General features: G+C 40.4%; 6 non-coding genes across 6 annotated transcripts; 2 read left to right on the forward strand and 4 right to left on the reverse strand.

Moving 5' to 3' along the window:
• Nucleotides 1-1325: 1325 nt before the first annotated feature.
• On the reverse strand, nt 1326-1435 carry LOC112087924. The gene has a single exon (XR_002900329.1). It is a non-coding gene; the product is annotated as a small nucleolar RNA R71 (small nucleolar RNA).
• Nucleotides 1436-17017: 15582 nt separating this feature from the next.
• On the reverse strand, nt 17018-17123 carry LOC112087923. Its single transcript, XR_002900328.1, has one exon. It is a non-coding gene; the product is annotated as a small nucleolar RNA R71 (small nucleolar RNA).
• Nucleotides 17124-25064: 7941 nt separating this feature from the next.
• On the reverse strand, nt 25065-25170 carry LOC112087922. The gene has a single exon (XR_002900327.1). It is a non-coding gene; the product is annotated as a small nucleolar RNA R71 (small nucleolar RNA).
• A 13229-nt stretch (nt 25171-38399) lies between these two features.
• LOC112087903 lies at nt 38400-38506 on the forward strand. Its single transcript, XR_002900310.1, has one exon. It is a non-coding gene; the product is annotated as a small nucleolar RNA R71 (small nucleolar RNA).
• Nucleotides 38507-53057: 14551 nt separating this feature from the next.
• LOC112087900 lies at nt 53058-53164 on the forward strand. The gene has a single exon (XR_002900307.1). It is a non-coding gene; the product is annotated as a small nucleolar RNA R71 (small nucleolar RNA).
• Nucleotides 53165-60540: 7376 nt separating this feature from the next.
• On the reverse strand, nt 60541-60651 carry LOC112087915. Its single transcript, XR_002900321.1, has one exon. It is a non-coding gene; the product is annotated as a small nucleolar RNA R71 (small nucleolar RNA).
• Between the last annotated feature and the right edge of the window lie 9601 nt (nt 60652-70252).

A 70252-nucleotide genomic window follows, 5' to 3' on the forward strand; every position in this document is an offset into this window, starting at 1 on the left:
CCGAAAGTGTTGTTGAATCGATTAACCATATTTAGATGAACAAATTCTCTTAGACGGCGAGAGTCGATCTAAAGCGTTTTGTGAAATAATCAAACTAATTTGTCCAGAAACTTAGAGAACTGAATGGGAGTTTAGTAAATCTGAGTGAATTGATTTGTGATTAATACTACGTGAGTAGGTTAGTCTGAGTTTGATTTCAGGAACAATCTATTGAAAACTCTATGTTTAATTCTCTTGTTAGCTAGTCTATGATTCCCGGCAAATTCCCTAACGCCCAACACCTTCTCGTATTGATTTTATCTTATTGTTTACTTGTTTTTAAGTTTATTACTTGATTTTATCTTCTCGTCACTGTTCACAACCTCCTAACAAACACCCATATTTTCATCTTAGCTCAGTTCTCATCTCAAGTAAACTCGTATTGCAGTTACTTGGTCATCAGTGGATCGACCCCTAAGTACTACAACGTACATCTGTGCGCTTGCAGAAAACTAGGGTTAAAACCTGAGCACATCAAGTTTTGAGCGCTGTTGCCGTGGACCTTTAACGTTGCATACGAGTTTCAGGTCAGAATCGAGTATAAGGTACGTTCTCTTGTTCATTTTTGAAAAAAAACAAATATTTTATATAAAAATATATTTATACATATATATAAATTAATATTATAAAAAACGAAAAGATAAAAAAATATAAATATATATATATATAACTAAAAAATATATATATTAACAATATAAAAAAAGAAAAAAAATTACATACATATATAAACTAAAAAAAAAACGAAAAAATATATAAATATATATAAAAATTAATTAATTAACTTTAAAACAAAAAAACACACACACACAAAAAAAATTAGAGATGGGCGATAACAATAGACACTTGCAAGGTTTAGATAGGCTTAGAGATAAACACCACGTCGAGAAAAACGTTGATGAGCACGTGAGGTTCCAAATTGCTCCTCGGTTAACTCTAAGAGATTATAATACTCCGTATGCTTTCTATGAGAACCGTTCTCCCATTATTCTACAACCCATCAACGTAGACTATGAGATTAGTCTGAAACTCATAAAATTGGTCAAGCAGAACCAGTTCCATGGCGATGCATCAGAGAACCCTATGGACCATCTTGAAGATTTGGAAGAAATCTGCAGCACCAAGTAATCGATCGAAGTTTCTGCAGATTACATAAAATGCAAGTTGTTTCCATTTTCTCTTTGTGATAAGGCACGTGCATGGTTTAAGTCTTTGTCTCCTGGTTCACTCGAATCATGGGACGAATGCAAAGCTGCCTTCCTTAACCATTTCTACACCACCTCTAGATCAAACTTCTTTAGAGACAAGATTTATAGGTTCCAACAAAAACGAGACGAACCTTTCATGAAGCTTGGGACCGTTATAGAGGCTACATCAGAGAATGTCCTCACCACGGTTTTACAGAGACATGCATCTTGAATACCTTCTACGATGGTCTTGAATGGCCATCTAAGGCACCTCTAAATGTAGCAAGCGTTGGAAACTTCATGAAAAGGACTGTGAAAGAAGCTTACATCTTGATTAATAATCTTGGTACAAGCAGAAGAAATAATCCTGATCAAGGAAGAACATCACGTTCTACTTCCCATGATCATAAGGAGAATGAAGAACTTAAAGCCATGGTGAAATTGTTTCTCCAAAATCAGCAGCGTTCTGTTAATGTCTGCGAAGCAGTTAATGCAGCTGAGATTAATCATCAACTTGGAGCACAAGATCACACCCATATGAATCTCCAATCTGCTCCAAAATCATCTCCAACCTCTCAAGACAACAAGCTCGAGCTTATGGTGCAACCACTTCTTATGAAGCTGCAAAGATTAGCAGACGATGTGGATATAAGAGTGGACTGCTTAAACACTGACTTTAATGGTAAATTTGAAGCTCTTTCCGCTCATGTTGATAGCATGGACGTGCAGCTATCACAAACCATAGATAGTTCAAAAAACACCGAAGCTATGGAGAGACGAATCGCTGAGGTACATGAAGAAATCGCCCAAGACATCCACAACCTTGAGCTTAAGTTAGACAACATCAATGATCTTGGGTACAAGTTAGACATCATGAATGATCACCTCAACAAGAACAATGAGGAGTCATTTCAGAAGTTCACTAACCTCTCAAATCATGTCAAGATGCTTGAGAAAAAAGTCGGACAAATTGGAGAAAGTGTGAAGAGACAAGATGGTCACCTTCCGGGAAAAACCGTAGACAATCCAATGTGGCGTTGCAATGTCATAAACACTGATGGTGAGAGAGAAGTCACGCCTATTCCTAGCAATCAGGACACTGAAGTTGAATCTCCAGCATGTCCTGAAGAGTATGATGCAATAGGCAAATTTCCACACCAAAGGAAGCTTCATAAGATAAATGATTCGGTGAAGTTTGTCTTCCCCTCCATAATTGAAGGTATGGAATTTTCTGACTCTCTATGTGACACAAGAGCATATGTGAATGTCATGTCCAAAGCAGTTGCAAACGATCTGGGGATGTGTGATATCAAACCTCCTCACGATTCTTTTAAGTTTGGAGACAATTCAAGCACGATTCCATACGGTTTCGTAACGGATTTGATGGTGCAAGTAGGAGGGTGTCTTGTTCCTGTTGATTTTCAAATTCTTGAGATGGAAAATGACTCTCCCAGGACGTTAATATTTGGAAGTTCATTCCTTGCAACAGTGGGGGCAGTTGTTGATTATCCCAACCGAAGAATTTGTTTTTCTAAAGTCGAAAAGAGAATCTTCTATCCTGCAGTCTGTAGTGGTGGAAGCTCTTACTGTATAACCATCTACAAGGAAGAGAAGTTGATTTTAGACCCTGGAGATAACAAGGAAAGGTGCCAACACGTTTCTATACAAGCCCTTTCAGTCGAGCCTAAGGGAGTTGTCGAATTGAGAAAATCGAAGCACAAGGCGAGAAAATCTAAGCGCAAATCAAAGAAATCTAAGGGCAAAACTATCTCACCTGATGCAAGAAATCGACATTGACTTCTCCAAACCTTATTGGAGACGTGGAGAAAGATGGTAATGCTAAAGTAGTCACCCCAGAGAAACGTCCAACCCCACCTCCAAAAGCAAAACGTTCCGAGCTTCCTTGGTTTATGCATATCGCGAATTACCTAGCAGCAGAAGTCGAACCGCCATGATTCTTCGGCTACAACAAAAAGAAGTTCTTGCGTGATATAAGAAGGTACTTTTGGGATGAACCATATATTTATAAGCAGTGTGCAGATAACTTGTTTCACAGGTGCATCTCTGAAGAAGAAGTTCCAGAAATCCTTTTTCATTGTCACAGATCTAAATATGCTGAACACTTTGCTACTGATAAGACTGTAGCAAAGGTTTTACAAGCTATTTATTGGTGGCCTACCATGTTCAAGGATGCCCATAAATTCATATCTAAGTGTGATGCTTGCCAAAGATAAGGGAACATCAGCAAACGACATGAGATGCCACAAAACTTCATTCAAGAAATCGAAGTTTTTGATGTTTGGGGAATCAACTTTATGGGTCCTTTTCCTTCATCTTTTGGAAACAAGTACATCCTTGTTTATGTTGACTATGTGTCTAAGTGGGTAGAAGCCATAGCCAGCCCCAGAAATGACGCAAAAGTAGTAATGAAGATGTTCAAGTCGATTATATTTCCAAGATTGGGTGTTCCGCGACTCGTCATCAGTGATGGTAGTTCTCACTTCATCAACAAAGTGTTTGAGAATCTCTTGAAGAAAAATGGAGTGAAACATAAGGTAGCTACACCTTATCACCCACTGATGAGTGGCCCAGTGGAGGTATCAAACAGAGAACTCAAAAGAATTCTGGAAAAGACAATAGGACCAACACGAAAAGATTGGTCATTCAAGCTTGATGATTCTCTTTGGGCATATAGAACTGTGTTCAAAACCCCATTGGGAGCTACACCTTTTCATCTTGTTTATGGTAAGGCTTGTCATCTTCCATGGGAGCTAGAGCTCAGGGCAGAATGGGCAATAAGAAAGCTGAATTACGATATCCAGACGGCAAATGAGTTAGACGAGATTAGCCATAACGCCTATGAGAATTCTAAGAACTATAAGGAGAAGACGAAGGAGTTTTATGATAGGAAAATAGTTCATAAGACGTTCTCACTTAATGACCAGGTTCTACTTTATAACTCACGTCTAAAATTGTTTCTCGGAAAGCTTAAATCTCGATGGTCTGGACCTTTCAAAATCAAAGAGGTTTTACCCTATGCTGCTGTGGTTTTATGGAACCGCCAAGGAGGTGATTTCGCTGTCAATGGACAACGTCTTAAGCCATATCTTGCAGACATTCAAGAAGAAAAGGAAGATCCGATTTCCTTAGCAGATGCGCCTAATGCCTAAAAGATGATCAAGTCAAGTTAACGATTTAAAACAAGGGCTTAGTGGGAGGCAACCCACTCGGTATTTTACTTATTTCCCTTTGATCTTTATTTTCTATCGTTGCTTTGTTTTTGTTTCATTTAATTTCAGGTTTTTACAAAGAAGAACGAATAAAAGATGAGCAGAAATCATAAACCAGAAAACGGCAATCACTCCCGCCCTGTTGTAACTTCAACCTTCGCTGCCATCATTCCAACCGCGACTCATTCTTCCGGCAAGGTAAGTACTTCTAACACTTCAAATTTTGATTTTCTTTACCATTCTTTCCAAGATTTATCACACTGAGGACAGTGTGAAATAAGTCTGGGGGAGGATGTTCATCCGTTACTAACGAAATTTGATTTGTTTTGAGTTTATTTTGGATAAAAAAAAAAAAATTTGTCAAAAAGTTTTCAAAAATTTTTCAAAACGTTTTCAAACCAGGAACATAAATGAACAATACTATGATGATTTAGACCAGTGTGCTTCTACGCTATTTCCTCTTTTTTGCTCTTTCTGTGATTTATGCCTAGTTTAGGCGGTAGCTAGAGTACTTACACTACGAACTCCCACCAGAGGACTTCTATTCATGGAGATTCTTTCTGACAGGATATACTAGCTCATTTTATTTAGACTTAATCTTGACTTAACTTTCTCATTAAAGCATTAGATCAGGGAAAGGAATCATACATTCAGGACTCCTTTACCCTTTTACCACTCTTTGTTGATCCTGAATGACTAGTTCACATTTAGCTAGTTCCCCACCGTAACCCAGCCTCTGTCAAACCACATGCACTCTTGTTTTTCATTGTCCTATATGCAGATATGTGCAAAAACGTCGGAGAGAAAGATGATCAACGCGGTTTTCAGTCACTTATGACAGAGACCCGCGATTTCATTGGAATGATTCAACAAAAGGAGAAAACTCAGTTTTCCTTGGAAAAACTTCAAAATCTTGGTACAGTTTCGTCCCTTAGACTCTCTCTCTATAAAAGGTTGTTTTCCCTTTCAAAAAAAAATAATAATAAAAATAATATATCCGAAAAAAAGAGAAAGAAAAAAAAAGAAAAAAGAAGAAGGGAAAGGAAATTTAAAACCTTAGAGAGTCTAGGAGGATCGAGTTTTATACTTGAGGCAAGCTTGAATCTGATTATTTGGAGTTTTGGAGATTATCTTTCTGATTCCCGGAAAAGATCTAAGTCTGGGAGAGTAAATTTTTACAACAATGGAGTTAGATTATGCCACAGCATTTGGCAAAGGAGAAGTTACTGAAAATCTGCGGTCATCAACAGGTTCTTCTCTCTCTTGCGGTTTTGCATAATATCTTGCATCCTCCAGTTCTTTAGGTAACCCGAAACACTTAAACTCCACCACTTAAATAGTCCTTAACTACCAAACACCGTCTACCCTGAATGAAATTTTTCATGAGAATTCACTGTGCACTTAATGAATGTAAAGAGCTAATTTACTGGAAGTTAGATCTAAGTGTGTAGAGTTTCGTATGACGGATCAACGGACTAGTTATATTTGTATTTTGGTGAGAATTTTCTAGACTAGATCCAGATAGATGTTTTACGATAGGTTATGCTTTAGAAGGACGGTCTCTGAGAAATAGTTTAGTTCCTGCGGGTTTTTAAAGATTCTTTCCTGGCTTGATCTATGTTTTGTTTGAGGACAAACAAAGGTTTAAGTCTGTGGGAGTTGATAACACCGGATTTTGACCAATTTTATGGATCGTTTTAATATCTTATGCAGGTGTTTTAACTCTGTTTTCAATGGTTTTTAAGTGATTTCTATGTTTTAGAGTTTTAAAAGACTTTTCAGAAAACTTGGACTAAAAGTGTGCAATTTTGAACAAATGAGCAATTTTGGATAAATGCATACCGTCAGAAGTATGGCACTTGATGGAGACTTTCTCACTGTCTGATCATCCCCAAAATGTGAGACAACATAGAGGGGACAACCATCTTTTTAATGCAATTAGTTTGGACACAATCCAACGGTTAGATCTTCAGATATTCCTGATGCACTAAAGACAGAAAATGCAGTCTCGAAGGAGAGCATAGGCCGCGACCGCGGCCAGACCATGATTCCCCGCGGTCAGGACCACCGCGACCGCGGCCAGACAACGTTGACATCCGAAAGTAACCTAATTCAAGCCCAAGTTCAGCCCACTACTTATTGTTCAAACCCTAGACGTTTCCAACGAATTAGAAAGCTATAAATACTCGTTTTAGGTCATTCTAATGACCAAGTCGTGGAGAGAGAGCAGAGAGGAGCTGCATAACTTTGGGGTTTCCGTCTTCGGGAGAAGAAGGAGTCGCCGAAGGATCCACCATCGATCTCCATCTTCATCCTCGTTCTTCGTTCTTTACATTTCTCTTATTTAATTTCCTGCAAACTACAATACTTCTGTGATGTTCTTATACACTATGATTGAGTAATTCCCTTGTTGGGTTTTAAGGAATTTTTCAAAGGGATTCATGGATTGATTTCTGGTTTGTTAGATTCGGGTTTATCTTTAGAGTTCTTCGTCTACATTTGCGTTTCGTTTATGTGGCTTGGATCGATCATCTAGCTACTGCGATTAGGTTGATTTAGTCACCAAAAGTGTTGTTGAATCGATTAACCCTATTTGGATGAACAAACTCTCTTAGACGGCGAGAGTCGATCTAAAGCGTTTCGTGAAATTATCAAACTAATTTGTCTAGAAACTTAGAGAACTGAATGGGAGTTTAGTAAATCTGAGTGAATTGATTTGTGATTAATACAACGTGAGTAGGTTAGTCTGAGTTTGATTTCAGGAAAATTCTATTGAAAACTCTATGTTTAATTCTCTTGTTAGCTAGTCTATGATTCCCGGCGAATTCCCTAACGCCCAACACCTTCTCGTATTGATTTTATCTTACTGTTTACTTGTTTTTAAGTTTATTATCTGCTATTTTTGTCACTGTTCACAACTCCCAAACAAACACCCATATTTTCATCTTAGCTCAGTTGTCATCTCAAGTAAACTCGTATTGTAGTTACTTGGTCTTTAGTGGATCGACCCCTAAGTACTACAACGTACATCTGTGCGCTTGCAGAAAACTAGGGTTAAAACCTGAGCACATCAATCTCGTCCTGAGATGTCAGCTCTAATCCAACCAATTCCAACGTCAGGATGGTCTTGCCGATGTGGCTCCACTTCCTCGTCCAAAAATTTCCGATTATCGGCTATTTTTGAGCTCTCTCTGATGATATGATCATGACCGGCTTTGGAACTGAGGGGACTAATGGAGAAGAGGGAAGGCTCGAACCAGAGGAAGCTGGAGATAAAGAGGGAGATAAGGAGCAGCTGGAGCAGCTGGAGCAAGAAGAAGCAAATGGAGAAGAAGACGCAGATCTACATCTTTCTCTTGGACCAATGACAAGAGCCAAGACCTTGAGATTCAAGCATACTATTCACAAGTTGTTATACTCGATTCAGGGAAATCTTAAGTGTAAAAAATCGACTACACTAGTTGTGATACAAGCCACTTAAGAGTTCATCAAGAGAGGTGTTGTGACTCGTTCTCTTTTTCCCTTGGTTTAGTTTTGTCCCATTTGGGTTTTCCAAACAAGGTTTTTAATGAGGCTTGTTCATAAAACTATTACAAAAGGCCTCTTGATGAAAACTCAGCCCATCTCGTTCACCAGATTCGATCAAAGAAGAGAGGAGCCTGTTTTCAAATTCAAACTACGGTTTAATGTTTTAGTCGTTGATTCTTTAAGTTATTATCTGTCTTTGTTATTTCCTAAGTATTCAGAGACTCTATATTTCAACTATTCTCTGAACTTGTTTGATCACCAGCTTGATTAAGTGAATTCAGATTTTCATCCATTCCTTACAAGCAACTAATCTTTTGATAGTCTAAGAGGTCCTCCATCACTCTTAGAAGTATCAAGGCATCTCCACCGAGTTTACAGTCCTTCCCAAACCCATATCGTTTCATTTCATTCCACAAATCCATTAAACCACCACTGATCACGTCCACAACCGTTGGAGAGTATTCCAGGGCTTGATCATATCAAGCGGTATCAGAGAAAATCTCCAAACCCAGGTTGTGCCTTTTCGTGTTTAACAATTTCGTGACTTTTCATATTCTGATCTGATTGTGAAGTTTTGTGTGAAACTAGTCAGGAACATATCCATTAGCGTCAGATCTATCTAGTTTATGTTTACAAATCACCAGAAAATTCAAAGAGCTTATCGAAAACCTAGAGAGAGAAAATTCAAAGAGCTTTTCAATTCCAACATCTTTATCATGTTCTGTTTCGAATCTGATCTGTTTTAAAGCGAGTTTGTGTTATTCTGTGAGCCTTTTTACTAGTTCTTTGTTTGTAATCTGAACAGGTACCATGGTGGAATCACGTCATCATGAGGCCATTGAGCACCCTAAGGAGGATCCCAACATCCCAACACTTCAAACAAGTCCCATGACTCGATCCAGAACTAGGAGCCTGTGTGAAAAGATCAACTTAGCCGTATCTAACTTCATACAGGCACCCGAGGAGGAACAAGCAGAGGACACGGCTCAAACTCAATCGAATCAGCCACGGTCCAGCAATGAAACAGGTATGATATCTCTCTTGACAGTACAAGGAGTCAAGACCAGCAAAGAACCAGAGGAGTCCATCACTCAAGAGTTGAAGACAAGCAACACCAAACACTTAGCCGTTAGCGATCAACCTGAACTTTCACAAGAGACACAACCTGAGGAAGAGGCTGCCAAGGGAGGGATTCACTCCTTTGAAACAAGCATCATCAACACTACCAAGACCGCAGAAGAACCACTTGAAGATCGCCTCAACACACGTCAAGAACAGCTCACTTCTCTCATGGTTTCTCTTGCGTGTAAAGCAAGTAAGTTTTATTTATGAGTTTTGTGCAGGAACAGGCGACCAGCCCAGTGGTGATTAAGCTAAGGGAAGCCCGAGACACCAGAGTTCAACTCTCCTTATTTGTGTCCAAATGAGACAACTCGCTGTTTACTTTGTTTTTTTGCCGTTTTCTTTTGTTTCTTTTGCAAGTCCTATGGTTTTTGAGTCTTTTCTTTTCATTTGAGTCGAACCCTAGAAGGTTCAAGCTGATGGACTGTTTAAAAAGTCCCCTTGCAGCTTTGTAGTTGGATACCTTTTTGCTTATCAATAAAATAACGCTGTTTTCTTTGAGCTTCTGCTTGAGAGAGTTTACTTGTCTTTGTGTGTGTGTGATCCCACTCAAAGGCCCGTGTTTCTGTAACAGAGAGTCTCCCATCCTCTCTGTGCTACCATCGATCCACCCTCACTTCTTTTGAACCGATCCAACAAGAGAGAGCAAAGGCCAGCTTGTTAGATCTTCATCAACCTTGTGAGACTCTCCTCCGAGTCTTACACCACGTCATGAAGAAGATGAGCCAGCAAATCCAAATATAGTAGCCAATAAACTTATGATGAAAGCTATGATGGCTCAAATGATGACTGTTATGCAACGCGTGTTTGAAAACATGAGATCAGACATGGAGAAGATTGTTTCAGAGAAACCAAAGAAGAATCAAGACCATTCAGAGTCTGAACAGTATTTCAGAAACTCGTCTAGAGCTCACTCATCAAGAAGAAGGAGTGATAGAGAAGAAAGACAGCCATGATCCAGTGATCCTATGGGCAGCGTCAAGCTCAAAATCCCTGAGTTTAAGGGTACTGCAGATCCTGAAGAGTATTTGGAATGGGAAAATAAAATTCAACTTATGTTCAATGGCAGAGACTATACGACCGAACAAAAGCTGAAACTGGCCCCTACAGAATTCCAAGACTATGCCTTGAGTTGGTGGGATAATCTAGTCACGACAAGAAGAAGAATAGGAGAGGACCCCATTGACTCATGGAATCAGATGAAGATCCTTATGAGAAGAGGGTTTGTGCCAAGTCATTACCACAGAGAGCTGCATGTCAAGCTTAGAAACTTGACCCAAGGAAGTCAATCTGTTGAAGAGTATTACAAAGAGTTGGAAACTTTTATGTTAAGGGCTACATACGCGAAGTCAGGGAAACCACCATGGCTAGGTTCATGGGAGGATTAAACAAAGACATTATAGATCGTTTACAGGTGCATCACTATGTGGAACTTGAGGAACTACTTCACAAGGCCATTATTTTCGAAAAACAGCTCAAAAGAAAAAGCTTCAAGTCTAACTACGGTTCCAGAAAACCGAGCTACTCAAAGGATGAGAAACCGAGTTATCAGAAAGACTTTAAACCATTCTCCAAACCAAAGAATGAGGAATAGAGTGCCAAGGGAAAGGAGATAGCGACTATGTCCAAGACTAGAGCTATTCAGTGTTACAAGTGCAAAGGATATGGTCACTATGCTAGTAGTTGTTCCAACAAGCGAGTAATAATCATAAGAGATAATGGAGAAGTGGAATCTGAAGAAGAGCAGCCCGACTCCGAGGACGAGCAAATAGAGATGCCTGCCAAATGAAAGCTCCTAGTAACAAGAAGGGCTCTAAATGTGCAGACCAAAGCCAATGGAGATGATCAGCAAGAAAACCTATTTCACACCCAATGTATAGTTCAAGATAAGGTGTGTAGCTTGGTTATAGATGGTGGAAGTTGTACTAATGTGGCTAGTGAGTCCATGGTGGAGAACTTGGGGTTAAAGGTGATAAAGAGACCAAAACCCTACAAGCTACAATGGCTAAATGAAGCGGGAGAAATGGAGATTCAAAATCAAGTCGTGGTGCCATTTTCTATAGGGAAATACAAGGATGAAGTTCTATGTGATGTTTTGCCTATGGACTCTGGGCATATCTTACTTGGGAGACCATGGCAATCAGATCGAAGAGTTATACATGATGGGTTCACCAACCGCTATTCATTTGATTATCACGGCACAAAACCATATTGGTCCCATTGACTCCTCAAGAGGTTCACCAAGACCAGATCGCTACGAAGAGGAGTAAAACACAAACTGCTCCTACAAAGTCTCCACCTTCGAAGCTCATGATCACTAACCAAAGGGAAGTCTACTCCCAAACTTTTTCCTAGTCTTTAAAGAATGTTTTAACTTGAAAATGCCCGAGTAGGATATTCCTAGCAAGATTAAACTACTTTTGTACGAATTTAAAGATGTGTTTCCAGAGGAGAACCCACAAGGCTTGCCACCAATACGCGGCATTGAGCATCAAATTGACTTTATACCCGGAGCTTCACTTGCGAACAAACCAGCCTATAGGACCAATCCTTTGGATACCAAAGAACTACAGAAACATATCACTGAGCTCATGGAAAAGGGACATATTTGTGAAAGCATGAGTCCATGCGCAGTACCAGTTTTACTTGTCCCAAAGAGAGATGGCAGGTGGAGGATGTCTATGGATTGCCGAGCCATCAATAATATCATGGTGAAGTATCGACACCCCATACCTAGATTAGAAGACATGCTTGATGAACTACACGGTTCTAGCATCTTTTTTTAAGGTAGATCTTAAAAGTGGGTATCACCAAATTAGAATGAAGGAGGGTGATGACTGGAAAACTGCTTTTAAAACCAAGCAGAGCTTATCCGAATGGTTAGTCATGTCATTTGGGTTAAAAAATGCACCTAGCACGTTTATAAGACTGATGAATCTTGTTCTTAGAGCTTATATAGGCCATTTTAGTGGTTTATTTCGATGATATTCTGATTTATAGCAAGAGCTTAGATGAACATTTGGGATATCTTTGAAAAGTCTTAGAGGTGCTTAGGAAGGAAACATTGTATGCTAATTTAAAGAAATGCACTTTTGGAACAGATAACCTTGTCTTTTTAGGTTTTGTTATGAGTGCAGAGGGAATCAAGGTTGAAGACAAAAATCTCAAAGCAATCAAAGATAGGCCAAATCCAAAATCTGTTGGAGAAGTAAGAAGTTTTCAGGGACTTATAGGTTTTCATAGAAGGTTTGTCAAAGTGATGTTGTGTCTGCGTGAGGATTGTCAAGTTTTACCCTAAATGAAATCAATAGCCGCAAGTGCACAGCTGATCGATTTGTAGTACTTAAGGATCGAATCCATAGGGAAAGAGGATCTTTCCTGCAAAAGTCTTCGAAAGAAATATAAAGTAAGGAAGTCTAGAACCGGGCTATTTTTGTAAGGGTTTTAGTGGTGTCTTTAATACGTAAAAACTAATCTTAACGAGAAAATACGGGAATTAAAATGACCTAATAACTAAACTTAATGAAATCAACTAAAAACGAGAAAAATGGCTAAACCTAATTGGTTAAATGAAAATTATGAACTAAATCTCGAAATAAAATCGATGTAAATCTATAGAAAAGAGGCGCTGGGTTTCAAGTAAGTTTTCTCCAGGTATGAACAATTCAAAATATTTCTAAAGAGTAAATTTGATAAGATCTTAGCTAAAACTTTTCGAACTAGAGTCACAGGCGTATGAATACGCCACTGCCGTGATCATAGACAACTATCTCTCTCAACCCTGACCAGTAGGTTTCCACTCCGGCCCTGGAAGAGAAAAGATGCATTATGTTTAAGACTCGTCAGCATTCACAAATCGCCCATAGGTAGGTTTCCACTCCTATGTTTGTTTTGCTCTCCCAAGCTAGATCTGACACCGGATGAACACTTTCGTGTCACCAAGCATCTGGATCGGATTGTAGTTCATGACGCTACTCTCATGCATTAAAAGTAAATTCAGAAGAAAAAAAGTTCTAAGATTCGGCTTCAATAGCTCATGGAATCCTCATCAAACATATATATCCCCATTGAAAATCCCTTTGACCCAACAATAAAACTATTCAGACATGATGAACGAAATCAAAAACATAGCATTAAAAAGTAGAGTAATAACCGAAATTGAAAAAGAAAGAACAAGGGTTCAAGAGATAGATCTCTCTCTCCCTAAACGTAAAAACAAAAGCTTAAAGTAAATTTCTTCTAAAGAATTTTGTATCTCCTCTTCTCGCTATAAAAACAAAATGATATGTATTTATAGTATCCAATGCTCTATGGTGTCAAGGGTTCCGGAATTGAGGCTTAGAAAATGATATGGGCTTCAGAAATGGGCCTTCTAACTCGGAGTTGGTTGGCCGTGGTCGGGAAGTACGTGGCCGCGGGGAATGGATGCTTGGCCGCGATCGGGTAGCCTCTGACCATGGTGAAATGGCTGTTGGCCGCGGGTGGATAGGCTTGCCGGCTGGTTTACGGGATATCTTGCTCTTCGCGTAACTTTTGATTTAACCGTTGGATTGCCAAGCTGTAAAGTGTGCTGGAAAGCTGATAATTCCATATTTGAGATCACCATCACTTCCACCTTAGCCCTGTCCACTTCGATTCCTGCCTCAGAAACCTTGTGCCCAAGAACAATACCCTCTTGCACCATAAAATGACACTTCTCCCAATTGAGAACCAAGCTTTGCTCCTCACACCTTTTTAAGACCTGAGAAAGATTAGAAAGACAAACAGAGAAGGAGGATCCATAGACTGAAAAGTCGTCCATGAATACCTCTACTTTCTCTTCAATCAGATTCGAAAATATGGACATCATACAGTGCTGGAAAGTAGCAGGAGTTTTGCACAGCCCAAATGGCTGCGCCTATAAGCAAATGTCCCATACGACAGGTCAATGTGGTCTTCTCCTCGTCTTGGGTTTATTGGGATCTGAAAGAACCCAGAGTAACCATCCAGAAAACAAAAGAAGGGATGATTAGCAAGCCTTTCAAACATTTGGTCAATAAAAGGAAGAGGGAAATGGTCTTTCCTAGAGGCTGCATTCAATTTTCAGTAAATCTATACACATCCTATGACCTGCGATGGTTCTTGTTGCTATCAGCTCATCACTTTCATTTTTGATCACTGTCATTCCTCCCTTTTTGGGCACCACATGAATTGGTGAAACCCATCTCGAGTCTGAGATAGGATAGATGATCCCAGCCTCTAGGAGTTTAAGAATTTCCTTTTTCACTACTTCTTTCAAGTTGGGATTGAGCCTCCTTTGGTGCTCAATGGATGACATAGATTCCTCTTCAAGGTGAATACCATGAGTGCATAGGTTGGGTGAGATACCCTTTATGTTATCCAATTAGTAACCAATTGCTCTCCTATGCTTCCTCAACTCATTTAACAATGCATGCTCTTGATCATCTAACAACCTATCATTTATGATGACAGGGTAAGACTCATTGAGACCTAAGAATTCATACCTGAGCGCCTTAGGAAGAGGTTTGAGTTCCAATTGAGGTGTTTTAGACTCATCCTAATCCGCATTGTATGAATCCTCCTTGGCTGGCCCTTGTTTGGTGTTCATCTCCTTAATAGGCTTGTTGCCTTGCTCATCCTCTATCCCCACAGCTTTGCACTCTTGAACTGACCATTGGTTTGTGCTTGACCCACTGATTTCCTGAACATCTGAACCACTTGATCCCAGCTCCAAGAACCTTGTCTCTGATAACACCAGATTTTGACCACTTTTATGGATCACTTTCAATATCTTATGCAGTTGTTTTTACTCAGTTTTACAAAGTGTTTTCCATGTTTTGGAGTTTTAAAAGGCTTTTCCATGTTTTGGAGTTAGATCTCAAGATATCATCAATGCACTGAAGGCCGATCAACACAAGCCCAGTCAACACAAGCCCACTGCGGCAGAGGAGGTTTCACCCCCGGTGGACCTATGTCCGAACCTCAGGAGCCCAACTAAGGCCCAAGACGCTTCCTGCACTCATTTTACAAGCCCTCGATGCCCAAAACTTGGAGAAACACTATAAATACTCATTTTTAGGTCCCTTGTAAGAGAGCATTTTTCTTCTCTTTGAGAGAGAACTCATTCACAGTTTTAGGTTTTATTTTTATGCATCTTTAGAAGCTTTTCATCGCCATACTGTCTTCAATAAGAGAAGTTTTTCTGCAACCTTGTTTCTTTTACTTTTCTTCTTCTTAGTTCTAAACCGATGATGATTTCTACCTCAGCCATGTCTGAGTAGTCACCTAGTTGGGTGAAAGGGTAATCCAAAGGGACCCCATGTTCGAATGACATCTAGGTTTTTAGGAAAAAAGATTTCGATTTTTAACATGATTCTCCCATTCATCCAATTCTCAAAGCGATAATTCTGGATTGATCACCCAGAATCCGATCCTAAGTTTAATCCGAGCCACCAGAGTGTTGTATCTGGGTTGCCTGAACCGGATCTTATTGACGTCCCCGTCGTAGGAGACGAAAGCTACCTACGGAAGATACGTAAGCAGAGATGGATTCTGATCTACAAAGCATGATCTTGTTCTGGCATGAGAGTGAGAGTTAATTGCCATGAACAAGTGTTTAGATGATTAAGGGTGACGAGAGTTGGCTAATCTTACATGTGTCTATCCTAGTTTCAGAGTCATAGAAAATCCTTGCCTAAATTCCTTGAGTCTTAGAACATGAACCCTAAAGATGAACCTTGAACCCAGCGCTTTTTCCTTATTGCTTTTCAACCGATTCTTACTTAAAGTTCCATTTTAATTCTTTGCATAATTAGATTTGACAAACCAAAACCCTTTTTTTTATTAGATTAGGTTTACGATTGTTTTTAGCATCGGTTAGAAGTCCTCAACACACAGATATATGTGGATTCGATCCCTAAGTACTACTGCGTTTGCGGTGCACTTGCAGCTTGTCTAGGGTAAAACTTGTATTGCCTACTGCATTCACATCAAGTTTTTGGCGCCGTTGCCGGGGTTCTGTCGCTGTTGACTTGAGTTGACTTCTTAATCTAATTTCAATCCTAAACCTCAAGATTTTCGAGTTCTGCTGGAGATTTTCCAACTCCTCTTTTTATCTTTGCTTTCTTTGCTCACATGTGCATGAAAACTAGGAGAGATCCTGACGAAATCGTATTGCCCTTAGACGAGATTGACAAACACGAAAGAGCACTTAGGAAACTCAGACGAAGAACGCTCAAGATGGCCAATCCTAATGCCCATCGGGAAAATCTTTTAACCGCGATCAGGAGGATCACATTGGAGATGATGACCGTGATTCAGTTCATGGTGAAAACCTAGATGCTGCTCATGAAGAAGATGGATAGCCACAACTCGATGAAGAGAGAAACCGAGTTCCTCTAAATCCTGCTCAAGCCGCTGGTAATCAAAGGAGACAAGACTAGGCCGATGTTGAAGGAAGAAGGAATGATGAAAACATTGTTCCACCAGTTGTTAGAGAAGCAAATCGACCAATACAGCTTGCCAATCCTGCGAGAAGACAGCCTCGGAACAGACTCATTGCCGATTTTGATGCACCTCACCAACACTTCCAAAATCGATCAGCTATTCAAATCCCTGTTCCAAGAGATAATCATTAAATAAAACCTCAGATAGTCTCTTTGGTGAAACAGAACCAATTCCATGGAATATCTACTGAGCATCCAATGGACCACATTGATCTTTTTGAAGAAATCTCTGGAATGGTGAGAACAACTCCAGAAAATGTGGACTATGTGAAGTGTAAGCTTTTTCCTTTCTCTCTAAGTGATAAAGCTTTTAGATGGTTGAAATCTATGCCATCTGGTTCTATTACTTCATGGGAAGAATGCAAGTCAGCTTTCTTGAACCACTTCTACACCAAGTCAAGATCGAACCAGCTGAGAAACAAGATACAAAGTTTCCAACAAGGCATAATAGAATCATTTTATGAAGCCTGGGACCGATTCAAGGAGTATGAGAGAGACTCCCCTCATCATGGTTTCTCTGGAGCAAACCTGCTAAGCACCTTCTACGAGGACTTCAGCAGAAGTATAACCTTTCTCTTGACACTGCCAGCAATGGAGATTTCAGTTCAAAAACCATACCACAAGGAAGAGCACTCATCGAAAATCTGGCTTTAGCTAACTGCTACAACAACCCTGAGTATGACAGATCAAAGAAGACTATCACTAGTCAGGAATCAAGGGAGATTGCTGAGCTAAAAAGCATGGTAAGTGAACTTCTTAAGTCTCAAAATAAGAATATACATGCTTGTGATATTGCTGTAGGAAATGAAGAAGATGGAAGATATGAAGAAGATGGCATGTACCAAGAGGAAGAAATCAATTTTATGGGAGCTCAGGCATACCATAATCAATTTAGTCCAGCTTTCAACAACAACTTTAGGAACTCTGGTGCCAACTTCAACAATCTCTCATATAGAAACCAAGGAGCCGATAATCAGCCCTATCCACAGCAACAAAGGAGTTTTCAAAACAAGTTTCAAGGTGGAAACTATGGAGAAGGAAATTCCCAACAAAGATCAGCATTCAATCCTCAACAAGCACAGACCAGCTCATTAGAAGCAACCCTTTCCCAGCTACGTAATCAGGTAAAATCGCTTGAACAAACTATGATGCAGACTACTCAAGGCAATGAGAAGTCATTCAGGAAAATGAGGGTGAAGATCGATTGTATCTCCACTGATTTGAATGGGAAGTTCGAATCTCTTGCAACCCATGTCAAGAAGTTGGAACATCAGATAGGTCAAACTGCAGATTCAATGAAGAGACAACCAGGAGTTTTACCAAGAAGAGTAGAAGTTCACCCAAAGAAGTTCTGCAATGCTATGACAGCAGTTTTGGAGGAAGAACCTGTCGCAGACTCTAAGGAAAGATTGACACCTGAACCTCTCATAAAAGGACTCTGGAACCGAGCATGAGAGAGGTCGAGTCATTCCTGTTAAGGTACCCAAACGCTTGCCTGACGAAAGACTCAGAAAGTCTAAGGATCCAGGGCGTTTCTCATTCACATGTTCAATCTTTGGAATTGAATTTTCAGATTGTTTATGTGATTCTGGTGCTAATGTGAATGTCATGTCAAAATCTGTTGCTGAGAAACTTGGTATAGGTACATTTGTCCCCTCTCTAGCAAGGATAATCTTTGGTAATTCATCTCAAAAGAGAACAGAAGGAATGATGCAGGATTTGCCACTAATCATTGGAAACAAAACAGTCCCATCCGATTTTCAAGTCTTGGAGATGGACAAGGAAAAAGAGAGACCTTTGATATTTGGTCGCCCATTCTTAGCTACTGTAGGTGCTGTTATTAACCATGCAAATCGCTGTTTAGTTTTCTTAAATGTGGACAGGAAAAAGTTCTATAAGACCACACCAGACCAAGCTCCAAATCAAAAAGACAAGGACAAGGAGAAGGTGATGGAGGACAAGAAGGAACTAAAGGCACTTGCGTCTAGGCAATTTATGCACATCAAGATAGTAGTGCCACCAGACATCAGCAAGGAGAAGGAGAAAAATCTTGAAGGAATTGTTGAGAAGACAAAATATGTCTTCAAGGATGCAAAAATCTTTAAGAGAGGAAAAAAAATTGTGAAAAGTTCAGGTTAAGGAGGACCACAAGGACTCTTAATTCAAAGAGTCCTGTTTCTCTTTCTTAATCCTAATCCTGCCAAGAGTCTAGCTAAAAGACTTTAAACAAAAGCGCTTAATGGGAGGCAACCCATTTGGTATGACTTTCTTTTCTTTTTATTTCTTTTCTATTTGATTTCTTTTCTTTTTTATGCATTTCAGGCTTTTATAAAACCCAGAAAAACCAAAAACATTCAAAAAACCAGAAAATACAAAAAGATAGTAGGAGAAAGCAAGAAACCAAGAGAAACCGGGAACTCCCGGAAAGCATTTGCCGCGGCCGCGAACAATCCAGCCGCGGCCGACCCGTCCTTTACCGTGGCCCACATGTTTCAGCCGCGGCCCGACTCGATTCTACCGCAGGCGCGCGAATCTGGCCCGCGGCCGGCTCAATTTTGGTCACCTGGCGAGTTTTCCCCGTTTCCCGTAACCCGGAACTTGAATTCCCCGTTTTACTACGGGATTTAACCGGGAAGTTCCCAAAACATAATTTCCGTGTTAAACACGCCAGGTAAATCTTCTAAACTTTTAAAAATAAAATTTTTCTTAGGAAAACCACCTTTTTAAAAGAAAAAGAGGATTTTAAAGATCAAAAATGTCTTTTCTATTCATTTTCTCCAACAAGCTTGGAGATCTAGAGAAAAAGACAGATTTCAAAGTTGACAAATCCTTTCCAAATTTTCGAACATATCTCACTCTTTTTCAAAGGAGATTTCAAATCTAGCATCACATAACACTTTCATCAAGGTATGAGCTCAAATTTCTCTCTTTTTCTTAAAAACTCATATTTAGGGTTTTTTTTAGAATGAGTAGAAATTCACCTTAAGATGATTGGAAACTGTCTTTGGACTTAAGGCTAGACTACTGGGTAGGTTAATTGCATGATTAAACACTTAGACCATAGAGATTTGAAATTTTCGAAAATCTGAGATTTGAACTTTGAGAAAATCGAAATTTGGAGATCTGTTTGGTTCAACTTTGCAAATCTGGATTGTTTGGTTTTTGTTGATAGAAAACTAGACTAGATTACATGTGAGTGAGCATAATATATCATCCTGGTTTAGAAATCTCATGTGTTGAACATCAGTATATCGAACTCCACCAAAAGTTCTCAGATTTTGTAATGTTTGATGCACTTACAGTTTGTTTGTCATGATAATGTGTTTATGATTTCTCTGTAAACACCTTGTTCATAAAATCGATACCAAAGCAGCTTGATTTATCCTTTGTCTCGAGAATCTCGTTTTTGCAGGTCATGGATCTCTCAAGTTCGACTGATTCGAACCAAGAAGAGCCCTCATGCAAAAAAGCCCCATTCGCAGGAGACATATGATGCATTAAACGAAAAAACGACTGAGTGAAAATGAGCCTCTGTGCACCTTCATTACCGCGCAAAGAAAGATCTTTTCAGGAAAGATTGAGCAGACCTCCACTCAGCTATCTTTCCCAAGAAGAGTCAAGCCTTCCTCTAAGTGGAAAGTGAAGTTTGTTGGTAAAGCCATAGACCCAGACATCGATTACTTGGCACAGCTTGAGAAGCTGAAGATCAAGCCAACTCCAGCAATTGACTACTCAACTCTTGAATTGCTTGGAATCAGAGAAGATGTGATATGGTATTTTGATAGGCTTGGAATGAGATCATTCATGGAGCAGAACTTTCGGACCTATGAGAACCACACTAAGGAGTTCCTTGCATCAGCGACTTTGAGTTACAAGAAGAGAGCTACTCCTAGAGCTCTAGTTGGCACACTCTCCTTTTCTATTGGAGGTCATCCTTACTCGCTTACCATCTTAGAGATATTTGATGTTTTGAAGTTGCCTTATTGTGATGAGATTGCATTGGAGAAGGATCCAGATGAGGATCTTTGGAAGCTGATGGGTTATGGAGTTTATGACAAAGGAACGTCTAAGGCATCATTACTCTCTCATCTTGCTGTACGCTATGTTCATAAGCTACTAGCACACACTGTGTTTTCACGAGCCAATCAAGCGAATGTCCTTAAGCCAGAGTTGGTGACACTACAGCTACCATTCGCAGATCACCCCAGGTTTCCTTGCTTTGCTTGCATCATTGCAAGAAACCTAGTGAAAGTTAAGCATGAGATGCTTACATCTGATTGTCAGGACTACTCACCAGCTTTTGGGAGCATCATCACTTCGCTTATGATAGCAGCAGGAGTTGATTTTTCAACTGAGACACCTCTTAGAGAGGATTGGTTTGATCTTTCTCAGTTCTCTAGAGATAGGACTATCACCAGGGCCAAGATGGACCCAATTGGATTTGCTTACAAGTTCTCCACCAGTTCCACCGAGTACAGGGTACTACTACCATCGGATTCAATGCCCCATCTCCATGATGGTTCAGACCCAGGATGTAAACCAGAGACCAGCGTCTTCCTACCATCTTTGCCACTCTTACCACTGACCATGAAGCAATTTCTGGCTGCAAAAGCCAAGAGAGAGGTAGCTGCAAATAGCAGGAGACTACAGCCTGCACCATCCACATTCAGAGCCAGTTCTTCTCATTTCAGAGCATCCACTAGGAGTGATGAAGACTTTGCAGCTTTGAAGAAGAAGCTTGAGCAGCAAGAGAAGATCAACAGGTGCATGAAGAGACTACTTAAAAGCCGCCGATCTGATGACTCCTCATCTACAAAGACAGATGACAGCCATGAGACATAGGTGCCTATCCATCACCACATCATACCCACGGTTCTATCACCATTTTCTTTCCTTTTATTTTATACTCTTTTGCTTTTATTTCACCATCTTCTCAGCAACGTTTTCACACTGGGGACATTGTGATTTAAGTCTGGGTGAGGATGTCTATCCGTAATAATCTATTTTTCTTTTTTTCTTATCTTTTTCTGCAATTTTTATATTAGTCTATGCTTATTAAAAGACCTTGAGTATTTTTCAGGAATGTTTGACGCAAAACTATAATGAGTAAGACCGATGTGCTTCTAGACTTTTCATGTTAGTATCTTTTTTGGTTAGTACTAGACTAGGCGGTAGTTAGAGTACTTGCAATACAAACTCCCACCAGAGGATTTCTATTCATGGAGACTTGTCCTGACAGGATAGACTAGCTCATTTTATTTGAACATAATCTTGACATTCAATTTTCTCATCATTAGTTTTAGCAGGCATCATGATACACATCTAGGACATCTTTGCATCATTGTTACCACTCTTTGTTGTCCTAGATGGCCAGTTCATCTTTACCTGGTACCACACCCTTTATCCAGAACCATTATTTCAAACTTCAAGCAGTCTCTCTTTAGCACTTTTGACATATATGTGCAAAAACGCCGGAGAGGGAGGAACAACATGGTTTTCAGTCACACAAAAGAAAGACTGAAGAAATTTGGGAAAGTGGAGTATCAAGAATCTATCAAAGCCCAATGGTACCTCAAAAAGTGTGAACTTAGAAGTAAATTTCGTGCTTCCTAAGACTCTCTGTCAAAAGGCGGTTTCCCCTTTCAGAAAAAAAAAAAATCGAAAAAAGAGAAAAAGAATGAAAGGAAAGAAAACTAAAAGCCTAAAGAGTCTAGGATGGCCGAAATTATTTGAAGTAAAGGCTACAAGTATTCATTTGTGAGCATTAGTTTTAAAACCTAGACAAAAATCTAAGTCTGGGGGAGTTATGAGGAGAACCTGAAGAAGGGAGATCAAGAAATCTTAAAGCAAGAAGAATGTGACTGGAAACTGTGGATATCAACAGCTCCACCCTCTCTTGCTGTTTTGCATAATGTATTGTCTCTCCAGAAAAGGTAACCCTAAACACTAAAACAGCCATTTTGAATACCTAGCCTTGATTGCCTTGCTAAACTCTTTTTGATGAGAACCACTGGAACTTATAAATGAATGTTAAAAGCTAGTTGACTGGAGGATAGGTTTAAGTGTGTAGACTTTCGCATGACGGATCAACGGACTAGTTATGCTTGTGCTTTGGTGAGAATTTTCTAGACTATCCTTGATTTTAGCATAATGACTAACTCTGGGTTAGAAGCATGGTCTCTGAAATTTTGTTAGTTCCTGCGACTTTCAAACCTCTTTTCCAGGTTCAGTTCTTTGGTTTTGTTTGAGGACAAGCTAAGGTTTAAGTTTGGGGGAGTTGATAACATCTGATTTTGACCACTTTTATGGATCACTTTCAATATCTTATGCAGGTGTTTTTACTCAGTTTTAAAGGTTTTATAAGTGTTTTCTATGATTTGGAGTTTTAAAAGGTTTTTCCATGTTTTGGAGTTAGATCTCAAGATATCATCAATGCACTGAAGGCCGATCAACACAAGCCCAGTCAACACAAGCCCACCGCGGCTGAGGAGGTTTCACCCCCGGTGGACCTATGTCCGAACCTCAGGAGCCCAACTAAGGCCCAAGACACTTCCTGCACTCATTTTACAAGCCCTAGATGCCCAAAACTTGGAGAAACACTATAAATACTCATTTTTAGGTCCTTTGTAAGAGAGCATTTTTCTTCTCTTTGAGAGAGAACTCATTCACAGTTTTAGGTTTTATTTTTGACATATGTAGAAGCTTTTCATCGCCATACTGTCTTCAATAAGAGAAGTTTTCCTGCAACCTTGTTTCTTTTACTTTTCTTCTTCTTAGTTCTAAACCGATGATGATGTCTACCTCAGCCATGTCTGAGTAGTCACCTAGTTGGGTGAAAGGGTAATCCAAAGGGACCCCATGTTCGAATGACATCTAGGTTTTTAGGAAAAAGGATTTCGATTTTTAACATGATTCTCCCATTCATCCAATTCTCAAAGCGGTAATTCTGGATTGATCACCCAGAATCTGATCCTAAATTTAATCCGAGCCACCAGAGTGTTGTATCTGGGTTGCCTGAACCGGATCTTATGGACGTCCCTGTCGTAGGAGACGAAAGCTACCTACGGAGGATACGTAAGCAGAGATGGATTCCGATCTACAAAGCATGATCTTGTTCTGGCATGAGAGTGAGAGTTAATTGCCATGAACAAGTGATTAGATGATTAGGGTGACGAGAGTTGGCTAATCTTACATGTGTCTATCCTAGTTTCAGAGTCATAGAAAATCCTTGCCTAAATTCCTTGAGTCTTAGAACATGAACCCTAAAGATGAACCTTGAACCCAGCGCTTTTTCCTTATTGCTTTTCAACCGATTCTTACTTAAAGTTCTTTTTAATCTTTGCATAATTAGATTTAGTGACAAACCAAAACCCGTTTTTTATTATTAGATTAGGTTTACGATTGTTTTTAGCATCAGTTAGAAGTCCTCAACACACAGATCTATGTGGATTCGATCCCTAAGTACTACTGCGTTTGCTGTGCACTTGCAGCTTGTCTAGGGTAAAACTTGTGTTGCCCACTGCAATCACATCAAGTTTTTGGCGCCATTGCCGGGGTTCTGTTGCTGTTGACTTGAGTTGTCTTCTTAATCTAATTTCAATCCTAAACCTCAAGATTTTCGAGTTCTGCTGGAGATTTTCCAACTCCTCTTTTTATCTTTGCTTTCTTTGCTCACATGTGCATGAAAACTAGGAGAGATTCTGACGAAATCGTATTGCCTTTAGACGAGATTGACAAACACGAAAGAGCACTTAGGAAACTCAGACGAAGAACGCTCAAGATGGCCAATCCTAATGCCCATCGGGAAAATCTTTTAAACCGTGATCAGGAGGATCACATTGGAGATGATGACCGTGATTCAGTTCATGGTGACGACCTAGGTGCTGCTCATGAAGAAGATGGACAGCCACAACTCGATGAAGAGGGAAACCGAGTCCCTCTAAATCCTGCTCAAGCCGCTGGTAATCAAAGGAGACAAGACTAGGCCGATGTTGAAGGAAGAAGGAATGATGAAAACATTGTTCTACCAGTTGTTAGAGAAGCAAATCGACCAATACAGCTTGCCAATCCTGCGAGAAGACAGCCTCGGAACAGACTCATTGCCGATTTTGATGCACCTCACCAACACTTCCAAAATTGATCAGCTATTCAAATCCCTGTTCCAAGAGATAATCATTAGATAAAACCTCAGATAGTCTCTTTGGTGAAACAGAACCAATTCCATGGAATCTTTACTGAGCATCCAATGGACCACATTGATCTTTTTGAAGAAATCTCTTGAATGGTGAGAACAACTCCAGAAACTGTGGACTATGTGAAGTGTAAGCTTTTTCCTTTCTCTCTAAGTGATAAAGGTTTTAGATGGTTGAAATCTATGCCATCTGGTTCTATTACTTCATGGGAAGAATTCAAGTCAGCTTTCTTGAACCACTTCTACACCAAGTCAAGATCGAACCAGCTGAGAAAAAAGATACAAAGTTTCCAACAAGGCATAATAGAATCATTTTATGAAGCCTAGGAGCGATTCAAGGAGTATGAGAGAGACTTCCCTCATCATGATTTCTCTGGAGCAAACCTGCTAAGCACCTTCTACAGAGGACTTCAGCAGAAGTATCAACTTTCTCTTGACACTGCCAGCAATGGAGATTTCAGTTCAAAAACCATACCACAAGGAAGAGCACTCATCGAAAATCTGGCTTTAGCTAACTGCAACAACAACCCTGAGTATGACAGATCAAAGAAGACTATCACTAGTCATGAATCAAGGGAGATTGCTGAGCTAAAAAGCATGGTAAGTGAACTTCTTAAGTCTCAAAATAAGAATATACATGCTTGTGATATTGCTGTAGGAAATGAAGAAGATGAAAGATATGAAGAACATGGCATGTACTGATATGTCTATATTTTACATCATTTAGATTGCATTATAGAGTCCTCATCATGTGTTTTCTCATGTAAATTGAGTCTTTAGGCGCTAAAATAGGACTTAGGGCTTGCATTAGGTCCCAAAGAGTTTTGCATGTTTTGAAGTCTTTATCAGGAGCTTTGGAGACCAATTGGAGCCTAAGAAGAGGAACAGAAAAGAAAACGGTGAAGAAATGGGTCAAAAATGGTGAAAACCGCTTGGAGGAATTTCTCGGCCAAATCTCGTACCGGCTGGTCGGAAACCTCGGCCAAAATGTTTACCGGACGCTCATTACCGGCCAAAAACCTTACCGATCGGCCAGAATCGAGTATCGAGTGCAAAAATACCACGGGACAAGTTTTTGACCGAGGCAAGAATTTTTACGACCAAAAAGCTTACCGCGGTACACAGCCCTCAGCCATTTTTCTTACCGCGGGAAGGTTTTTACGACCAAAAGTTGTCCTTGCCCGCGCAATTCAGAGATCAGCAATCCGGGGAACCTTCCGGTCCGAATCAGTTGGCGGGGTCTTCACCAAAGTTGGAGACAACCAAGCAAAGATTCCAGAACAGTCTGAATCATCCAATTCGGACCAGTGGAGAGAAAGATATGGCTTCCGGAGCATTCACCAGCATTGCGCGTACCCGAGAACTGAACGGCGAACTTCAAAGATCATGGCGGACGGAGCCCCTCCAGACCGAACCAGCTTACCCGGTCTTCACCAAAGTTCGAGATCCATGGAAGATCTTCTCAGAGCATTCGGAATCGCTCAATTCGGAGCAAAGGTTTGGAAGATAGGGTCTCCGGAGTTCACATCGGTCTAAAAGTCTATTTTCCGGTGATTTCAATGCAGCGCAAAGATGTTAAATCCAGGAAGCCTTCCACTCCCCAAGCTCCGATGGTTTCTTCACCAAAGTTCGAGCTTATTGAGTCATCTTGACTGTGGAACTGGTCCCAGAGCAATTGGAGTCGTGTGCTGAAAGTTACTGCTTCCGGAAGGTGACATGGTCGATACAAGCCTAAAAGAGTTGCGATACGCGCTAAGTATTCTCACAAGCCTCGGTATCTTTGCCTTGGCGTCACTCAAGTCGAGGCTCATATCTTGGAAGTATTCTGGACTAGACCTCGTGCCAAAGCCTTGGCATGGTTAGATCAAGGCATGCATACGTAAGAACTGAAGCTGGAAACGACTAAGTGTTGAAAGTACACCTCGGTGTAATGACCTCGGCGTGCATGCCGGACAGTGTTCTCCCAAGCACCTCGACATCATGACCCCTCGACATTTTATCTCGAGGTCCCTTGTCACGAACCCAGAATCAAGAACAGAATGGCTCAAGAACATACACGTGAGGATAGATCAAAGACTATTGTTCATGCATGTTCTTGACGTGTTCTTCACGAGATCTTCATCTGGATCCTGACTCACGTGCACGCCTCGGCATGAAGACCTAGGCTTCACTTTCCGACACACTGTGGCACTCACCCATCAACCCAAGAAGGTGGTTCAGTACCCGGTTTTTTCCGGGCTGACCCGCGACACTTTTCCTTTGCTATAAATACATTTTGAGACTAAAAACCTAGTTATCTTATCTCTTATCTGTTTTTAGCTCTAAGAGCTTGCCTCTTTTGTGAAACTTGATTAATCTAATCCGATATCTCGTTTTTGCATCGGAATCTTGTTCTTTCTTTATTTCTTTTATCATCAAACATCAAACTCCTTATCATGACTAGCTACACGTCTTGCAAAGGACTTAGTAAGCTCGTTATGATCAGTGAGTAGTCGTTTAAGAGGCTTTAGATAGGTAGATTAGGGTGCTTTCAAGGTAGATTAATGGGTTTAGGTGTCTAGTCTTGCATGTCTCATTCCTTAACTGACGAGATCTCTAGGCTGGATCCAAGCACATCACTTGAGGTTCAGATCTGAGACATATCTCGCATCAAAAGTGTTTGTAGAAATTTCTGAACCACTCGGTTAAGGGTTTAAGAGTCTTTCATCGCGAGAGTGATAGTTTGTTCTCTTAAATGACGCTTTTGAACTGATTCTTATTGCTGACTGATTTGTGCCTCTCAAAAGGGATTTTGGTATGAAAGAGGATCAGTTTAGATGTTTAATGCTTTCATGAGAAGATTAACATGCCTTGAGTTCAAAGTTAAATGAAATCGCTTGATAAAAATGGTTCATTAACCCATTAGTTTAGCTTGGAAGCACCCGAGTCAAATATCCTGTCTAAAGCTTCTGCCTTTATCATTCATTATTGTCATCTGAATCACCTGTTTGTTATTTGCATCTTGATTAGTTTAAATCTCTGCTTTTATTTAACTTTATTGCTTATTTGCCTGTTAATCATCGTCACCAAACTTTTATCATCTTGTCTTGACTTAAGTGAACAAATGACATAGGCTAGTGTCTCGTTTACAAGCTTGGTTTGACACCCCTTATACTACTTTGACAAGGGGATTGATAACCCTTCTAAGAGCCTGAAAACTCTTAGTTATCATGTACCAAGAGGAAGAAATCAATTTTATGGGAGCTCAGACATACCATAATCAATTTAGTCCAGCTTTCAACAACAACTTTAGGAACTCTGGTGCCAACTTCAACAATCTCTCATATAGAAACCAAGGAGCCGATAATCAGCCCTATCCACAGCAACAAAGGAGTTTTCAAAACAAGTTTCAAGGTGGAAACTATGGAGAAGGAAATTCCCAACAAAGATCAGCATTCAATCCTCAACAAGCACAGACCAGCTCATTAGAAGCAACCCTTTCCCAGCTACGTAATCAGGTAAAATCGCTTGAACAAACTATGATGCAGACTACTCAAGGCAATGAGAAGTCATTCAGGAAAATGAGGGTGAAGATCGATTGTATCTCCACTGATTTGAATGGGAAGTTCGAATCTCTTGCAACCCATGTCAAGAAGTTGGAACATCAGATAGGTCAAACTGCAGATTCAATGAAGAGACAACCAGGAGTTTTACCAAGAAGAGTAGAAGTTCACCCAAAGAAGTTCTGCAATGCTATGACAGCAGTTTTGGAGGAAGAACCTGTCGCAGACTCTAAGGAAAGATTGACACCTGAACCTCTCATAAAAGGACTCTGAAACCGAGCATGAGAGAGGTCGAGTCATTCCTGTTAAGGTACCCAAACGCTTGCCTGACGAAAGACTCAGAAAGTCTAAGGATCCAGGGCGTTTCTCATTCACATGTTCAATCTTTGGAATTGAATTTTCAGATTGTTTATGTGATTCTGGTGCTAATGTGAATGTCATGTCAAAATCTGTTGCTGAGAAACTTGGTATAGGTACATTTGTCCCCTCTCTAGCAAGGATAATCTTTGGTGATTCATCTCAAAAGAGAACAGAAGGAATGATGCAGGATTTGCCACTAATCATTGGAAACAAAACAGTCCCATCCGATTTTCAAGTCTTGGAGATGGACAAGGAAAAAGAGAGACCTTTGATATTTGGTCGCCCATTCTTAGCTACTGTAGGTGCTGTTATTAACCATGCAAATCGCTGTTTAGTTTTCTTAAATGTGGACAGGAAAAAGTTCTATAAGACCACACCAGACCAAGCTCCAAATCAAAAAGACAAGGACAAGGAGAAGGTGATGGAGGACAAGAAGGAACTAAAGGCACTTGCGTCTAGGCAATTTATGAACATCAAGATAGTAGTGCCACCAGACATCAGCAAGGAGAAGGAGAAAAATCTTGAAGGAATTGTTGAGAAGACAAAATATGTCCTCAAGGATGCAAAAATATTTAAGAAAGGAAAAGAAATTGTGAAAAGTTCAGATTAAAGAGGACCACAAGGACTCTTAATTCAAAGAGTACTGTTTCTCTTTCTTAATCCTAATCCTGCCAAGAGTCTAGCTAAAAGACTTTAAACAAAAGCGCTTAAAGGGAGGCAACCCATATGGTATGACTTTCTTTTCTTTTTATTTCTTTTCTATTTGATTTCTTTTCTTTTTTCTGCATTTCAGGCTTTTATAAAACCCAGAAAAACCAAAAACATTCAAAAAACCAGAAAATACAAAAAGATAGTAGGAGAAAGCAGGAAAACAGGAGAAACCGGGAACTCCCGGAAAGCATTTTCCGCGGCCGCGATCAATCCAGCCGCGGCCGACCCATCCTTTACCGCGGCCTGCATGTTTCATCCGCGGCCCGACTCGATTCTACCACAGGCGCGCGCACCTGGCCCGCGGCCGGGTCAATTTTGGTCACCAGGCGAGTTTTCCCCGTTTCCCGTAACCCGGAACTTGAATTCCCTGTTTTACTACGGGATTTAACCGGGAAGTTCCCAAAACGTAATTTCCGTAGGTAAGTCTTCTAAACTTTTAAAAATAAAATTTTTCTTAGGAAAACCACCTTTTTAAGAGAAAAAGAGGATTGTAAAGATCAAAAAGGTCTTTTCTCTTCATCTTCTCCAACAAGCTTGGAGATCTAGAGAAAAAGACAGATTTCAAACTTGACAAATCCTTTCCAAATTTTCGAACATATCTCACTCTATTTCAAAGGAGATTTCAAATCTAGCATCACATAACACTTTCATCAAGGTATGAGCTCAAATTTCTCTCTTTTTCTTAAAAACTCATATTTAGGGTTTTTTTAGAATGAGTAAAAATTCACCTTAAGATGATTGGAAACTGTCTTTGGACTTAAGGCTAGACTACTGGGTAGTTTAATTGCATGGTTAAACACTTAGACCATAGAGATTTGAAATTTTCGAAAATCTGAGATTTGAACTTTGAGAAAATCGAAATTTGGAGATCTGTTTGGTTCAACTTTGCAAATCTGGATTGTTTGGTTCTTGTTGATACAAAACTAGATTAGATTACATGTGAGTGAGCATAATATATCATCCTGGTTTAGAAATCTCATGTGTTGAACATCAGTATATCGAACTTCACCAAAAGTTCTCAGATTTTGTAATGTTTGATGCCCTTACAGTTTGTTTGTCATGATAATGTGTTTATGATTTCTCTGTAAACACCTTGTTCATAAAATCGATACCAAAGCAGCTTGATTTGTCCTTTGTCTCGAGAATCTTGTTTTTGCAGGTCATGGATCTCTCAAGTTCGACTGATTCGAACCAAGAAGAGCCCTCATGCGAAAAAGCCCCATTCGCAGGAGACATATGATGCATTAAACGAGAAACGACTGAGTGAAGTTGAGCCTTTGTCCACCTTCATTACCGCGCAAAGAAGGATCTTTTCAGGAAAGATTGAACAGACCTCCACTCAGATATCTTTCCCAAGAAGAGTCAAGCCTTCTAAGTCGAAAGTGAAGTTTGTTGGTAAAGCCATAGACCCAGACATCGATTACTTGGCACAGCTTAAGAAGCTGAAGATCAAGCCAACTCCAGCAATTGACTACTCAACTCTTGAGATGCTTGGAATCAGAGAAGATGTGATATGGTATCTTGATAGGCTTGGAATGAGATCATTCATGGAGTAGAACTTTCAGAACTATGAGAACCACACTAAGGAGTTCCTTGCATCAGCGACTTTGAGTTACAAGAAGAGAGCTACTCCTAGAGCTCTAGTTGGCACACTCTCCCTTTCTATTAGAGGTCATCCTTACTCTCTTACCATCTTAGAGATATGTGATTCTTTGAAGTTGCCTTATTGTGATGAGATTGCATTCGAGAAGGATCCGGATGAGGATCTTTGGAAGCTGATGGGTTATGGAGTTCATGACAAAGGAAGGTCTAAGGCATAATTACTCTCTCATCCTGCTGTTCGCTATGTTCATAAGCTACTAGCACACACTGTGTTTTCACGAGCCAATCAAGCGAATGTCCTTAAGCCAGAGTTGGTGACGCTACAGCTACCATTCGCAGATCACCCCGCGTTTCCTTGCTTTGCTTGCATCATTGCAAGAAACCTAGTGAAAGTTAAGCATGAGATGCTTACATCTGATTGTTAGGACTACTCACCAGCTTTTGGGAGCATCATCACTTCGCTTATGATAGCAGCAGGAGTTGATTTTTCAACTGAAACACCTCTTAGAGAGAATTGGTTTGATCTTTCTCAGTTCTCTAGAGATAGGACTATCACCAGAGCCAAAATGGACCCAATTGGATTTGCTTACAAGTTCTCCACCAGTTCCACCGAGTACAGGGTACTACTACCATCGGATTCAATGCCCCATCTCCAAGATGGTTCAGACCCAGGATGGAAACCAGAGACCAGCGTCTTCCTACCATCTTTGCCACTCTTACCTCTGACCATGAAGTAATTTCTGGCTGCAAAAGCCAAGAGAGAGGTAGCTGCAAATAGCAGGAGACTACACATCCAGAGCCAGTTCTTCTCATTTCAGAGCATCCACTAGGAGTGATGCAGACTTTGCAGCTTTGAAGAAGAAGCTTGAGCAGCAAGAGAAGATCAACAGGTGCATGAAGAGACTACTTAAGAGCCGCCGATCTGAAGACTCCTCATCTACAGAGACAGATGACAGCCATGATACATAGGCGCCTATCCATCACCACATCATGCCCACTGTTCTATCACCATTTTCTTTCCTTTTATTTTATACTCTTTTGCTTTTATTTCACCATCTTCTCAGCAACTTTTTCACACTAGGGACAGTGTCATTTAAGTCTGGGTGAGGATGTTTATCCGTAATAATCTATTTTTCTTTGTTTCTTATCTTTTTCTGCAATTTTTATATTTTTCTATGCTTATTAAAAGACCTTGAGGTGTTTTTCAAGGAATGTTTGACACAAAACTATAATGAGTAAGTCCCATGTGCTTCTAGACTTTTCATGCTAGTATCTTTTGTGGTTAGTACTAGACTAGGCGGTAGCTAGAGTACTTGCACTACAAATTCCCACCAGAGGATTTCTATTCATGGAGACTTGTCCTGACAGGATAGACTAGCTCATTTTATTTGAACATAATCTTGACATCTAATTTTCTCATCATTAGTTTTAGCAGGCATCATGATACACATCTAGGACATCTTTACATCATTGTTACCACTCTTTATTGTCCTAGATGGCCAATTCATCTTTTGCTGGTACCACACCCTTTATCAGAACCATTATTTCAAACTTCAAGTAGTCTCTCTTTAGCTCTTTTGACATATATGTGCAAACACGCCGGAGAGGGAGGAACACAAAAGAAAGACTGAAGAAATTTGGGAAAGTGGAGTATCAAGAATCTATCAAAGCCCAATGGTACCTCAAAAAGTGTGAACTTAGAAGTAAATTTCGTGCTTCCTAAGACTCTCTGTCAAAAGGCGGTTTCCCCTTTCAGAAAAAAAAATCGAAAAAAGAGAAAAAGAATGAAAGGAAAGAAAACTAAAAGCTTAAAGAGTCTAGGATGGCCAAAATTATTTGAAGTAAAGGCTACAAGTATTCATTTGTGAGCATTAGTTTTAAAACCTAGACAAAAATCTAAGTCTGGGGGAGTTATGAGGAGAACCTGAAGAAGGGAGATCAAGAAATCTTAAAGCAAGAAGAATGTGACTAGAAATTGTGGATATCAACAGCTCCACCCTCTCTTGCTGTTTTGCATAATGTCTGATAGACACGACTTTTTAGGGTCTCAGGGCTATCAATCCCCTTGTCAATGTAGCACAAAGAGGTTAATCAATCCAAGAATGTGGTGATAGACACTAAGCTATATGATCAAGTTCTTAATTCAAGCAAACAGGAGTGGGTTTTGATTAATCTAGAGAAAACTATAAACATAAACAGGTTTAAAGACAAATGACAATGACAAATGGTGTGAATATGATATGATGGAGGCATGAGATTCTAGACATGATAGATGGTTAGGGTGCTTTGGTGTTAAACTAGAAATGCTAATGACAATGATGAGACATGATTCAAGTGATTAAGAACTCTAATCTAGGTTAATCCTCTCATGAAGGTATTAACCCCTATACTAATCCATTTTCAAACCAAATTCCCATTTGTGAAATATGAATCAATATGCATTAATAAACAGTTCTCAATGATCATTCAAGCATTTAACAAATCATTCCCATGATGAAAAATTACTTAAACCTCTAACACAACTCTTTCAGGAATTTCATCAAACACTTTTGGTGCATGAAATTCCCAGAATCTAGATCTCAAGTGATTATCAAGGATCTAGCATAGAGAACAGTTGTTTAGAGAAATGAACCAATGAATCTAGCCCTAAGCACTCCTAATCTAACACTTTAGCACCCTAAGGTTTGTGTAACTCCCTTTTTAGAATCTTCTGGTCATGCAGGGCCTTGGTCTTCTCCTTATAGATTTTTGAGCTTTCAAAAGCTTCAAGCCTGATCTCCTCAAGTTCATGAAGTTGCATGATCCTTTTCTCTTGAGCTGTCTTGATATCAAAGTTTAGAAACTTCACAGCCCACATAGCTTTGTACTCCAACTCAACAGGAAGGTGGCAGCTCTTCCCATATAGCAAACTGAATGGTGATGTTCCAATTGGAGTTTTAAAGGCAGTCCTGTAAGCCCATAATGCATCATCTAGCCTTTTGCTCCAATCTTTTCTGCTTGAGCTAACAGTCCTCTCAAGAATGGCCTTGATCTGTCTATTGGATACTTCAACCTGGCCACTAGTTTGAGGATGATATGGAGTAGCTATCTTGTGTTTAACTCCATGCTTTCTCAATAAACCTTCCAGAGTCTTGTTCAAAAAATGGGATCCTCCATCAGAGATGACAACCCTTGGAACTCCAAACCTTGGGAAGATGATGTTCTTGAACAGCCTCACTACAACCTTGGAATCATTGGTAGGGGAAGCAATGGCCTCAACCCATTTGGACACATAGTCCACAGCAACAAGTATGTATTGATTTCCATAGGATGAAATGAAAGGTCCCATAAAGTCAATCCCCCAGCAATCAAAGATCTCAACCTCTAGAATGGGGTTTTGAGGCATCTCACTTCTCTTAGATATGTTCCCATGCCTCTGACAGGCATCACATGCTGAAACCACCAACTGGGCATCTTTGAACATTGTAGGCCACCAAAACCCACTTTGAAGAATCTTTGCCACAGTTTTGAATGCCCCCATGTGACCTCCAAAAGCAGAACCATGACATTCTTGCAACACAGGTTGCATCTCCTCTTCAGCAAGACACCTTCTGTAAAGCTGATCCTTGTTCAGAACATAGAGGTAGGGCTCATCCCAATAGTATCTCTGGACATCTCTGAAGAACTTTTTCCTCTTGTAAGCATCCAATTCAGGAGGCTCCACCCCACATGCAAGATAGTTCACTATGTCTGCAAACCAAGGCATCCTCCTTTCTTGAATGCTCTCTACTTCCTCAAATTCCAAGTAGGAATGGAGCACCATCAGAGACTCTTCAGGCAAAGCATCATCTATGGGGACTTTTTCTTCAATCCTCAGCCTTGAGAGATGGTCTGCAGCACCATTCTCAATCCCCTTTTTATCAAGCACCTCCATATCAAACTCTTGGAGCAATAAAACCCATCTCAACAGCCTTGGCTTGGCATCTTTCTTGGTCATCAAGTACCTGAGGGCTGCGTGATCAGTATACACAATGACCTTTGATCCCACCAGGTAGCTTCTGAACTTATCAAAGGCAAAAACTATTACCAGCATTTCCTTTTCAGTTGTAGCATACTTTTCTTGGGCAGAGTCAAGTGTTCTACTGGCATAGTAGATCACATGCAGCTTCTTGTCTTTCTTTTGTCCAAGTACTGCTCCAACAGCAAAGTCAGAAGCATCTGTCATGACCTCAAAAGGTAGAGACCAGTCTGGTGCCTGAACTATTGGTGCACTAACCAATGCCTCCTTGATCAACTTGAAGGCTTCTTCACATTCAGCATCAAAGATGAAATCCACTTCCTTACACAACAGTCTTGTTAAGGGCCTGGCAATCCTTGAGAAGTTCTTTATGAATCTTCTATAAAACCCTGCATGACCCAGGAAGCTCCTTATCCCTTTAACTGAAGTGGGGGTTTGCAGATTCACCATCACCTCCACCTTTGCCTTATCAACCTCAATACCCTTTTCAGAGATCTTGTGCCCAAGGACTATTCCTTCTTGCACCATGAAATGACACTTCTCCCAGTTCAGCACCAAGTTGTGCTGCTCACATCTCTCCAACACCTGTGTCAAATTAGAGAGACAATCCGAGAAGGAGGAGCCATAGACACTCAAGTCATCCATGAACACCTCAACTTTCTCTTCAATAATGTCAGAGAAAATGTGCATCATACATCTTTGAAAAGTGGCTGGTGCATTACATAAACCGAAGGGCATTCTCCTATAAGCATAAGTGCCATAAGGGTATGTGAATGTTGTTTTCTCTTGATCTCTTGGATCTATGGGAATTTGAAAAAATCCAGAGTACCCATTGAGAAAACAAAAATAAGGATGATTAGCTAACCTTTCAAGCATTTGATCAATGAATGGTAAAGGGAAATGATCTTTTCTAGAAGCAGAATTCAATTTCCTATAGTCAATGCACATGCGATGGCCAGTTATGGTTCTTTGAGCTATGAGTTCATCCTTATCGTTTTTCACCACTGTGATCCCACCTTTCTTGGGCACAACGTGAACAGGAGACACCCATCTTGAGTCAGAGATTGGGTAAATTATCCCTGCCTCAAGAAGCTTTAGTATCTCCTTCTTAACCACTTCCCTAAGGTTGGGGTTAAGTCTACGTTGGTGCTTAATAGAGGACATGGCTTGGTCCTCCAGGTGGATCCTGTGGGTGCATATATCAGGAGAGATTCCTCTAATATCTGCCAAGGAATACCCTATGGCTCTCCTGAATTTCCTTATTTCACTAAGTAATGCACGTTCCTCATGCTCCAGCAAGTTATCATTTATGATCACGGGAAAAGTAGAGTTTAGGCCTAAGAATGCATACCTGAGCCCTGTTGGTAGAGGCTTGAGCTCAACAGAGGGTGCATCCGCCTCATTCCAGTCCTGGTCCAGGTTGCTTTGGCTGGTGACTGATTCCTTGATAGCAAAGACTTCAGAGCCTCTTTGTTCCAGCTCCAAAAACCTTGTTTCAGGACCCAGCTCTCTTGCATTGTCCAGATACAGCTTATACCCTTCACTTGCTTCAGCCAAGAGCTCATTCTCTCCTTGTTCTTGAGTTAGAGCAGCTTGAAGAGGATCCTCAGTGTTCAGCTCCTCAAGCAGCTCATCAGCCAACTGGTCCATTGTCTCCACATAGAAACATTGACCTTCAATGGTGGGTTTCTTCATCATCACATTCACATCAAACTTGAGCCTTTCAGACCCAAGTTGAAGCTCTATTATCCCACCTCTCACATCAATGATGGCTCCTGCAGTTGCTAAGAATGGCCTGCCCAAGATGAGAGGATCTACTGGTTCCTCATCCATTTCCAGCACAACAAAATCTGTTGGAACCTCAAAACCACCTATCTTGACAGGTAGATCTTCCAACATACCAACAGGCAATCTAACAGATCTATCTGCAAGGATAAGAGAAATCCTTGAAGGTTTGAAAACTCTAAAGCCCAGCTTCTTTGCTATGGAGAATGGCATCAAGCTGACTGATGCTCCTAAATCACAAAGACATCCAGAGAATAGAAGAGGTACAATGGCACAAGGGAGTGTGAAGCTCCCTGGATCAGTTAACTTCCTTGGAATGGACTTCTTCTGAATGATAGCACTGCATTCATGACTTAATACTACCATGCCCTGAAGCTCTTTTGTCTTGTTCAGAATTGCATCCTTCAAGAATTTCCCCATCTTTGGCATCATTAAGAATGCATCAATGAGAGGCATTGTGAGTGGTGTCTCTTTGAGTGCCTTCTCAAATACAGCTCTTGCCTTGTTCACTAGTTGCTTCTTAAATCTCCCTGGAAATGGGAGCTTGGGTTGGTATGGAGGTGGTGGCACATACTTCTTCTCTGGTTCTGGTTCCTTTGCTACCTCTTTACCCTTTTCTGTCCTTGGTTTCTCAGCAACTTGATCATCCCTTGAGGCTGCCTCCCCCTCAGGTTGATCATTGTCCTCAATGATCACTTTGTTGTTCTCAATACCAGGTAACTCCTTGCCACTCCTCAGTGTAATGGCCTTGGCATATTCCTTGGGGTTGGGTTCTGGTTTTCCAGGTAGGTGACCTTGGTTCCTTGAGCTTGATGCCTGGTTTTGTTTCAGTTCCTTGATTTCCTGCTGCATAGTCTGTTGACCCTGAAGTATTTGTTGCAGAATACCAACCATATCTGTACCCATCTGTGGCTGCTGCTGAACCATTGGTGGCTGAAACTGTTGTTGAACCGGCGCCTGCTGTTGGAACTGTGGTGGACCAAACCCTGGTGGTGCCTTTGGCTGCTGTGAAGTGTAACCAGTGCCCTGAAATGGTTGCTGTTGCTGACCAAAACTCTGATTCTGACCAAATTGATTCTTGGGTTGGAATGACCCTTGAAAGTTGTTCTTGGGAACAAAGTTCTTTGGAGCTTGAGAATTGGGATAGACCTGGTCTTGTGGGTTAGCTACATTGGTGTTCCTGTAAGAGAGGTTTGGATTGGCATTACCATACTGATATCTTTGGAACCTCTGATTCCCAATGTAGTTGAGCTCCTCTTGGGTAAGACCTTCTTCACTTATGTTCTCAAAAATTTGAGAAGGTTCCTCATACTCTCCAACAAAATGCATTGGCTTCTGAGTGGTGAATTTCAGCTTGTCCAATTCACTCCTCAACTCCTTAACTTCTCTGGTGAGCCTCTGTTCTGAGCTTGAACCTTCAGACCTATTTGATCTGTCATAGTCTTCACCATAAGTGTCATTGCTCAATGCTAAGTTCTCCACTAGCTCTAAAGCAGCATGTATCTCTTTACCCAGAAAGTTCCCATTGGAAGCAGTATCCAGCTGGTTTCTAATCTTGGGAAGAGCTCCCCTATACAGTGTGCTGAGAAGAGAAGCCTCACTAAACCCATGGTGTGGGCATTGGTTTGTGTAGCTCCTGAATCTCTCATATGCTTCACCAAAACTTTCATTGCTGTGCTGAGTGAAGCTAGAGATTTGGGTCCTCAGTTTTGCAGTTCTTGAGGTGGAGAAGAACTTAGATAAGAAGGCTTGCTTGCATTGCTCCCAGGTTTGAATGGAGCCTCTTGGAAGATTCTTCTCCCATTGATGAGCTTTATCACCAAGACTGAATGGAAATAGTCTTAGCTTGAAGCTGTCTTCTGAAACTCCATTTATCTTGGTCAGATCACACACCTTATCAAACTGGTCCAAGTGTTCCAAGGGATCTTCCATTGCTAACCCATGGAACTTTGAGTTCTGGACCATATTCAGCAATGATGCTTTCACTTCAAAGTTGTTGTTTTGCACAGGTGGTGCCTGAATACCAGCTCCATACTGATGAGCATTGGCCCTGTCATTCTCTCCAACATAGACTTGGGGTTGCTCATATCTCCTTTGCTGTGGTTGGAAAGGGTGGGGTTGGTGGTGCACCTGGTGTCTTTGCTGAACATTGGCCTGATGCCTCTGTTGATGAGCTTGAGCTTGTCCCTGGTGGACATAAGCTTGTTGATGGTGCACCTGTTCCTGCTGAACATTACCCTGGTGAAGCCTTTGACCAACTCCAATACCAGCTCCATGACCTTGAGCTTGTTGCTCCTGAACTGGTTGTTCTATATCTACCACGTGATCTTCTTGTTCTGCCATCTCAGTCTGATCAATTTGTCTACCACGTCTGTCTCTTCTCCTCCTTGGTACCAAAAGGTTGATGTTGTCGTTTAGAGGAAAAGGAGGACCACAGCTTCTTGATCTAGACCTGGTGTTCATACACCTGAAATCACAAACAGAACTTGAAAGGAATCAGTAAAAATAAGAAAGTAAGCACTTGATCTCAAGAACAGATCAGAGCTTAATGCTAATCAAACCACAATTTGGCAACGGCGCCAATTGATAGACACGACTTTTTAGGGTCTCAGGGCTATCAATCCCCTTGTCAATGTAGCACAAAGAGGTTAATCAATCCAAGAATGTGGTGATAGACACTAAGCTATATGATCAAGTTCTTAATTCAAGCAAACAGGAGTGGGTTTTGATTAATTTAGAGAAAACTATAAACATAAACAGGTTTAAAGACAAATGACAATGACAAATGGTGTGAATATGATATGATGGAGGCATGAGATTCTAGACATGATAGATGGTTAGGGTGCTTTGGTGTTAAACTAGAAATGCTAATGACAATGATGAGACATGATTCAAGTGATTAAGAACTCTAATCTAGGTTAATCCTCTCATGAAGGTATTAACCCCTATACTAATCCATTTTCAAACCAAATTCCCATTTGTGAAATATGAATCAATATGCATTAATAAACAGTTCTCAATGATCATTCAAGCATTTAACAAATCATTCCCATGATGAAAAATTACTTAAACCTCTAACACAACTCTTTCAGGAATTTCATCAAACACTTTTGGTGCATGAAATTCCCAGAATCTAGATCTCAAGTGATTATCAAGGATCTAGCATAGAGAACAGTTGTTTAGAGAAATGAACCAATGAATCTAGCCCTAAGCACTCCTAATCTAACACTTTAGCACCCTAACCTACACATCTAGAACCTCATTAAGGTAACTACTCACTAATCATGATCAACACACTAGATCCTTTGCAAGATGTGTTGTTAATCATGATTAGAAGTTGATTTTGATGAATAGAAATGATGAACAAGATGGAAAGAAACTTCAAAACGATTTCAAACTCTCTAAAACAAAGTGTATTAAGTGGTTTTTCACAAAAGGGGAAAGAAGTCTAAAAGTAGATTCAGTGTTCTCTACAAATTAGGTCTAAAAACCTTATAAAGGAGGCTTGGGCGAAACGGGTCAACCCGGAACAAACCGGGTACTGACCCGGCCTTGATGGGCAAAGAAGGGTTTGCCGTGGCATGAAGATCGTGTCATTGGCCGAGGGTGCACAAAAGTTGCCACGGCCAAGTGTGGACCGTGGCATTGAAATCGCGGCATGTTTAACTTAGTCATCCTGGGCTGTCTGGACCATCTCTCGTTCCGGAGAGTGTAACTTCCTGAAGACCTGTCCGAATTGAGTTATTCCGGTTGCAGAAGACAGAGGACTCATTTATATCCAACTTTGATGAAGGAAGTTTCAGTGCTTGGGAAGTGTAAGGTTTCCTGGAGGGCATATCTTTGAAGTGCATTTACACGACCAGAGAGAGGCGTCTAAACATGTGTCCATTCCGGAGACCGTATCTTTCTGCTCAAAGCTCCGAATTGACTGATCTCGGATGTTCTGGAAAGAAGACTCAAATGTCTCTGATTCTCATGAAGGCCCCGGAAACTGAATCGGCCTGGAAGTTCACCGTCCTTCGCATCCTTCAAAACTGATCTGCTCGGTCCGGAATACCTGCGAGACAGGGGTTCCTTCCGACGAGCTTATCTCTCTGCTCACGCGTCCGAATTCCACGATTCCACTTGCTATGAGACCGTGCTCCAATGCTCTCCAACTTCTATGAAGGACCCGCCGTCTGAATCGGACCGGAAGGCTCCCCGGACAGGCGATTTCTGAGACTCGTTCAAACCCGGAGATTTTGGCCGATACACTTCGTTCGCGGTACATGGAAATGGCCGGTAAAGCTTCCCGCGGTACATGAAAATGGCCGGTAAAACCTTCCTGGCCAGCGAGAATGGCCGATAATCTCCCAAGACCCAATTTTTCCACTTTTTTCAAGCTTTGCTCACCATTCCACCTCCTGGATTCATCTTTTCAGCTCCATATTCACCTGATAGACACTCAAAACATGCAAAGACTCATTGGGACCTAATGCATCTCCTAAGTTCTAAAACAAACCCTAAGGACCTAAAATGCATGAAATAAAACATGATTTGGAATGATTTATGCAACCTAAATGATGCAAATTATGAACATATCAATGTCTTGTCTCTCCAGAAAAGGTAACCCTAAACACTAAAAGCCTTACCTTCAAAACAGCCATTTTGAATACCTAGCCTTGATTGCCTTGCTAAACTCTTTTTGATGAGAACCACTGGAACTTATAAATGAATGTTAAAAGCTAGTTGACTGGAGGATAGGTTTAAGTGTGTAGACTTTCGCATGACGGATCAACGGACTAGTTATGCTTGTGCTTTGGTGAGAATTTTCTAGACTATCCTTGATTTTAGCATAATGACTAACTCTGGTTTAGAAGCATGGTCTCTGAAATTTTGTTAGTTCCTGCGACTTTCAAACCTCTTTTTCAGGTTCAGATCTTTGGTTTTGTTTGAGGACAAGCTAAGGTTTAAGTTTGGGGGAGTTGATAACATCTGATTTTGACCACTTTTATGGATCACTTTCAATATCTTATGCAAGTGTTTTTACTCAGTTTTAAAGGTTTTATAAGTGTTTTCTATGATTTGGAGTTTTAAAAGGCTTTTTCATGTTTTGGAGTTAGATCTCAAGATATCATCAATGCACTGAAGGCCGATCAACACAAGCCCAGTCAACACAAGCCCACCGCGGCTGAGGAGGTTTCACCCCCGGTGGACCTATGTCCGAACCTCAGGAGCCCAACTAAGGCCCAAGACACTTCCTGCACTCATTTTACAAGCCCTAGATGCCCAAAACTTGGAGAAACACTATAAATACCCATTTTTAGGTCCTTTGTAAGAGAGCATTTTTCTTCTCTTTGAGAGAGAACTCATTCACAGTTTTAGGTTTTATTTTTGACATCTGTAGAAGTTTTTCTGCAACCTTGTTTCTTTTACTTTTCTTCTTCTTAGTTCTAAACCGATGATGATGTCTACCTCAGCCATGTCTGAGTAGTCACCTAGTTGGGTGAAAGGGTAATCCAAAGGGACCCCATGTTCGAATGACATCTAGGTTTTTAGGAAAAAGGATTTCGATTTTTAACATGATTCTCCCATTCATCCAATTCTCAAAGCGGTAATTCTGGATTGATCACCCAGAATCCGATCCTAAGTTTAATCCGAGCCACCAGAGTGTTGTATCTGGGTTGCCTGAACTGGATCTTATGGACGTCCCCGTTGTAGGAGACGAAAGCTACCTACGGAGGATACGTAAGGAGAGATGGATTCCGATATACAAAACATGTTCTTGTTCTGGCATGAGAGCGAGATTTAATTGCCATGAACAAGTGATTAGATGATTAGGGTGACGAGAGTTGGCTAATCTTACATGTGTCTATCCTAGTTTCAGAGTCATAGAAAATCCTTGCCTAAATTCCTTGAGTCTTAGAACATGAACTTTAAAGATGCACCTTGAACCCAGTGCATTTTCCTTATTGCCTTTCAACCGATTTTTACTTAAAGTTCTCTTTAATTCTTTGCATAATTAGATTTAGTGACAAACCAAAACCCTTTTTTATTAGATTAGGTTTACGATTGTTTTTAGCATCAGTTAGAAGTCCTCAACATACAGATCTATGTGGATTTGATCCCTAAGTACTACTGCGTTTGCTAAGCACTTGCAGCTTGTCTAGGGTAAAACTTGTTGTGCCCACTGCACTCACATCAGTCTCTGAATCAACTTCTTTGTATTGATCCAAAGCTAACTTGTAGGCTTCACTCTCTTCAGCCAAGTAGCCATGATCACCATGTTCTTTAGTCAAGGCTATTTGAAGGTGATCTTCAGTGTTCAACTCCTCTAAGAGCTCATCAGCTTTCTCATCCATAGTTTCCACATGGAAGACTTGTCCTTCTATGGTGGGCTTCTTCATCATCTATTTCACATCAAAATCGAGTCTCTCTGATCCAAGCTGAAGTTCAATTTTGGCAGCCCTTACATCAATGATGGCACCAGCAGTGGGAAAGAATGGTCTTCCTAAGATGAGAGGATCAATGTGTTCCTCATCCATTTTCAAGACCACAAAGTCTGTTGGAACCTCAAAGCCGCCTATCTTGACTGGTAGATCTTCAAGCATTCCAACTGGTAGTCTAACAGACCTATCAGCTAAGACTAGAGATATTCTTGTTGGCTTGAACACTCTGTACCCCAACTTCTTTGCTATTCAAAATGGCATCAAGCTCACTGATGCTTCCAAGTGATAAAGAGGAATTGTGAGGCCCTTAGGGCTATCAATCCCCTTGACAAAGTAGTATAAGGGGTGCCAATCCAAGAATGTGGAAGCTAGACACTAGACTATATGATCTGATTCTTAATTCAAGCAAACAAGTGAGGTTTAGTTTGAACTAATGATTAAAACAAGAAACTAAACAAGATTAATAGTAGCAAATGATCAAGAGCAAGAAACAAGTGATAGCAAATGACAAGTGAATGATAACAAGATGAGAAAACTAAGCCTCTAGGTGTGGTCATTAATTAGGGTGCTTACAATGTAAACTAATGATGCTAAACAACAATGCAACACTTGCTACTCTTTCGTCTAGGCTTCTTAATCAGATTAATCCATTCTCATGAAAGAAATCCCTTTGAAAATCACTTAATCAAGTCTAACAACCATTAGAGATAATCAAGCAATCAAGAAGTATAATGTTCCAAGCCTAATAAGTGACCAAACAATCTTTAGCAAAGAAAGACTGAATCTTATACAGAAAGACATAGCAAGCAATCACATGATATCTAATCCAATCAACTTAAAGCTTAAATCTAGACAAATCCTCTCATGAAGGTATTAATCTCTATACTAATCCACTTTCAAACCAAATTCCTGTTTGTGAAATATGAACTAGTAAGCATTAAGAATCAGCTCTAATATGTCGTTTATGCAATTAACAAACATCATCATGGCATTAATGCATAAACCCTTAGTTAGCTTTCATTCAGGCATTTTATCAAAAACTTTTGGTGCATGAAAAACCCAGATTCTAAACCCAAGTAATGTGCAAGGATCCAGCATTAGGATCAGCTAACTAAGGAAAGGAGAAGAGAATCTAAGCCTAAACAATCATTAATCTACATCTAAACATCCTAAATCTACACACCTAGATACTTGATGGGCCAACCTAGAACAAACTAGGTATTGGTCCCAAAAAGGCCCATAAAAACGTCTTGGTTCGAGAATGTATCGATCTGATTTTGCTCGGTGCGGGACCTCAATATTTCTTTGCCTTTTTGAAGCTGGTTACACCGAGACACTACACCGACTGAACTCACCTTGGTGCGTGCGCAAAACGAGAAGCTTCAGGGGATCAATACCGAGCAGGATTCAGTCGGTGCAGCATCTCGACAATCCTTCAGCTTTTTAGCTTCTAAAAGCCAGCCAAAAACGTCGAGGCTCCAAGCTGACATCGACCAGATCTTGGTCGGTGTTTCTTCTCGGTATGAATGTAAACCGCTTGCACCAATTCCTTCATAACTCCTTGCTCAATGATCCAAACCTTGACCTGTCAACTCCATGAACTAGATGATTTCAGATCCAACTTTTCTGAAGGACTCGGGTTCATTTGACATAGGCAAGGGCTTCGGCTTACCGATTCTTTGATGCGCGTGACTTTGGTCCTTTAGCAGCTCCGAGACATGTGTTCCTTCTGATCACCATACCTTTCATCCCAAAACTCCAAATTGGACGATCTCAAGCGTATTGAAAACTAGACTCAGCCCTCGTGAATGATGTAGGCGCCGGAGGCTGATTCGCAATGCAAGTCCTCCGTCTTACGCGATGAAGTAGAGGGATCGTCGGCTCCTATGCACTTGTCCGAGTCTGATGCATCCAAACGAGGGTTTCTCCACGGCCTCTTCTCCAAATGCTCCCAAATGGTTCCAATGACCTGTAAACACTCCAAAATTGCAAAACTCTCTAGGACCTAATGCAATTCCTACCTAAAGCTATAATAAGGACAAAATAAAGTAAAAGTACCTAAATGTATGCATGAGACTCAATATTTGGACCAAAAACGCAATTCTAAGTATGCAAATTATGAATATATCACCAAGTCACATAAAAAACCATAAAAAATCAAAGGACCAATGGCAAAAGGAAGTGTGAATCTCCCTGAATCTGATAGTTTTCTAGGGATTTCTCTCCTTTGTATGATTGCACTGCATTCATGACTCAACACAACCATCCCTGTTAGCTCCTTTGTCTTGTTGAGGATGGCATCTTTTAAGAAAAATCCAAGCTTTGGCATCATGAGAAAAGCTTCTATGAGAGGCATGGTGAATGGGGTCTCATTAAGCTGCTTTTCAAAAACTGCTCTAACCTTCTCTAAGATTTGCTTCTTAAACCTTCCAGGGAATGCAAGTTTAGGCTAATAAGGAGGTGGTGGAACATAAGGCTTCTCAGGTTCTGATTCCTTCTCCACCTTTTTAGCTTATCCTTTCTTTGAAACTTCATCCTATTGCTCATCCCTTGGGGCTGCCTCCCCGCCAACTGTGTCATTGTCCTCAAGGAGCACTCTGCTTTATTCTAGACCTGGTAGCTCTTTGCCACTTCTCAAGGTGATGGTATTAGCATACTCCTTTTGATTTGGTTCTGGTTTTCCAGGTAAAACTCTTTGGCTTCTTGAAGTAGAGGCTTGATTCTGCTTAAGCTCTATTATCTCTTGCTGCATGGATATATACTTGGAACCCAGAGCAGAAAACCCACCCTCAACCCTTTGCTGTCCTTGTAACAACCATTGTAGCACTCCACACAGGTCTGGACCCATCTGCTGCTGACTGAACTGATATGATCAAGACCAGCTTACGAACTGAGGAGATCAATGGGGAGCAAGGAGAGCCTGAACCAGAATCGAATGAAGACCAAGGGCAGCTGAAACCCGATGAAGCAAGTATAGACGAAGACAAACACTTGCATCTTCCAATTGGTCCAATGACGAGATCAAGAGCAATGAAGTTCAAGCAAGCTTTCACAAGCTGTCATACCATTCAGGGCAATCTTAAGTGTGCTAATCCAACTACACTGGTTGTGATACAAGCCACTTAAGAGTTCATCAAGAGAGGTGTTGTGACTTGTGCTCTTTTTCCCTTCATTTTGTTTTGTCCCATTTGGGTTTTCCAAACAAGGTTTTTAATGAGGCTTGTTCACAACACTTTTACAAAAGGCCTCTTGATGGAAACTTAGCCCATTTCGTTCACCAGAAGCGATCAAGGAAGAGAGGAGCCTAATTTCAAATTCAAACTAGTCTACGTCTTAGTCATTGAGTCTTTAAGTCGTCTTAGTTGTTTTTGTTATTTCTTATGTGTTTCAAGACTCTATATGTATTGCTCTTGTCTTTCTTTTCAACCTATCAAACCTTTTATTCTAAAACTTTCTCTCTAAATTGTTTGATCAAGCTTGCTTAGTGAATTCGGATCTTTATCCTTTCATTACAAGCACTTCTATTTCTGTTGATAGTCTAAGACATCTTTCATCTCTCTTAGAAGTATCAAGGCGTTTTCACCAAGTTACACCATATTTTCATCACTTCACATCCAGTTCCTTCACTCCGCAATATCTCAAACCATCGAATTTCGAAACACAATCGTTGGAGAAAAGTCCAGGGCTTGATCCTCACCTAGGATCATATCAAGTGGTATCAGAGCAAATCTCCAAACCCAGGTTGTGTCTTTTCATGTTTAACGATTTTATGACTTTTCATATTCTATTTTGATCGTGACGATTTGTGTGAAACTAGTCGGATCGTGCTCTCTAGCATCTGATCTCTCTAGTTTATGTTACAAGTCATCCAGAACTTCAAAGAAAACTTTCAAAAAAACTTAGAGAGAGAGAATTAGGGTTTCTAAAAATTCGATCCTAGTATCATGTTCAGTATCAAATTTGATCAGTTTTAAAGCTAGTTGTGTCTTCTCCGAACTCTTTTACTGGCCTTTTGTTTGTCATCTGAACAGGTATAATGGAGGAATCGGCACAAGAAAAGGAAGCTCCTGCAAACCCAAGTGGATCAACCAACAAACTTATGATGGACGCTAGGATGTCTCTTATGCGGCGGGAGTTTGAAAGTATGAGATCTGACATGGAGAAGATGGTTTCGGACAAACCAAGAAAGAGTAGTGACCATTCGGCTTCGGAGAAATACTACAGCAACTCCTCTAGAGCTCCATCATCAAGGAGAAGAGGAAGCGATAGAGAAGAAAGAAAGCCAAGGTCTAGCGATCCTATGGGCAGCCTCAAGCTCACAATTCCTGAATTCAGAGGCACAACTGATCCTGAAGAATACTTGGAGTGGGAAAAGAAGATTGAACTTGTGTTTAACTGCCGAGACTACACCACCGAGCACAAGTTAAAGCTGGCCCCAACAGAGTTTAAAGATTATGCCCTAAGTTGGTGAGATAACCTAGTTACAACCAGAAGAAGAATAGGAGAAGATCCCATCAAATCATGGAACCAATTGAAGTCGATCATGAAAGGAAGATTTGTACCAAGTCATTACCACAGAGAACTGCATTTCAAACTCAGGAGTTTAACCCAAGGAAGCCGATCTGTCGAAGAATATTATAAGGAGATGGAAACTCTCATGATGAGAGCCGATATTCGTGAAGACAGGGAAGCAACGATGGCTAGGTTCATGGGGGGGTTAAACAGAGAAATTATAGACCGTTTAGAGGTGCATCATTATGTGGAGCTAGAGGAACTACTGCACAAGGCTATTATGTTTGAGAAACAGCTCAAGAGACGAAGCTATAAACCTAGTTACGGATCCAACAAACCAAGTTATCAGAAGGATGAGAAAACGAACTTTCAAAAGGAAATTAAGCCATTCTCCAAGTCTAACAGTGAAGAACAGAGCATCAAGGGAAAAGAAGTGGTGACTACCTCCAAGAATAGAGATATTCAGTGTTACAAGTGCAAGGGGTATGGCCACTATGCGAGTAGCTGTTCCAACAAGAAAATCATGATCATTAAAGAAAACGGAGAAGTAGAAACTGAAGAGGAACAATCGGATGATGAGGAACAAATAGAGATGCCTGCTCGAGGAGAACTGTTGGTAACAAGAAGAACTCTGAATGTTCAAACCAAGACCGAAGGAAATGAGCAGAGAGAAAATTTGTTTCACAGCCGATGTATGGTGCAAGGAAAAGTATGCAGCTTAGTAATCGATGGAGGAAGCTGTACTAACGTGGCTAGTGAATCTATGGTGGAAAAACTAGGCTTAAAAGTAATGAAACGGCCGAAACCTTACAAGTTACAGTGGCTAAATGAGGCAGGAGAAATGGAGGTCAAACATCAAGTGATGGTGCCTTTGTCAATAGGCAAATACCAAGATGAGGTTCTGTGCGATGTCTTGCCAATGGATGCGGGGTACATTCTACTTGGAAGACCACGGCAATCAGATAGAAGGGTTATACATGACGGTTTCACCAATCGCTATTCATTTGATTACCACGGTAAGAAGACTATTCTGGTGCCGTTAACGCCGCAAGAGGTTCATCAAGATCAGATCGCCATGAAGAAGAGCAAAGTGCAAATTTCTTCTACAAGCGCCCCATCTACGAGCCTCATGATCACCAAACCAAAGGGAAGTCAACTCCCAAACTATTTACTAGTTTTCAAAGAATGCTTTAACCTAAATGTGCTTACGCAGGATATTCCTAGCAAGATTAAATTACTTTTGCAGGAATTCAAAGATGTGTTTCCGGAGGAGAACCCACAAGGCTTGCCACCAATACGCGGTATTGAGCATCAGATCGATTTTATACCCAGAGCCTCACTTCCGAACAAGCCAGCCTATAGGACCAATCCTTTGGAGACCAAAGAGCTTCAAAAGAAAGTCACCGAGTTCATGGACAAGGGACACATTCGTGAGAGCATGAGTCCATGCGCAGTACCTGTTTTACTTGTTCCAAAGAAAGATGGCAGCTGGAGAATGTGTGTAGATTGCCGAGCCATCAATAATATCATGGTGAAGTTTCGACACCCTATACCTAGATTAGATGACATGCTTGATGAATTACATGGTTCTAGAATCTTTTCTAAGGTAGATCTTAAGAGTGGATATCACCAGATTATAATGAAAGAAGGTGATGAATGAAAAACTTCTTTTAAGACTAAGCAGGGCTTATACGAATGGTTAGTCATGCCGTTTGGGTTAACCAATGCGTCTAGCACGTTTATGAGATTAATGAATCATGTTCTTAGAGCTTATATAGGTCATTTTGTTGTGGTATACTTTGATGACATTTTAATTTACAGCAAAAGCTTAGATGAACATGTGGAGCATCTTAGAAAGGTTTTAGAAGTGCTTAGAAGGGAAACCTTGTATGCGAATTTAAAGAAATGCACTTTTGGAACAGATAACCTTGTCTTTTTAGGTTTTTTTGTGAGTGCAGATGAAATCAAGGTTGATAACGAAAAGATAAAGGCGATTAAAGATTGGCCAAGTCCAAAGTCTGTTAGTGAAGTAAGAAGCTTTCATGGACTTGCGGGTTTCTATCGAAGATTTGTCAAGGACTTTAGCACTCTAGCAGCTCCCCTCACCGAAGTTATCAAGAAAAATGTGGGATTCAAATGGGAACAAGAACAAGAAGAAGCATTTCAAGTCTTGAAAGATAAGCTTACTCATTCCCCGATGCTTTCTCTCCCTGACTTTACTAAAACTTTTGAGATAGAATGCGATGCCTCAGGTATTGGTATTGGTGCTGTTCTTATGCAGGAAAAGAGGCCCATTGCATTCTTCAGTGAGAAACTTGGAGGAGCTACACTGAATTATCCTACCTATGATAAGGAGCTGTATGCGCTTGTGAGAGCTCTCCAAACATGGCAACACTATCTATGGCCTAAAGAATTTGTCATTCACACTGACCATGAGTCCCTCAAGTATCTAAAAGGCCAACAGAAGCTGAATAAAAGACATGCTAAGTGGGTCGAGTTCATCGAGACTTTCCCATATGTCATCAAGTACAAGAAAGGTAAAGATAATGTGGTAGCCGATGCATTGTCTTGCAGGTATGTTTTCTTGAACTCTTTAGAGACTAAACTGCTCGGTTTTGAACACATTAAGAGTCTTTATCCTACTGATGCTGATTTTAAAGATATATATGCTTCGTGTGAGAAGTTTGGTAGTGGGAAATACTATAGAGCTGATGATTTCCTATTCTTTGAGAATCGTCTATGTGTGCCTAATTCTTCTATTTGAGATCTTTTTGTCAAAGAAGCTCACGCAGGTGGACTAATAGGTCACTTTGGCGTTGCCAAAACTCTAAGTACAGTCCAAGAACACTTTTACTGGCCACATATGAAGAAGATATCGAGAGAGCATGTGAACGATGTGTTACTTGCAAGCAAGCTAAGGCTACGAAACAACCCTACGGTTTGTATACTCCTTTACCTATTCCCTTGCATCCATGGCATGATATTTCTATGGACTTTGTAGTTGGATTGCCTAGGACCAAGACAGGTAAGGATTCTATCTTTGTGGTTGTAGATAGGTTCTCTAAAACGGCTCATTTTATTCCATGTAATAAGACCGACGATGCCATGAATGTTGCTCATTTGTTCTTTAGAGATATTGTGCGGTTGCATGGCATGCCTAGAACTATAGTTTCTGATAGAGATACTAAGTTCCTTAGTTTCTTTTGGAAAACTCTCTGGTCTAAATTGGGAACTAAACTGCTTTTCTCTACCACATGCCATCCGCAATCAGATGGTCAAACTGAAGTAGTTAATAGAACTTTGTCCACCTTGTTGCGTGCATTGATTAAAAAGAACCTTAAAACTTGGGAAGAATGTTTGCCACATGTAGAATTCGCTTATAATCATGCTAAGTATTCTGCATTTCAGTTTTCTCCATTTGAAATCGTTTATGGGTTCAGTTCTACTTCACCTTTGGATCTAATGCCTTTACCTTTGAGTGAAAGAGTTAGCCTGGACGGAAAGAAAAAGGCGGAGTTAGTGAAAAAGATCCATGAGAAGGCGCGCATCAACATTGAGAATAAGACTAAGTACTACGCCAAGCATGCTAACAAGTACAAAAAGGAAATGGTCTTTGAAGAAGGAGACATGGCGTGGATTTACTTAAGAAAAGACAGGTTTCCCAATGAAATAAAGTCTAAGCTCATGCTGCAAATCGATGGACCTTTCAAGATTGTCAAGAAGATCAATAACAATGCCTACCAGCTGGACCTTCAAGGTAAGTATTTTGTGAGTTCGAGCTTCAATGTTTCTGACTTAGTTCCTTTTCTTGCAGAAGATACAGATTTGAGGACAAATATTTTTCAAGTGGGAGAGGATGATATGATCAAGACCAGCTTAGGAACTGAGGAGATCAATGGGGAGCAAGGAGAGCCTGAACCAGAATCGAATGAAGACCAAGGGCAGCTGAAACCCGAGGAAGCAAGTATAGACAAAGACAAAGACTTGCATCTTCCAATTGGTCCAATGACGAGATCAAGAGCAATGAAGTTCACGCAAGCTTTTCACAAGCTGTTATATCACATTCAGGGCAATCTTAAGTGTGCTAATCCAACTACACTGGTTGTGATACAAGGCACTTAAGAGTTCATCAAGAGAGGTGTTGTGACTTGTGCTCTTTTTCCCTTCGTTTGGTTTTGTCCCAATTGGGTTTTCCAAACAAGGTTTTTAATGAGGCTTGTTCACAACACTTTTACAAAAGGCCTCTTGATGGAAACTTAGCCCATTTCGTTCACCAGAAGCGATCAAGGAAGAGAGGAGCCTATTTTCAAATTCAAACTAGTCTAGGTCTTAGTCATTGAGTCTTTAAGTCGTCTTAGTTGTTTTTGTTATTTCCTATGTGTTTCAAGACTCTATATGTATTGCTCGTGTCTTTCTTTTCAACCTATCAAACCTTTTATTCTAAAACTTTCTCTCTAAATTGTTTGATCAAGCTTGCTTAGTGAATTCGGATCTTTATCCTTTCATTACAAGCACTTCTATTTCTATTGATAGTCTAAGAGATATTTCATCTCTCTTAGAAGTATCAAGGCGTTTTCACCAAGTTACACCATATTTTCATCACTTCACATCCAGTTCCTTCATTCCGCAATATCTCAAACCATCGAATTTCGAAATCACAATCGTTGGAGAAAAGTCCAGGGCTTGATCCTTACCTAGGATCATATCATGAACCCAGGTGGTGCCTTGCTCTGCTGCGGCTGAGAACTGAAGTTTGTACCCTGATTAGGCTGCTGTTGCTGACCATATTGCTGTCGAGGCTGCACAAACTGTTGCTTTGGCTGAAAAGAACTTTGAAACTGAGGCTTAGGGGCAAAGCTTTGCTGGTTCTGCTGAGAAGGATACACCTGATCTTGTGGGTTTGCCACATTAGTGTTGTTGGCATTGAAGTTGTTGAACCTTTGGTATCTGTTCTGGTTCCCATTGTAATTCAACTCTTCTTGGGTTAAGCCTTCTTCATTGATGTTCTCAAAGCGTGGAGACTCTTCAAATTCACCAACATAATGGATTGGTTTTTGGGAAACCATCATCAGCTTGTCAAGTTCATTTCTCAGCTCTTTAACTTCTCTAGTAAGATTTTGCTCTGAGCTTGAACCATCTGATATGTTTGCTCTGTCTTAATCTTCACCATATGTGTCATTAGACATTGCCAAATTCTCCACAAGTTCCATAGCAGCTGTATCTCCTTTGCCAAGAAATTATCATTGGATGCTGTGTCTAATTGGTTCCTGATTTTAGGTAGTGCTCCTCTAAAGAGTGTAGAGAGTAGAGAAGCTTCAAAAAACCCATGGTGTGGACACTGATTGATGTATGTCCTGAACTGCTCCCATGCTTCTCCAAAAGTTTCATTGGAGTGCTGTGTGAAACTAGAGATCTGGTTTCTAAGCTTTTCTGTCCCGCTTGTGGAGAAGAACTTGGTGAAGAAAGCCTCTTTACATTGTTCCCAAGTCTGAATGCTCCCAACTGGTAGATTCCTCTCCCATTGTCTTGCTTTGTCCCCCAGGCTGAATGGAAACAACCGCAGCTTAAAACCATCTCCAGAGACTCCATTTATCTTGGTCAAGTTGCAGACCCTATCAAACTGATCAATAGGGTCCAATGGGTCTTCCATTGGCAGTTCATGAAACTTAGAGTTTTGGACCATATTAATCAGTGATGCTTTGACTTCAAAATTATTGTTTTCCACTGGTGGACAAACAATACCAGCTCTGTTCTGGTGAGAATTGGCTGTATCATTGACTCCCACATAGATTGTTTGGTGTCCTTGACGTCTTTAAGCCTCTGGCTGAGGCTGAGGAATGTTGTGAGCCTTCTGCTCATTCCTATTTGCTTGCTGTTGATTCTGCTGAGCTTGGCGTTCATTCCTCTGTGCCATGTTTTGATTGATGAACGCTTGCTGCTCATTCCTCCCAGTTGGAGCCTGATTTTAAGTGAGCCTGATGCTCAACTTCTTGAGCGTGTTGCTCCATACCCAACTGATCCAGATCTTCTTCTTGATTAGCAGCTCTGTCTCGTTCTCTTCTTCCTCTTCTATCCAGCAAGTGGATGTTATCAATAAAGGGTTCAGCTGCTTCACAATTCCTACTACTGGTTCTGGGTCTATGTGACATAAACCTGAAACTCAGCACTCAAGAGTTTAATCAGTAAAACAAAAGGTAAAAAGGCTTGATCTCAAGAAAGCATCAAGAACTAATGCTAAACCACACTTCGGCAACAGCGCCAATTGATAACTATAGGTTTTTAAACCTTTAGTTGGGGTTATCAGTCCCTTGTCTTTGTAATACAAAGGGGTTATTAATCCAAATATGTGGGTAGACACTACTTCATGATGAAAGTTTCTTAATCCAAGCAATATGATGAGTTTTTGATTCAAACAAGTGATTAACTAAAGACTAAACAAGATTAACAAACTATCAAGTGATCTAAACAATAAGCAAGTAATAGCAAATGACAAGTGAATGAATATGAAATGATGGAAGCATGAGATTCTAGACATGATAGTTGGCTAGGGTGCTTTGGAGCTACGCTAGAAGTGCTAATGACAATAATGAAACATGATTCAAGTGATTTGGGATTCTAATCAAGCCTTAATCTTTCCCAAGCATCAAGACACAAATCAAGCCATTTCACATACCCAATCATCATTGGAGACCAAACAACAAGACAGCATTAAAAATCAATCCCAAGTGATCATTTATGTAAATAACAAACATCATCATGGCACTAATGCATAATCTTCTAATATAGCTCTTTCAGAAATTTCAACAAACACTTTTAGTGCATGAGAAACCCATATTCTACCATATAAACATCACAACTGATGGGCAAGGATCTAGCATAGAGACCTGCTATTTAGAGAGATGAAAACATGGATCTAGCCCTAAGCACTCCTAATCTAACAACTTAGCATCCTAACCTACATATCTATAACCTCATTAAGCAAACTACTCACTAATCATACTAGTCTCTCTTAAACCTTTGCAAGTAGAGTAGATTGGCATGATTAATGATGGGGAAATGATGGAAGATGGATTAATGATGATGGAAAGATGATTAAAGCTCTTAAACTCTCTTGATTCAAGAAGGAAATGGAGATATCTCTCTCACAGTTTGTTCTTTCACAAAAGAGGCAAAAAGCTTAAGGGGAATAGGAGTTGTCTTTGGGAAAAAAACCCTAAATATATATATATATATATATATATATATATATATAGTATCTCTTGCGGACCGGGTCAGCCCAGGACAAACTAGGTACTGACCCAGCTTCAAATGGATAATGTGTTAAGTGTGCGGGTTGGTCAAGTGCTTCCCATCCTGCAAGCCTGAGTCGCACAGCCATGGAACTAGTTTTGTTCGCCTAAACTCCTTCATCCTCAGCCGTATGCTTATCCCGGTCTGTTCTGCGAATACATGTGCTGTTCAGGTCTTCTGCTCTTCAACTCGCACAACCAAGACACATTCTGGAGAAGAGATCTGTGCGAGTTGGTCTTGTTCACTCCCAAGTCGCACAAGTCTGGAAAGATGTTCTTGCGAGTTTGAATCTTGTAAACCAAGCCGCATTTCCTTCTCGGTCTTAACAGCAAACATGTGTACGGTTCAGGTTCTTTTGCTCTTTAACTCGCAGACTCATGTAGCACAGGATTTCAAACTTGTGTGCAAGATAGTCTCCTTCAACTCCAAGTCGCAGGCCCAACTCGGTTTGATCAGCGAACACATCTGCGCCTTAGTTCATTGCTCGGCCAACTCGCATGCCCAAGTCGTACAGCTTATGGACTTAGCATATTTCAGCTTGGAAGTCTTTGGTATTGCTCAGGGTTTTCTAACCCGCACATCTCCAGTCGCACCCTATTTCCCATAACAAAATCTCTCAGAGCTGCGAGTTAATTAAGTCGCAGAACCGTCTCGCACACTCCATATCTTGTCAGACCACTTTGCATTCGGGACACTGTAACTTCTAGGATATGGGTCCAAATGGCATGATTAGAGTTCTATTAGAAAGCTAACTCAAACATCTCGAACATTGATGAAGAACACAATGGTATCCGAGAAGTGGAAGGTCTCCCGGATCGCTGATCTATGCAGTGTATCAGAAAGACCCGGGGAAAGGCTTCTGAAGCTGTCTTAATTCCGGAAACGTTATCTCTCAGCTCAGACCTCCAAATCGTGTTATTTAAAGTGTTCTGGAAAGAGGACTCGGAGGTCTTCAATCTTGATGAAGGCTTCGGAAACTGAATCGGACGTGAAGGGCATCGTCTTGCGTAACCTTTGAAGTACATCGGATCGGTTTCGAAAGGAATCATCACAAGTATGCCTTCTGATGGCTATAACTTACAGCTCACGGATCCGAATCAACTGACTTCATTTGTCCTGGAACCAGAACTCAATTCTCTCCAACTTTCATGAAGACTTTGGAAGCCAAATCGAACTTTAAGACTCCCCGGACGGCTAATCTTTGAAGCTTGTCGGGAACCGGAGACTTATGCCGAGTCTTCATGTACAGCGGGTAGCTTTTTTCCCGAGAGTCAGTTCCGCGATAAGCTTTTCATCCGATAAAATCCAACCCGTCTCCGCATAAAACTCAGCCGATAGCTTCCTCATCCGGTACAGCATTTCACCGAGCCAAAGTTCATCCGGCTGTGATTTTTAGCCGATACTGCTACGAACCAGACACAATCATCACCCAATAAAATCTTTCCCACCCGGCAGATGTTTTGGTGGACGGAAAGCTTCCCAGTAAGCGTTTTTAGCCGGTAACCTCCAAAATCTTGATTCCACCAATTTTGAACCTCCAAACTCCATTTAAACACCTGGTCTCAACTCTTCTGCTCCAAACAGACTCCACAGTACCTCTTTAAGACTCCAAACATGCAAAGACTCCTTTGGACCTAATGTATCTCCTAAGTTCTAAAACAATGCCTAAAGACCTAAAATGCATGAGAAAAAACATGATTTCGACTTAAAAATGCAACCTAAATGATGCAATTTATGAATATATCAGTTAGATCTTCAAATACTCTCGATGCACTAAAAACAGAAAAACGGAGAGAGCATGAGCTGTGACTGTGGCCAAGCCATGTTTCCCCGCGGGTACAATTACTGTGACCGCGGCCAGACATCATTCACCTCCAGAGACGACTTAATTAAAGCCCAATTTGATCTCGTCATTATTTTTGAAGCCCTAAGTGTCCAAGACAACTCCAGAAGATGTAAATACCTCCCTTAGGTCTAACTAAAGCGTAGTTCGTGAAAAGGGAGAGAGATTTGTGTGTGTGCCTCATTCTTACAAAAACCTTAGAAGGAGCCGCCAAGGAAAGCATCATCGTGCCTCCATCTGCATCTCCATTTCTCATTCTTCTTCCTTGTTCTATTTAATTTCCAGCAACTACTACTCTATGATGTTTACATACGCTATGTCTGGGCAGTTTTCCAATTGGTTTTAAAGAGATTTTTCAAAGGGAATTTCGTGTATCTATACCATGAATCGCTAGATTTAGGATTTACAATCTTCTAAGTGTTCTTCGTTAACCTTTATTCTTAATGTGTGATTCTCTGCTGGCCACTTAGAATTCAATCTCGATAACTGATGTTGCGAAAGTTTTCATTAGGTATCTGACCTAGGGGAAACGAGCAATCATGCCATAAGAATGGAAACCTACCTATGGGTGAGTTGTGAATGTAGATGAGTCTTGTTCAAACTATTGCGTACAATTGTGGTTGGGCGGGTCGAAAGTTACTGGTCAGAGTCGTGATTGACAGTTGGTTAGTACTGAAAGAGTAGGCTAGTCATACTACCGTGCTCGAGTTCTAGAACATCGTAATTGATTACCGTTATCATTTATTTCCGTCATAGGTGTAGTCCATGAATCCCTGCGAATATCCTAAAGCCCGGCGTCCGTTTATAATTGCTTTCACCTTCGATTTTTATTTGCTTTTTACTTGCTTTGCTTTTTAGATTAGATTTAGTGACACCCAAAACCAAAACCCAGTTTATTTAAGTTCTAGTCTGATATAAGCATTAGTATGAATTTGTACTGAAGCAACTAAGTCTTTGTGGATCGATACCCTAAGTACTACAACGCACATCTGTGCACTTGCAGAAATTTAGGTGTTAAAATTTAGAACATGAAGCTTAGTAAACACATTTATTTTTACTTTTCATCAAGTTTTTGGTGCCGTTACTAGGGAATTAGATCTATTTCATTGCGAATCTCAGCTTAAATACATTAGAACCCTTGTTTATTTTTACTTTTTCTTTTGAATGTTTCAGGTTACTTGAAAATGGGAGACCGGGAAGATGTTCCCGTAACTCTCTGTGATCCACCACCTCTCATGGATGATAACAGGAGCAATTAAAGCTTAACAAACCGATCGATGATGATGACGAGCTGATCGGAACGATAAAAAGGGAGGATGATGATGAGCTAATAGGAAACTTCGATTCACTCAAAAAGTTACGGGATATTGAAGAGCTATTCGACCACCCATACCAGAGGATGGTAAAACCAAAATAAAGGTACCCCATATCTATGTAGTTCAATAGAATCAATACTATGGTTACTCAACCAAACACCCAATGGACCATATCGAGTCGTTTGAAGAATTATAAGTGATAACACTGGATTTTAACCATTTTTTATGGATCGTTTTAATATCTTATGCAGGTGTTTTAACTCTGTTTTCAATGGTTTTTAAGTAATTTCTATGCTTTAGAGTTTTAAAAGACTTTTCAGGAGACTTGGACTAAAGATGTGCAATTTAGAACAAATGAGCAATTTTGGATAAATGCAGACCGTCAGAAATATGATACTCGATGAAGACCTTCTCACCGTCTGATCATCCCCAAACTTTGAGAAAACATAGAGGAGACAACCAGCTTTCTAAGGAAATTAGTTTGGAGACAAACCAACGGTAAGATCTTCAGATATTCCCGATGCACTTAAGATAGAAAATGCATTCTCGAAGGTGAGCATAGGCCGCAACCGCGGCCAGACCATGATTCCCCGCGGTCAGGAACACCGCGACTATGGCCAGACAACGTTGACGTCCGAAAGTGACCTCATTCAAGCCCAAGTTCAGCCCACTACATATTCTTCAAACCCTAGACGTTTCCAACGAATTCGAAGGCTATATATATTTGTTTTAGGTCATTCTAATGACCAAGTTGTGGAGAGAGAGCAGAGAAGAGCCGCACGCCTCGGAGTAGCCGTCTTCAGGAGAAGGAGTCGCCAAAGGAGTCATCATCGATCTCCATCTTCATCCTTGTTCTTCGTTATTTACCTTTCCCTTATTTAATTTCCAGCAAACTACAATACTTCTGTGATATTTTCATACACTATGATTGAGTAATTCCCTTGTTAGGTTTTAAGGGATTTTTTAAAGGGATTCATGGATTGATTTCTGGTTTGTTAGATTAGGGTTTATGTTTAGAGTTCTTCGTCTAAATCTGTGTTTCTTTTATGTGGCTTGGATCGATCATCTAGCTACTGCGATTAGGTTGATTTACTCACCGAAAGTGTTGTTGAATCGATTAACCCTATTTAGATGAACAAATTCTCTTAGACAGCGTGAGTCGATATAAAGCATTTTGTGAAATTATCAAACTGATTTTTCTATATACTTAGAGAACTGAATGGGAGTTTAGTAAATCTGAGTGAATTGATTTGTGATTAATACTATGTGAGTAGGTTAGTCTGGGTTTGATTTCAGGAACATATCTATAGAAAAACTCTATGTTTAAACCTCTTGGTAGCTAGTCTATGATTCCCGGCGAATTCCCTAACACCCAACACTTTCTCGTATTGATTTGATCTTACTGTTTACTAGATTTTAAGTTTATTATTTTCTATTTTTGTCACTGTTCACAACCCCCAACCAAACACCCATATTTTCATCTTAGCTCAGTTCTCATCTCAAGTAAACTCGTATTGCAGTTACTTGGTTTTCAGTGGATCGACCCCTAGTACTACAACGTACATCTGTGCGCTTGCAGAAAACTAGGGTTAAAACCTGAGCACATCAAGTTTTTGGCGCCGTTGCCGGGGACTTTTAACGTTGCCAACGAGTTTCAGGTCATCATCGAGTCTAAGGTACGTTCTCTTGTTCATTTTTGAAATATATATATATATATAATATATATTCATATATATATATATTAATATAAAAAACGAAAAAATATAAATACATACATATATAACTATAAAAAAATTAATTATTGTTTTATATAAAAGTATATATATATATTAACATAAAAAATTATATATATATATATAAACTAAAAAAAAAAAAACACACACACACAAAAATTAGAGATGGGCGATAACAATAGACACTTGCAAGGTTTAGATAGGCTTAGAGATAACTGTCACGTCCAGCAAAACGTTGATGAGCACGTTAGGTTCCAAAACGCTCCTCGCTTAACTCTAAGAGATTATAACACTCCGTATGCTTTCTATGAGAACCGTTCTCCCATTAGTCTACAACCCATCAACGTAGACTATGAGATTAGCCCAAATCTCATAAAATTGGTCAAGCAGAACCGGTTCCATGGCGATGCATCAGAGAACCCCATGGACCATCTCAAAGATTTTGAAGAAATCTGCAGCACCAAGCAATCGATCGGAGTTCCTGCAGATTTCATAAGTGCAAGTTGTTTCCATTTTCTCTTTGTGATAAGGCATGTGCATTGTTTAATTCTTTGTTTCCTGGTTCACTCGGATCATGGGACGAATGCAAGGCTGCCTTCCTTAACTACACCACCTCTAAATCAAACTTCTTTAGAGACAAGATATATTGGTTCCAACAAAAAGGAGGCGAACCTTTTCATGAAGCTTGGGATCGTTATAAAGGCTACATTAGAGAATGTCCTCACCACGGTTTTACGGAGACATGCATCTTGAACACTTTCTACGAAGGTCTTGAATGGACATATAAGGCACCTCTAAATGTAGGAAGCGATGGAAACTTCATGACAAGGACTGTGGAAGAAGCTTACATCTTGATTGATAATCTTGCTACAAGCAGCAGAAACAATTGTCCTGATCAAGGAAGAACGTCACGTTCTACTTCCCATGATCATGAGGAAATTGAAGAACTTAAAGCCATGGTGAAATTGTTTCTAAAAAATCACCAGCGTTCTGTTAATGCCTGCGAAGCAGTTAATGCAGCTGAGATTAATCATCAAATTGGAGCACAAGATCACGCCATATGAATCTCCAATCTGCTCCAAAATCATCTCCAACCTCTCAAGACAACAAGCTCGAGCTTATGGTGCAACCACTTCTTACGAAGCTGAAAAGATTAGCAGACGATGTGGATATAAGAGTGGAATGCTTATACACTGACCTTAATGGTAAATTTGAAGCTCTTTCCACTCATGTTGATAGCATGGACGTGCAGCTATCACAAACCATAGATAGTTCAAAGCACTGAAGTTATCGAGAGATGAATCGCTGAGGTACGTGAAAAAATCGCCCAAGACACTCGCAACCTTGAGCTTAAGTTAGACAACATGAATGATCTTGGGTACAAGGTAGACATCATGTATGATCACCTCAACGAGAACAATGAGGAGTCACTTGAGAAGTTCACTAATGATGCGATTGTAAACGGGGTATTGGTTCGTTCTACTAAGCTTCATATTTTAAATTTATAACCCCTAAATGTCTGCAAGTGCACAGATGTGCGTTGTAGTACTTAGGGTATCGATCCACATAGACTTAGTTATTTCAGTATGAATTCACGGCAATGCTTAAATCAGACTAGAACCAAATAGTTTTGGGTTTTGGTTTTGGGTTTTTGGTTGTCACTAAATCTAAAGTACAAAGCAAAGAAAGTAAAAGCAATTAAAAACAGAAGCAAGTGCAAGCAAGTAAAAATCGAATGTAAAGCAAACAAAATCGAAGGTTGTAAGCAATTAAAGACAAACGTTGGGCATCAAGGGGTTTCGCAGGGGTTCATGGACTAAGCTATGTCGATTTAAAACAAGTGATAAAGGTAATAACCTACATATGTTCTAGAACTCGAGACACGGAAGTATGAATAGCCAACTTTCGCAGCACTAAACAACTATCTCTTGCAACCCTGATCAGTAGGTTTCCACTCTGATCCTGGAAGGGAGAAGATGCAATACCAGAACAAGACTCATCAACATTCACAACTCAACTACAGGTAGGTTTCCACTCCTATAGAATTATTGCTCGTTTCACCCTAGTTCAGACAATCAATGAAAGCTTTCGCAACATATCATATCAGATCGGCTTCTAAGTGGCCACCAGAGAATCATGCAGTAAGATTAAAGCCAAACGAAGAACATCTAGAAGATTATAAATCCTAAATCTATCGATTCATAGATAAGACACACGAAATTCCCTTTGAAAACTTCCTTTAAACCCAACTGGGTAACTACTCAAACATATTGTAACATAGCATCACAGAGTATTGAAAGTTGCAGGAAGTTAAAGAAAAGAGGGAAGAGGAACGAAGAACAGAGTCGACAGCGGAGGCACAATGATGCTATCCTTCGGCGGCTCCTCCTTCTAAAACGGCGGCCTCCCTCTCTAGGGTTTTGAGTCTCACACGAAAATTTAAGTACAGAAAAGAACACACCCTTTAGAATGACCTAAAGAGGGTATTTATAGCTTCTGGAGTTGTCCTGGACACTTAGGGCTTCAAAAATAACAAAAGGAATTGATCTGGGCTTTAATTAAGTCATCTGGAAAGTGAACGACCAATGTCCGCGGTCGCGGTTGCTCTACCCGCGGAAAAATAGGTGTTGGCCGCGGTCCCGGCACATGGCTCTCTTCCGGAACTGCATTTTCTGTCATTCTTGCATCAGGAGTATCTGAAGATCTAACCGTTGGATTGTCTCCAAACCAAGTGAATTAGAAAGCTGGTTGGATCCTCTATGTTGTCTCAAATTTTGGGGGTGATCAGACGGTAAGAAGGTCTTCATCGCTTATCATACTTATGACGGTATGCATTTATCCAAAATTGCTCATTTGTTCCAAATTGCATATTTTTTGCCCAAGTTTCCTGTAAAGTCTTTTGAAACTCTAAAACATTGAAAAAACTTTAAAACCATTGAAAACAGAGTTAAAACACCTGCATAAGACATAATTATGATCCATAAAAGTGGTCAAGATACGGTGTTATCAACTCCCCCAGACTTACCTTTTTGTTTGTCCTCAAACAAAGTTAATTCAGGAAAGAAATTTTAGAAAATCGCAGGAACTAAACAATATCTCAGTGACCGTCCTTCTAAACCATAACTTATCGTGAAACATCTATTTAGATATAGTCTAGAAAATTCTCACCAAAATACAAACAAAACTAGTCCATTAATCCGTCATGCGAAAATCTACACACTTAGATCTAATTTCCGGTCAACTAGCTCTCTACATTCATTAAGTATATTGGTGAATTCTCATCAAATACATTATTCAGGGTAGACGTCGTTTGGCATTAAGGCTATTTAAGTGGTGGAGTTTAAGTATTTCGGGTTACCTGAAGAATATGGAGGATGCAAGATATTATGCAAAACCGCTAGAGAGAGAGAAGGACCTGTGGATGACCGCAGATTTTCAGTCACTTCTCCTTCGCCAAATGTTGTTGCATAATCTTCCTCCTTTGTTGTAAACAGCTGTTCCCCCAGACTTAGATCTTTTCCGGGAATCATAAAGATGATCTCCAAAACTCCATATAGTTCAAATCAAGCTTGCCTCAAGTAATAAACTCGACCCTTTTAGACTTTCTAAGGTTTTAAATTTCCTCTCCCTTCAATATACGTATTTTTTCTTTTTCAGATTTTTTTTTTGGTTATATATATATATATATATATATATATATGAGGAAACAACCTTTTATAGAGAGGGAGTCTAAAGGACGAAATTGTACCAAGATTTTGAAGTTTTTCCGAGGCAAACTGAGTTTTCTCCTTTTGTTGAATCATTCCAATGAAATCGCAGGTCTTTGTCTTCAGTGACTGAAAACCGCGTTGATCCTCTTTCTCTCTGACGTTTTTGCATATATCTGCATATAGGACAATGAAAAACAAGAATGCTTTGTGTTTGAAAGAGGTTAGGTTCGGTGGGGAACTAGCTAAAGATGAACTAGCCATTAAGGATCAACAAAGAGTGGTAAAAGGATAAAGGAGTCCTGAATGTATAATTTGTTTCCCTGATCTAACGCTTGAATGAGAAAATTAAGTCAAAATTAACTTCAGATAAAATGAGCTAGTATATCTTGTCAGAAAGAATCTCCATAAATAAAAGTCCTCTGGTGGGATTTCGTAATGCAAGTACTTAGCTACCGCTCAATCTAGGCCTAAAAAGAGCAAAAAACGAGGAAATAGCGTAGAAGCACACTGGTCTAAATCATCATAGTATTGTTTATTGTGTTCCTGGTTTGAAAACTTTTTGAAAAATGATTTTTGAAAAATTTTATGTAAAACATTTTGAAAAACTTTTTGAAAATTTTTGATATGTCCAAAACAAACTCAAAACAATTCAAATTTCATTAGTAACGGATGAACATCCTCCCCCAGACTTATTTCACACTGTCCTCAGTGTGATAAATCTTGGAAAGAATGGTAAAGAAAATTGAAAATTGAAAGGTTTAAGAGTACTTATCGTACTGAAGAGTGCTGCTCGCCTTTTGTATTTGTTCTTCCTTATTAAAACTCTGAAATTAAATGAAACAAAAAAAAAGCAATGGAAATAGAAAATAAAGGTCAAAGGGAAATAAATAAAATACCAAGTGGGTTACCTCCCACTAAGCGCTTGTTTCAAGTCGTTAGCTTGACATTTTTGCTCGATTAGACTTAACCGGGGTCGTGACACTCCTTGAACTCATCATTGGCCGATGATGGATCAATATAAAACATCACTTCTCTTTCGTCATCTCTTTCTTCAGCCAGATATGGTTTTACACGCTGTCCATTCACTGTGAATGAGTTTCCGGTTTTGTCCCACAGGACAATAGCTCCGTATGGTTTGACTTCCTTTATCGTGAAGGGTCCTGACCATCTTGAACATAATTTTTCTGGAAAAAGCTTAAGACGAGAATTGAAAAGAACAACTTTATCGTTAGGAGCAAAATTTCTATGAATAATCTTCTTATCATGATATGATTTAGTCTTCTCCTTGTAGATCTTCGAGTTTTTGTAAGCATTGTGTCGGATTTCTTCTAACTCGTGAAGTTCAAATAGTCTTCTTTCTCCAGCTGTTTTCAGATTCATGTTCATCTCCTTGATAGCCCATTGCGCCTTATACTCGAGTTCTACTGGAAGGTGACATGCTTTTCCGTAAACTAGGTTGAATGGTGTTGTTCCTAATGGCATCTTGAGTGCTGTTCGATATGCCCATAATGCGTCGTCAAGCTTTGTAGGCCAATCCTTGCGATGAACTGCAGTTGTTTTCTGCAAAATCTACTTGATTTCTCTATTTGAGATTTCTACTTGACCACTGGTTTGGGGATGGTATGGAGAAGCAACTTTATCTGTAACTCCCTTCTTTCTAAGAAGATTTTCGAAAACTCTGTTGATGAAATGGGATCCTCCGTTGCTTATCACAATTCTAGGAACTCCAAAACACGGGAATATAACAGATTTAAACAGCTTCATGACAACTTTCGCATCGTTAGTGGGGCTAGCGACTGCTTCTACCCATTTACAGACGTAGTCTACTGCTACTAAGATGTATTGGTTTCCAAAAGAAGTAGGAAATGGTCCCATAAAATCTATTCCCCAGACATCGAAAATTTCAACTTCGAGAATCAAATTTTGAGGCATCTCATTCCTTTTGCTTATGTTACCCATCCTTTGGCATTTATCGCATCGCGATATATAAGCTTGAGTATCTTTGAACAAAGTAGGCCACCAAAAACCTGCTTGTGAGATCTTTGAAGCGGTTTTGAAAGTTGCGAAATGTCCTGCGTAAGACGAGCTCTGTCTCTTTCTCTGCTTCCTCTTCTATCCAGCAAGTGGATGTTATCAATAAAGGGTTCAGCTGCTTCACAACTCCTACTACTGTTTCTGGGTCTATGTGACATAAACCTGAAACTCAGCACTCAATAGTTTAATCAGTAAAACAAAAGGTAAAAAGGCTTGATCTCAAGAAAGCATCAAAAACTAATGCTAAACCACACTTTGGCAACAGTGCCAATTGATAACTATAGGTTTTTAAACCTTTAGTTGGGGTTATCAATCCCTTGTCTTTGTAATACAAAGGGGTTATCAATCCAAATATGTGGGTAGACACTACTTCATGATGAAAGTTTCTTAATCCAAGCAATATGATGAGTTTTTGATTCAAACAAGTGATTAACTAAAGACTAAACAAGATTAACAAACTATCAAGTGATCTAAACAATAAGCAAGTAATAGCAAATGACAAGTGATTGAATATGAAATGATGGAAGCATGAGATTCTAGACATGATAGTTGGCTAGGGTGCTTTGGAACTAAACTAGAAGTGCTAATGACAATAATGAAACATGATTCAAGTGATTTGGGATTCTAATCAAGCCTTAATCTTTCCCAAGCATCAAGACACAAATCAAGCCATTTCACATACCCAACCATCATTGGAGATTAAACAACAAGACAGCATTAAAAATCAATCCCAAGTGATCATTTATGTAAATGCATAATCTTCTAATATAGCTCTTTCAGGAATTTCAACACACTTTTGGTGCATGAGAAACCCATATTCTACCATATAAACATCACAACTGATGGGCAATGATCTAGCATAGAGACCTGCTATTTAGAGAGATGAAAACATGGATCTAGCCCTAAGCACTCCTAATCTAACACTTTTAGCATCCTAACCTACATATCTAGAACCTTATTAAGCAAACTACTCACTAATCATACTAGTCTCTCTTAAACCTTTGCAAGTAGAGTAGATTGGCATGATTAATGATGGGGAAATGATGGAAGATGGATTAATGATGATGGAAAGATGATTAAAGCTCTTAAACTCTCTTGATTCAAAAAGGAAATGGAGATATCTCTCTCACAGTTTGTTCTTTCACAAAAGAGGCAAAAAGCTTAAAGGGGAATAAGAGTTCTCTTTGGGAAAAAACCCTAAATATATATATATATATAGTATCTCTTGTGGACCGGGTCAGCCCAGGACAAACTAGGTACTGACCCGGCTTCAAATGGATAATGTGTTAAGTGTGCGAGTTGGTCAAGTGCTTCCCATCCCGCAGGCCTGAGTCGCACAGCCATGGAACTAGTCTTGTTCGCTTAAACTCCTTCACCCTCAGCCGTATGCTTCTCCCGGTCTGTTCTGCGAATACATGTGCTGTTCAGGTCTTCTGCTCTTCAACTCGCACAACCAAGACACGTTCTGGAGAAAAGATCTGTGCGAGTTGGTCTTGTTCACTCCCAACTCGCACAAGTCTGGAAAGATGTTCTTGCGAGTTTGAATCTTGTAAACCAAGTCGCATTCCCTTCTCGTCTTAACAGCGAACATGTGTGCGGTTCAGGTTCTTTTGCTCTTTAACTCGCAGAATCATGTAGCACAGGATTTCAAACTTGTGTGCAAGATAGTCTCCTTCAACTCCAAGTCGCAGGCCCAACTCGGTTTGATCAGCGAACACATGTGCGCCTTAGTTCATTGCTCGGCCAACTCGCATGCCCAAGTCGTACAGCTTATGGATTTAGCATATTTCAGCTTGGAAGTCTTTGGCATTGCTCAGGGTTTTCTAACTCGCACATCTCCAGTCGCAGCCTATTTCCCATAACAAAATCTCTCAGATCTGCAAGTTGATTAAGTCGCAGAACCGTCTCGCACACTCCATATCTTGTCAGACCACTTTGCATTCGGGACGCTGTAACTTCTAGGATATGGGTCCAAATGGCATGATTAGAGTTTTATTAGAAATCTAACTCAAACATCTCGAACTTTGATGAAGAATACAATGGCATACGGGGAGTGGAAGGTCTCCCGGATCGCTGATCTATGCAGTGTATCGGAAAGACCCGGGGAAAGGCTTCTGAAGCTGTCTTAATTCCGGAAACGTTATAGCTCAGCTCAGAGCTCCAAATCGTGTTATTTAAAGTGTTCTGGAAAGAAGACTCGGAGGTCTTCAATCTTGATGAAGGCTCCGGAAACTGAATCGGATTTGAAGGGCATCGTCCTGCGTAACCTTTGAAGCACATCGGATCGATTTGGAAATGAAACAACACAAGTATGCCTTCTGATGGCTATAACTCACAACTCACGGATCTGAATCAACTGATTCCAACTGTCCTGGAATCACAACTCAATTCTCTCCAACTTTCATGAAGACTCCGGAAGCCAAATTGATATGTCTATATTTTACATCATTTAGAGTGCATTTTAGAGTCCTCATCATGTGTTTTCCCATGTAAATTGAGTCTTTAGGCATCAAAATAGGGTTTATGGCTTGCATTAGGTCCCAAAGAGTTTTGCATGTTTTGAAGTCTTTATCAGGTGCTTTGGAAGTCATTTGGAGCTTAAGAAGAGGAGCAGAGAAGAAAACGGTGAAGAAAAGGGTCAAAAATGGTGAAAACCGCTTGGAGGAATTTCTCGGCCAAAACTCGTACCGGCTGGACAGAAACCTCGGTCAAAAAGCTTACCGAACGCTCATTACCGACCAAAACCCTTACCGATCGACCAAAATCAGCCTGGGTCGAGTATCGGGTGCAGAATACCACGGGTTAAGTTTTTGGCCGAGGCGACAGAATTTTACGACTAAAAAACTTACCGCGGTACATAGCCCTCGGTCATTTTCCTTACCGCGGGAAGCTTTTCTCGACCAAAACCTGTCTTTGCCCACGCAATTCAAAGATCAGCAATCCGGGGAACCTTCCGGTCCGAAACAGTTGGCGGGGTCTTCATCAAAGTTGGAGAGAATCAAGCAAAGATTCCAGAGCAGTTAGAATCATCCAATTCGGACCAGTGAGGAGAAAGATACAGCTTCCGGAAGATGCACCAGCATTACGCGCATCCGAGAACCGAACGGCGGATTCCAAAGATCACGGCGGACGGAGCCTTTCCGGACCAAACTAGCCTGCCCTGTCTTCATCAAAGTTTGAGATATATGAAGGACCTTCTCATAACAGTTGGAATCGCTCAGTTCGGAGCAGTGGTTCAAAAGATAAGGTCTCCAGAGTTCACATTGGTTCAAAAGCTTGTTTTCCGCTGAATCCGATGCGGTGCAAAAATGTGAAATCCAGGAAGCCTTGCACTTCCCAAGCTCCGACGGTCCCTTCACCAAAGTTCGAGCTTATTGAGTCATCTTGGCTATGGAACTGGTCTCAGAGCAATTGGAGTTGTGTGTTGAAAGTTACTGTTTCCGGAAGGCAATATGGTCGATACGAGCCCAAATGAGTTGCGATACGCGCTAAGTGTTTTCTCAGGGCTCGGCGTCATTACCTCGACATCGCCCAAGTCAAGGCTCATATCTTGGGAGTATTCTGGACTAGACCTCGTGCTGATGCCTCGGCAGGTTGGGATCAAGGCATGCACACGTAAGAAGTGAAGCCGGAAACGACTAAGTGTTGAACGTGCACCTCGGTGTAATGACCTCGGCTTGCATGCCGGACTCTGTTCTCCCGAACCTCTCGACTACCAAACCCCTTGGCATTTTATCCTGAGGTCCCTTGTCACAAACCCAGAATCAAGAACAAGACGGCTCAAGAACACACACGTGAAGATGGATCAAAAGACTAGGGTTCATGCATGTTCTTGACGTGTTCTTCACGAGATCTTCATTTGGATCCTGACTCACGTGCACTCCTCGACATGAAGACCTCGGCTTCACTCTCCGACACACCGTGGCACTCACCCATCAACCCAAGAAGGCGGCTCAGTACCCGGTTTGTTCTGGGCTGACCCGCGACACTTTCCCTTTGCTATAAATACATTTTAGGACCAAAAACCTAATGATCTTATCTCTTATCTGTTTTTAGCTCTAAGAACTTGCCTCTTTGGTGATACTTGATTAATCTAATCCGATATCTCGTTTTTGCATCAGAATCTTGTTCTCTTTTTATTTCTTTTATCATCCAGCATCTAACTCCTTATCATGACAAGCTACACGTCTTGCAAAGGACTTAGTGAGCTCGTTATGATCAGTTAGTAGTCGTTTAAGCGGCTTTAGATAGGTAGATTAGGGTGCTTTCAAGATAGATTAATGGGTTTAGGTGTCTAGTCTTGCATGTTTCATTCTTTAACCGACGAGATCTCTAGGCTGGATCCAAGCACATTACTTGAGGTTCAGATCTGATACATATCTCGCATCAAAAGTGTTTGTAGAAATGTCTGAACCACTCGGTTAAAGGTTTAAGAGTCTTTCATCGCGAGAGTGATAGTTTGTTCTCTTAAATGACATTTTTGAACTGAATCTTATTGCTGACTGATTCATGCTTCTCAAAAGGGATTTTGGTATGAAAGAGGATCAGTTTAGATGTTTAATACTTTCATGAGAAGATTAATGCCTTGAG

Source organism: Eutrema salsugineum, unplaced genomic scaffold, assembly GCF_000478725.1.
Source record: "Eutrema salsugineum unplaced genomic scaffold, Eutsalg1_0 scaffold_16, whole genome shotgun sequence".
Taxonomy (NCBI): domain Eukaryota; kingdom Viridiplantae; phylum Streptophyta; class Magnoliopsida; order Brassicales; family Brassicaceae; genus Eutrema; species Eutrema salsugineum.